The 71505-nt window shown below is 36.1% G+C and overlaps 7 protein-coding genes and 1 non-coding gene across 9 annotated transcripts in view; 4 read left to right on the top strand and 4 right to left on the bottom strand.

Moving 5' to 3' along the window:
• LOC103331610 (uncharacterized) overlaps nt 1-59 on the top strand; it is a 728-nt gene extending 669 nt beyond the window's left edge. The window contains exon 2 of the mRNA XM_008234252.3: nt 1-59. This exon is cut by the window's left edge and continues 161 nt beyond it. Coding sequence (XP_008232474.2) covers nt 1-59 — 59 coding nt within the window.
• Nucleotides 60-722: 663 nt separating this feature from the next.
• On the bottom strand, nt 723-2149 carry LOC103331594 (uncharacterized protein At5g64816-like). 2 transcript variants are annotated; one of them, XM_008234232.2, is made up of 2 exons: nt 2036-2149; nt 723-1263 (listed from the first exon to the last, which is right to left on the bottom strand). In XM_008234232.2, the coding sequence occupies exons 1-2, from the start codon at nt 2099-2101 to the stop codon at nt 847-849; spliced, it is 483 nt and encodes a 160-aa protein (XP_008232454.2). In that variant the 5' UTR covers nt 2102-2149; the 3' UTR covers nt 723-846. The 2 variants fall into 2 exon arrangements, with proteins under 2 accessions (XP_008232454.2, XP_008232462.1); XM_008234240.2 differs by lacking the exon at nt 2036-2149 and adding an exon at nt 1726-2024.
• A 25408-nt stretch (nt 2150-27557) lies between these two features.
• LOC148920834 (signal recognition particle RNA) lies at nt 27558-27861 on the bottom strand. The gene has a single exon (XR_016123469.1).
• Nucleotides 27862-28836: 975 nt separating this feature from the next.
• Nucleotides 28837-31650, bottom strand: LOC103331584 (putative WRKY transcription factor 51). Its single transcript, XM_008234221.3, has 3 exons — nt 31332-31650; nt 31053-31202; nt 28837-29325 (listed from the first exon to the last, which is right to left on the bottom strand). Exons 1-3 carry the CDS (start codon nt 31562-31564, stop codon nt 29115-29117), a joined length of 594 nt encoding a protein of 197 aa, XP_008232443.2. The 5' UTR covers nt 31565-31650; the 3' UTR covers nt 28837-29114.
• Nucleotides 31651-37682: 6032 nt separating this feature from the next.
• On the top strand, nt 37683-39611 carry LOC148920833 (ras-related protein Rab7-like). The gene is made up of 7 exons (XM_089053009.1): nt 37683-38013; nt 38126-38152; nt 38288-38387; nt 38492-38638; nt 38835-38915; nt 38999-39144; nt 39272-39611. The coding sequence occupies exons 1-7, from the start codon at nt 37955-37957 to the stop codon at nt 39333-39335; spliced, it is 624 nt and encodes a 207-aa protein (XP_088909135.1). The 5' UTR covers nt 37683-37954; the 3' UTR covers nt 39336-39611.
• Nucleotides 39612-44964: 5353 nt separating this feature from the next.
• On the top strand, nt 44965-48276 carry LOC103331567 (iron-sulfur assembly protein IscA, chloroplastic). Its single transcript, XM_008234202.3, has 3 exons — nt 44965-45191; nt 45896-46114; nt 47974-48276. The coding sequence occupies exons 1-3, from the start codon at nt 45026-45028 to the stop codon at nt 48114-48116; spliced, it is 528 nt and encodes a 175-aa protein (XP_008232424.2). The 5' UTR covers nt 44965-45025; the 3' UTR covers nt 48117-48276.
• Nucleotides 48277-50066: 1790 nt separating this feature from the next.
• On the top strand, nt 50067-55209 carry LOC103331559 (putative ATP synthase 24 kDa subunit, mitochondrial). Its single transcript, XM_008234195.3, has 7 exons — nt 50067-50245; nt 50549-50642; nt 51006-51150; nt 52010-52120; nt 53856-54002; nt 54475-54597; nt 54880-55209. Exons 1-7 carry the CDS (start codon nt 50207-50209, stop codon nt 54941-54943), a joined length of 723 nt encoding a protein of 240 aa, XP_008232417.1. The 5' UTR covers nt 50067-50206; the 3' UTR covers nt 54944-55209.
• Nucleotides 55210-56156: 947 nt separating this feature from the next.
• LOC103331549 (RNA cytidine acetyltransferase 1) lies at nt 56157-69994 on the bottom strand. Its single transcript, XM_008234184.2, has 26 exons — nt 69431-69994; nt 69215-69306; nt 68956-69127; nt 68724-68846; nt 67977-68150; nt 67553-67663; nt 67320-67453; nt 67084-67177; nt 66123-66221; nt 65069-65205; nt 64779-64867; nt 63335-63458; nt 63148-63235; nt 62944-63043; nt 62813-62865; nt 61283-61459; nt 61152-61189; nt 60432-60525; nt 59327-59506; nt 59131-59221; nt 58961-59030; nt 58744-58891; nt 57743-57871; nt 57266-57391; nt 56661-56726; nt 56157-56558 (listed from the first exon to the last, which is right to left on the bottom strand). The coding sequence occupies exons 1-26, from the start codon at nt 69533-69535 to the stop codon at nt 56292-56294; spliced, it is 3081 nt and encodes a 1026-aa protein (XP_008232406.2). The 5' UTR covers nt 69536-69994; the 3' UTR covers nt 56157-56291.
• Between the last annotated feature and the right edge of the window lie 1511 nt (nt 69995-71505).

Below are 71505 nucleotides of genomic sequence, written 5' to 3'. Positions count from 1 at the left end.
AGACAGCAGAAAAGGTAAAGGAAAAGGTCTCTCATGAAGAGCCCCATGCAGAGCTTTAAGAATTTTTTGATGCTTAATTCGTAGGGTTAAGGCTTTTTTGGCTTAAAGATTTGTTTCATTGTAAACTTGTATCAATCTGCATTCATTCAGTTTGATAACTTTATATCAAAATGAAGAGTTATGAAGATTCAGCAATAAGCAAATCAATGATCTCACATTTTACCCTTTCTTTGAAATAATTAAAGACAGACTTTCTTTATTAAAAAGCCTAACACATATGATCATGAAGTGTCTGAACTTCCTTCGTGTTACTGCTCTCGAAAGGCCTTGAAAGGGCCGAAGTCTTCAAGTGAGAAATATCCTCCTCACAGAGTAACAATTTCACAAGTTCCATTAACCATTTGCAGACAAAAGTAAAACCAAAATAAATGAGAACAAAACATTTAGGGATGCTAAATTCAATGTCATCTAAACCTAATAGATGCACAAACATTGGCTTTGCAATATGACTATTATGCTTGAGTGTAAATACCTGATATCAAGCCCACCAAGCGAGCCAAACAAACTTAAAGAAACAAGCTCCTAAATCGACATCAGTTAAAAGCTCAAAGACTAGAAAGCACCTATATATGCTGAACGCCAGAGATATAACAAGGTAATTCAAAAAATCAACAATCAAGTTTGTGCCAGAAATCAGCCTTAAGAGCAATCAAGCACAAAAATTTAGTCCAAACTTCTTAAAATTGATAGCCGATAATCGGAGAATATGTCACAAAATGATAGTATCCAACGCTATGATAACTCGACTTGTAATACACATTCCTCTTTTAAGTTGAAAAAAATATACTAAGAATAACTGGAAGAAGAGAGTTTTAGACATTCACTCTGGCATCTCCGAAGGCATATGTCATTCCAGTTAGGTACTTGATGTTGGTTTACGCAAACAGTGCGTGCGCATGCATCAGCACATGCATCCAGCTCCGACACACCACATACAGTGACACAAGTATCAGGAATTGGGTCCTTTGAGAATGCACCTAGCTTTTTCAGCATTCTCTTGGATGTACATACCCTCTCACAGACAAAAATCTCATCAGAATTCTTCTCTCTCCCCCTGGCACTCTTTAATCTCTGCTCTTCAGCGCGCCTTTTCTTCACTCGAAATGCTTGTCCTGCAACCACTGCGGGGATCGCAGCTAATAGGGACCACCACACTTCCACCATCACCAATGCAAGGTCAACCTCTTCTTTAGCAGTCTTTAACTGAAATAGGAAATACAAGGAACTTAGTTATCCATTTAGTCATCAATGAACTGCCAGCATATACTTCATACAATTCTACAGGTCATTTCGGCGTAAATTCACTGACTATAATATAATCGATGTCAATAAATTGGAGACACGGTGAAAGAATCCTCGAATTACATGTAACTCATACAACATCACAGTTTTCAGTAAACACGAATTTTTCTTAGAAAGAATGGAGGAAAACTGTAAACCAAAGTTCAACAAGTTGTTAATTATCGAGACTCGACACGACACAAACCCAACCATGAGAGAAACTAACCAACATTTAATCTCACACAAACATTTTCTGGGATTTAAACGCTGAACTCCAATAATATTTATGCACAAAAAGCAGAGGCTGTTTCTTTGTGACTCAACAACACCACCAATTAACAATTATTCCAAAAATAAAGGAAAAGAAGAAGAAAGAAAAACTACCACATTGATAAATCAAAATAACATGAAGCAGACTAGAAGGACTAAATCTCACACCCAAAGCTTAAACCAATTTTTTTTTTTTTTTTTTTTACACTGTTTTCTCAGAGATTACAAATGTTCTCAGCCAAAGCAGAATAGCGAACTTCACTGAAAATGGTTAAGAATCAATGGGAAATTCAAAGGAAAAACAGAACCCTTGAAACTTTGAAATTGTTCAAAGAAGTAGAGCAGGAAGAAGACGAGTTGGAATATTTTAGTATGAACAGTTGGCTTAGGGTTTTGAAGACGGTTCTGGGTTTGGGAAGCATACCTGGTATACGACGAGGCGTCTGCTCTTCTGGCCTGAGAATTTGAGGGAGAGAGGACAGACAGACATACACAGACAGCGTATGGGCTGGGTAATTAAGTTGGAGGCTGGACTTGGGCTAATTGAAAGGGATAGCCCAAACATTTTGGTGGAGGTTTTTTTTATATATATATATATATATTTTTATACAAACGATGTTAGATGAGAGGAAAATCGAATCTAAGACCTCCAGTGCAGGGTAAAAACTATTAACTCTTAACCACTTAAGTTCTGCACTTTTATTTTTTCCTATTTGATCTTCAATTAATTAACAGAAGAACTTCTTAAATATATCTCAGCAAACAGAAAAAGGAAAGAAAAAAAATCCAAAATAATCACTTCTTACCCAATTTCAATGCCACATCCAATTAGGTATTCCTAAGTAAATACCTTATTTGTGACACAAGTAAAAACTTACTCAAATCCCATTCAACCTCTAATTTGGGTAACTTGCTCCCTACTCTCTCCATATATATACCACCACCAAGACGAACACCTCTTCTTACATAAACAAACCCACATTTTTACAGGGTACGTTAAAAACCTATCTCTCTCTCTCTCTCTCTCTCTCTCTCTCTCTCTCTCTCTCTCTCTGTTGTTTCTACAAGTTTGTTCTACTCTTGATTTTTTTTGCCCTTGTTCAGAACACCAGTACTCAGCTTTGATTGAAAAAATAGATTAATTAGCAAAACTTGAAAACCAACCACCACAATTCTTCTGTGTTGTTGGATCCTTCTACTTTGAAAACTTGGTTTGAATGCTATAGAAAGAGTTTCTTAGTTTCTTGCGTAATAAGTTTTTTTTTTTTTGGTGTTAAAGTTCTTGCACATTAAGCTACCTAGAGAAGAACAGTATACAATTCAGCTACTAGATTCTTTCAGTTTAATTGAAGTAAATTGGGTGAGATACAGTTTTGAGTTATAATTGTGCCATCAATGTGGAAAATTGAATGAATGTCAGTTATTTATTTTTATTTTTTTAATTTGCAACAATTTGCTTGAATGAATGTCAGTTATTTCATATAATTTAATTCTTTTGTTCTTGTTATTGCTCTTCCTAACAGAGATTTGAAGCAAATAAGACAAGGAAAGAAACTAGCAATCCAACGATGAAGAAACAAAGCAAGAGCAGCAGCAAGTATGTGCCACGACAAGCATCAACAAATATTCAAACAAAACCACCACTTTATCCTTCTCCAACTCCTCCCCCTCCAAATTCAACCTGGTCTCCATGGATGGATGGCTTTACCAAGGCAGAGTCTAAAGATGAGAAAGATAAGATTGATGCTTACATAAACCACGCCCTCTATGATCCAAAGAAACACTTCGCAGTCCACGCTCCAACGAAGATTAGACGATTGCCAATTTTTGAAAAGATAGCCTTGTAAATTTTTTAATTTTGTTTATTTATTCCATTTTGATCAAGGAAGATTAGGAATTCGAACTCCATACATTTTTCAACATTAAAAGGGCAATGCGATATTAGATATGGTGCTGATCTACACAATTGTAACTATTTAAGATGTTAGGTCATACGTTGTAACTTCAACAATCTAGGGCTCCTCCATGATCATTCAGAATCGAAGAAACTCTAGTATAGGCATCCCAACTAAGAGAGCAAACTCAGAATAAACAAAAATATATAAAGCTTGAAAAAATCAAGTCATAACAATACAAATAAAACTCTCACAAATGAGATGTGAAAACTATACAGAAAACCCAAAGAGTCTCAGCAACCTATTCCAAACATAAAGAAACAACATAAAAGATCACTAATAAAAAAAAACCCTTGTGCGACCAAATTTTGCGCGACGAAAAACTATTCGTCTCTCAAAGTCACTTTGCGCGACGAAACTCAAAACTTTGTCGCTCAAAGTCTTGCGCGACGAAAAACAATTCGTCGCGCAAAGTCACTTTGCACGACAAACTTTTGAGTGACTACAATACATCGTCCCTCAAAGTGACTTTGTGTGACGAAACAATAAACTTCGTCGCTCAAAGTCCTTACAAAATTAAAAAAAAATTATTTTTAAAAATCTTTGCATGACGTAATCCAAACATTTCGTCGCCTAAACCAATTTATTTTTGTTTTTCATTTTGTACGCATAACACTTAAGAAATTAAATGGTATATATATTTATTAAGTAGCTTTAAATTTATTATTTTAGATCGGATCGGATTTTTGTTAGAAAAATATATTATTGTAGTTCGAATTGGGTTTTTGTTAGAAAATATATATTTTAAATTGATGATCGAATTAGTTCATTGTATTTATATAGGGTCAAGGAGTGTAGCTGTAAAAAATCATCAAAATCAGAGTTAATATAACCGTAAAATCGTGATTTTTCATTTATAACCGTCGAAAAGTTTTGTCCAATGACCTGATCTCTGAATGTTTATTTTTTCTAATTTTTGTCGTATATGATCTCGAAGTATAAACAAACAAGTTTGACAGTTTGATCGTTGAAACTAGTTTTGTTGAATGCGTATGCCATCAAAACAATATATTCACTAACAATTAAGAGTTTATTTATATTTTCGTTAAATATAACATAAGATTTTGTGGTGTCCACTAGTGTAAATATTTTAAATTGAAGATCAAATTCAGTCATTGTATTCATATAGGGTCAAGGAGTGTAGCTGTAAAAAAATTCATCAAAATCGGGGTTAAAATAACCTTTAAATCATGATTTTTCATTTATAACCGTCGAAAAGTTTTGTCCCGTTACTTCATCTCTGAATGTTTAATTTTTCCGATTTTTAGCGTATGTGATCTCAAAGTATAAACAAACAAGTTTGACAGTTGGATCGTTGAAACTAGTTTCGTAGAATGAACATGCCATTAAAACAATATATTCACTAACAATTAAGAGTTTATTTATACTTTCGTTAAATATAACATAAGATTTTTGTGCTATCCACTAATGTAAATATTTTAAATTGAAGATCAAATTCAGTCATTATATTCACATAGGCTCAAGGAGTGTAGCTGTAAAAAAATCATCAAAATCGGAGTTAAAATAACTGCTAAATCATGATTTTTCATTTATAACCGTTGAAAAGTTTTGTCCCGTTACTTGATCTTTGAATGTTTATTTTTTCTGATTTTTGGCGTATATGATCTCGAAGTATAAACAAACAAGTTTGACGGTTGGATCGTTGAAATTAGTTTCATAGAATGCGTATGCCATCAAAACAATATATTTACTACCAATTAAGAGTTTATTTATACTTTCTTTAAATATAACATAAGATTTTGTGGTATTCACTAGTGTAAATATTTTAAATTGAAGATCAAATTCAGTCATTGTATTCGTATAGGGTCAAAGAGTGTAGCTGTAAAAAATCATCAAAATCGGAGTTAAAATAACAGTTAAATGGTGATTTTTCATTTATAGCCATCGAAAAGTTTTGTCCCGTTACTAGATCTCTGAATGTTTCTTTTTTGTGATTTTTGGGGTGTATGATCTCGAAGTATAAACAAATAAATTTGATGGTTGGATCGTTGACACTAGTTTCGTAGAATGCGTATGTCATCAAAACAATATATTCACTAACAATTAAGAGTTTATTTATACTTTCGTTAAATATAACATAAGATTTTATGGTATTTACTAGTATAAATATTTTAAATTGAAGATCAAATTCAGTCATTGTATTCATATAGGGTCAAGAAGTGTAGCTGTAAAAAAGCATCAAAATCGGAAGTTAAAATAACAGTTAAATCGTGATTTTTTATTTATAAACCTTGAAAAGTTTTGTCCTGTTACTAGATCTCTGAATGTTTGTTTTTTGCGATTTTTGGGGTATACGATCTTGAAGTATATACAAATAAGTCCGACGGTTGGATCGTTGAATGGTATGTGTGTGTGTGTGTATATATATTTATTTATTTATTAAGTAGCTTTAAATTTATTTATTTTGTACGTATAACACTTAAGAAATTGAATAGTATATATATTTATTAAGTAGATTTAACCTTATTTACATTTTAAATCGTAAAATAAAATTATTTTATTTTTTATTATTCATAACAATTATTTTTATAAATATTGTGCTACGAACTAATTTTTCGTCTCTCAAAAGTTTGCACGACCAATAGTTCGTCGCACAAAACTCTAAAACTTTGGTGGTACCAAAATGGGATGCGATATTTTTATTTTTATTTTTAAAATTTAGACTTTGTGACCAATATATATTTTTAAATCGCGCAAAAATTTGGGCTGGTACCAAAAATGCGATGTGGGAATTTTTTAGACTCTGCAACCAATATGCATTTTTAAATCGTGCAAAAATTTTAAATTTTGGATAGGTACAAAAAATGGGGCAAGAATTTTTATTTTACTTTTATTTTTATAATTTTTTTTAAGACTTTGCGCGACAAATATTCTAGTATTCTCGCGCAAAACTTTGCACGACCAATATTGTTGGTTGTGCAAAACTTTGCGTGACCAATATTCCAATATTTTTCGTCGCACAAAACTTTGCGCGACCAACAATATTTTTTGTCGCGCAAAGTGATCCGGTTTTTAAAACCAAAATAACTCATCCACCATTTTCTCAATGTCTTTCTCTACTCTTACCTCTCCTCTCTCTTTCCCTCTCCCCAAATCCCACCCTTTCTCTCACACTCACTCCTCTCACTTAATCTCTCATCTCTCTCTTCACTATCTCTCACTCTCACTCTCTCATCTCTCTTTTCACTATCTCTCACTCTCATTCACTCTCTCATCTCTCTCTCACTATCTTCTCTAATTCTCTCACACTCACTTCTCCCTCTCATTCTCACTCACTAATCTTGTATTCTAATATTTTTCGTCGCACAAAACTTTGCGTGACCAACAATATTTTTTGTGTCGCAAAGTGATCCGGTTTTTAAAACCAAAATAACTCCTCCACCATTTTCTCAATGTCTTTCTCTACGCTTACCTCTCCTCTCTCTTTCCCTCTCCCCAAATCCCACCCTTTCTCTCACACTCACTTCTCTCACTTAATCTCTCATCTCTCTCTTCACTATCTCTCATTCTCACTCACTCTCTCATCTCTCTTTTCACTATCTCTCACTCTCATTCACTCTCTCATCTCTCTCTCACTATCTTCTCTAATTCTCTCACACTCACTTCTCCCTCTCATTCTCACTCACTCTCAATCTTGCCAAAATGTATATTCTCTCCAAATTTTAAATTTTTTTCATTAATATGTGTTTTCGGAGTTAGTTTTGAGTATTGGGTACGGATTTTATTATTGTACTTTGTTAATTTATGTGTACATTTTGAATATTATATATATATATATTTATTGGATAATTTAATCACTATTTTTCATATGTAATTTTATTTTAAATATGTCAATTTAAATTTAAGTAATTTAAAAAAAAATCATACAATTAAATTAAATTTAAAAGTAAAAATTCGAATAAATTAATATAATTAAATTAATATTAAAGAAATAATGAGAAAAAATTAATATTCGTTGCACAAAACTCTAAAAATTTGGGCGGGTACCAAAAATGGGATCGGGAATTTTAAATTTTTTTAAAGACTTTGCGCGACCAATGTTTTTCGTCGCGCAAAACTTTGCGCTACCAATATTTTTCGTCGCTCAAAACCTTGCGTGACCAATATTTTTTCGTCGCGCAAAGTCTTTCTTCACGATCTTGGGGCGACGAAGTTTCTGTCGCGCTGAAATTTGTGCAACTAAAATGTACTTTGCGCTCCAAAATTCTCTTCGTCGCGCAAATTGTAAAATGTAGTAGTGGATGGTGGTAGAGATCCAACACTGAAATGTAGGTGGAGATCGATGCCTAGACGCATCCGCCTATGATGAATGGAGGAAAATCATTACAACATGAAGATAAATAGGAGAAACCTTCTATCTCTGAAAATTGGGAAAAGAGGAGAAGGGAGGAAGGGAGAAGGGGAGAGGGGAATCTTTTTTGAGAGAGAGGGGTCTAGGGTTATCTGCCACTTTACACCAAACCACCACTTTTTCTTTACAGCATAAGTTTGTGGTGGTCTTTGAACTGGAGAAACAGGCCATGGATTTAGGGAAGCTAAAACCATCCAATCAAGATTGGAGATAATCTGTAAGACAAAAGCACTTATCTAAAGAAGAGAAGACTACAAACCCTAGGAAAAATTTCATTAATGCCCTTGCTATTTCTTGTTTCTTGCACTTGTTCAACAAATCCAGAAATAAATTGATTAATACACATGATGCTTTTTTTGTAGAGATAAAAATCTTGGCAAGCCATATTCCCTCATAGAACCATGAAGCCCAGAGCCTTCGCCCAAGCCACATGGTCCAACTTCTGGCTTGGAATGGGCAAGCCAGAATGGAGCCACTCCGAACCGACCCATTATATTGGACTTCAAAGCCCCCACCCGGGTTGCAAGCTTACATTTGCTGAGCTGGGCGATGTGCGACCATGTTTGAGTATTATAAAGCGTACTATCCAGCTTCATTTTGTCGATGTGGGACTACTTGTGCTTGGCGTCTTGACTCTCTTCGCTTTGAGATATTAGCACAAAGTCATGGCTTGAATTTTCAGGTCTATTTCGAAGCTCAAAATTGCTTTATTGTTAATGCATTTGCACTTCTTCTTATCATTTGAATTTGAGGGAGTGAAACTTGCATGGGCGGTCGAGAATCATTAAAACCGGCTAAGCAAGAGTTCAACGCTTCTTATCCCAGCACCAAGTTCTCCCTATGAAAATACATATTGTAATGTTGGGAAATAAAACAACTAAAAAACGCAAGTAGTCTCCAAATGATCTTCGCCAAGCCTTAATTTAAAATTGGCCAACTTTATATAAATATAAAGGTGTCCTTTATCAATGGAAGAGAGAGGTCAAATACGATAAATATGGCAAAGGAATTGCAGATGGCTAGATAGGTTATTTATCAGAGAACATGCAAGTAAAACAAAGGATCTGAATCAACTAAACTAATGTCTTGGAAAACCACACAAGTTTTTCTCCCAAAATGCTTTCAATCCTCTTTGGAGGATCATCTAGCTAAGTGAGAGTATTTTATAATCCAAATATGTTTGATCTTGATTCTTGAAGTGAGGCCACAAGTTCAAATCAGGCAAGAAACTAGCGTGCAAAAAAATAAAAATTAAAAAATACAAGAGGAAAAAAATGAAATTGAGTCATGGTAACCTAGCCATCTGATGGTTCAATGAACATTTGTTTAGAACTAAATCATGTATTGAGTTTAGGAGTTTGGGAATGTGTATGAAATTATATTTTTAGGTTTGGTAAATGTACCATTGGAAATGCAATACCTAATTCATGGGTATGAATTTCCCACGTAGGGAGAATTTCCTCACCTTGGGAAAAAAAATTCCTTCCACTCGGGAAAATATTTAATGCAATTTTTTTGGACTAGCTTACCCCTAACATAATTTTTAAATACCATTTTTTACCCTAAAAAGCTATTCGTATTAATAACTTTTAATAAGGAATATTTAAGGGTATTGTTGGAAACCTGAACAACAACTTATTCCTAATACTACACAAGCCAAACATAAAAATGGGAGAAAACGACATTTCATTGTCCTCATTTGCCATCACTAAGAATAGAAAATGGCAAGTACAACTACAAATGACAATACTTGTTAGAATATTACAATATTTATTATTGCTGGTGTTTAGTGGTTATTATATTGGGATGAATCTCATCTATTGAGCATCCCAAAGTGATTGAAGAGGATATTGGAGATGCTCTAATCCTATTGGTTGTTTTCTTGTCTCAATATTGGTGATTGTACTTGTTTAAATTGTTGGAGCTCTTACATGAGGTCCTATTGTTGGCGAACAATTAGAATATAACCAAATAACATAATAAAAACAGAAACAGAATGAATTACAAAATACTAACTTGGATAGATGATAAAGTCCTCCAGAGTTGCAGTGCCCTTTAGACAGTATTTCTCCTCTACCCTTGTGCTTGTAGTTCGATAGGAGTTTGCCCACCTTGATTAAACTATCACAAATCAAAAGCCTAAGCATTGTGGCTTTGATTTGTGGAGAACAGTGATATGCTTTCTCTCAGGAATTATTTATGTGTGAGAATGATAATGCAATTCCAAATTATGTCTTCAGGTTTGGACGAATTGTCAATATATAGAAATCTGACACCTCTTCATCCAATAGTTATAATAACTATTTAAACATATTCGAATTTCAAATAATGATTTTATCTGAAAAATGAATTTCTAATTAATAAAAAGAAATGTTAATTAAATCAACAGAGCCCAAAAGCCCCAAGTCCATTTTTTGACAATTAAATATATATATTTATTAGTTCCAAGGCCAAACCAAGATGAGGCCCAAGTTTGGATCCATTAAGCCGATACCCTATTTAGTATTTCTAAAGTGTTGGTGCTTATAAACCATAAATGGAAACAACTCCCTTCTAATATGAGATTAAATACAAATGTATTTTTCTATACAAACTCTTAACACCTATGAATAAACCTCCATTATCCTGGCTCCGTGGATGTAGGCAAAGAAAGTCTTTGGTGAACCACGTAAATTATTGTGTTGTTCCTTCTCTTTCTGTGTACCACGAAATCATTTGTATCTGAATGTGGTCCAAGCCTTTCTTTATCCATTCAATCAAACTCGGGAAGTGGTCTCCTCTTCTTGCATGGTACTGGAGCAAGAACTGACGAGAGTACTTTAACCTCTAGTACAACTGGTATTCTTGAATCTATAGGTAATCCTAGTCTTCGTCTTTGTTCTGTTGTCCTCAATGGGTTTAACTATATTCCATGGTATCAAGGGTTGTTCATTACAATTGGTAAATGTCCGGGGCTTCCACGTATAACATAAGGCTTCACTCTCACCATGGAAATTCATAAAGTTCGCGAATTGCTATGTTAAGACACTTCTTACAATTTATGCCAAAAAAGTTTTGAAATGCAAATTCAATATGAAGGGGAAAACTTGTTCTATGCATTTCTCAAATACACAAATAGGATACTGAGCTATCTAACATGCATTTCTACTAAATACAAAGAAGCAGAAGCAAAATAAAACCTTTAGAAACTCATACAAATCCTATGGAACCCAAAATATTTCTAGGCTTAAGAAATGTGCACCATAGACTCTCTAGAACTTATTTAAAGAGAGGGATTAGAGATCTAGTTACCCTTGGAGAAAATCTTGAACCATAAGAAGGTGTTCAAGTAGAGGTCATGATCTCTCCTTTCTTGATAATCCACTATGGCTCTCCAATAAGTACAACAGTGTGCACCTCACCAAAGCTCTTGGCCAAGGATGGATGAAGATGAGAGAATGAAAATTTGGGAGAGGACAAAAATGCTAGCTCTTGCTCTCCAAAGTGGCCGACCAAGGGGGACTTGAGAGAGAGGTTTGTTGTTTCCTCTCTTCAATTTTTCAACTTCAAAACCTTAAATGAAATGGTGATATGGCATCATATGTATAGACCCATGTTGTAACACATGTGGACCTGAATACATTCCTGCTGAGTTGACAAAAGTATATAAAAAGAGTTGGCAACAACTCCCACTATGTTGAAATTAGTCTAAGTGCAAAACTACCAAAACATTATCAAAGATAATTTGAATTATCAAGGAGTATCAATTGATGAAAGAAACAGAGAACAATCAACTGCAACCACTACTACAAAAAAGGAAAACCACGACGGGAATTCACCGTCGTGTATTCTGTTTTCAAATGGTCGTGGAATCCACCGACATCTTTTCCATAACAAAACCACGACGGTGAATAACCGTCGTTGTTAAAACAAAAACGTCATCAAAAAATAAAAACCGACGTCTTTGTGCTGCAAAAAGACATAAAAACATCGAGGATGAGAATAGACGACCAACTCCAACAAAAGCGTCGTTAAAAAGGAAACAGATGACAAATATAAATACGACGTCTTTACAATCATAATAGACGACGTTATTGACACCTACTACGTCACAACATTTCCCACAACCGTCGTAAAATAAATTTTCCACTTCGATTTTTATGAATTATGACGTGGAAATAGATGTCAGGGTCATTACTTACGACGCATATATTTACAGAGACGACGTTGAATTTGATAAATAACGTCGGTTCCAAATAAATGAGAGCCGTATTACAGAATTTATACGTCATATTTTGAAAATAAACGACGTGAAAAAAGATGGTGTCATTAATTACGACACAGTAATTTATAATGACGACGTTGTAGTCTATATACAACGTCGTCACCATTAAAAAGACTGTCGTCTTTAATAATTTATACGTCTTCATTTAAAAAATTGACGTCGTCTAATTCATATATCTTAACGTCGACAAGTTTAATGGACTTCAAATACCGTCGTAAAATATATTTTCCACTTCGATTTTTCTACGAATTATGACGTGGAAATAGATGTCAGGTTCATTAATTACGACGTATGTATTTACTTAGACGACGTTGAAATGAATAAACAACGTCGGTTCCAAATAAATGAGAGCCGTATTACAGAATTTATACGTCATATTTTGAAAATAAACGACGTGGAAAAAATGATGGGGTCATTAATTACGACACAGTAATTTATAAGGACGACGTTGTCGTCTATATACAACGTCGGTACCATGAAAAAGACCGTCGTGTTTAATAATTTATACGTCTTCATTAAAAAAATTAACGTCGTCTAATTCATAAATCTTAACGTCGACGAATTTAATGGACTTCAAATACCGTCGTGAATTCATCCTTTTCCACTTCGTTTATTAAAGAACTTACGACGTGGTAAATTCATGACGACGTCGTCTTTTGTAACGTTCAGGTTAAAATTCTCATCTTTTAGACGTCGGTATTATGGGATTGGAGTCGTGTTATTTTGAATTACATGGCGGTTCTTTATGCTTGTCCGACGTGTTATCCTGGATTACTGTTTCACAATAGCGTCGTGGTTCTTCATTGTTATTTTGCTTTAAGACGTCGGTAAATATATTGCGGTCGTTGAATGCTCCAAAACGTCGTTATTTATTAGAACAGACGTTTGTTTTTCACATTTTTATCAAAACCGTCGTGTTTTGTAATCTGAACCAGTAATTTTTGTTCGATTGTTTTGTGGCCAAAACCTGTATAATGAAAGTGAAGAAATCACATTACAATATATTACAAAATTAATGTCATACACTGCCAATTAAAAGCATCATTCAACCCATATATCTTCACACCCATCTCGAATATTTTGACTCCCTAACTCAACCACCACTTCATCAAATGTGTCAACATTTGGCATCCCCCTAGTAAATGGCTCACACTCAATTCTCACATCACCTAAGACATCATCACCAATAACATCATTATATTCTCTATTAGGCATTGATAACACTACCGACCAACCACGATGCATCGGGTCGTCAACAAAAAATACTTGTTTGACTTGAGAAGCCAAAACAAATTGGTCATTCCTATGTCCAATTTTACTCAAATCTACAAGGGTAAATCCAAGTTCGTCCACTACAAGACCAGAAGTATTATCAATCCAATCACACCTAAAGACTGGGATTGTAAACTTTTGGTAGTCAAGGTCCCAAATTTCTTGAATGACACCATAGAAACCCATATTTGAGAGAATTGGGTTTTTATCCTTGGCACTAGCAACTTGCATAGTATGTGCAAGTAAATAAACTCCACTATTTTGAGTTGTCCGCACATCATCTTGTGCCTTGATGTTGAATTTAATACCTTTAATGAGATAGCTCCTATATAATGGCACTTTGCCATGTTTGGACCATTGCTAGCCACCTTAAATTTTCTGATACGCCATGATTGTCTTCCTCATTAAGTTCACTTTGAACCTGCAAATTAATCATATAACTTAATTCAATCTAACATAGAAAGAAGAAAATTAAAAGTCCAATATGTTATTCAATAACATATACCTTGAAGCGTAGCCATTGAATGAAAGTGCTATTGTGCTTATCCTGCAGCCACTTTGTTCTCTTTCTAAATTTTGGATAAGTGGTCTGGATGTGGATCATATGTTGCCTACATGACACACAAAATTCAAGTATTACGGTCCCAAACATATAAGATAAACATAAGAAATAATTTAAAATGGAAACTTAAAGAATAAAACTCATACGTACTCGATATAAGGTAGGACTTCCTCCGTATTCTCCAAGACATATAGATGTGCTTGGTTCAACAGGTCCCGATCAACTACGCTCACTGTGCAACCTGATAATGGCTTTGAAACTCCCATCTTTTGGCTTGAAGGCACTCCAACTGTACTAACATCAGATAAATGCTCGGTACAAAACTCTACAGCTTCTTCAGCTATATACCGCTCAGCAATGCAACCTTCGGGACGAGTACGATTCTGAACATACCCCTTTAGCACTTTCATATATCTTTCAAACGGATACATCCATCTAAAATATACTGGCCCACACAGACGAACTTCTCTGACAAGATGTACTACTAGATGAACCATGATATCAAAGAATGAAGGGGGAAAGTACTTCTCAAGCAAACACAAAGTAACTACTACATCTTCTTCCAACTTATCTAGCTTGGAAACATCAACAGTCTTTGCACATATAGCATTGAAGAAGAAGCACAAACGAGTTATTGCATACCTTGCAGGCTTCTCCAAAACAGAACGAATTGCCACAGGGAGCAATTGTTGCATTAAGGTATGACAATCATGTGATTTAAGGCCAAGAAGTCTTGAATCTTGTAAAGATACAAGATTTTTTATATTTGAAGAATAACCTTCAGGGACCTTCATACCATAGAAAGAATTGCAAACCTCTCTCTTCTCTGCTCTTGACAAATTCCAAGGCCCGGGAGGCAAACGAGTACGTCTTTCTCCATACTCGGGTTGCAAATCAGTTTTGACCCCCATGTTCAATAAATCTAATCGAGCAGCAATCCCATCTTTATTTTTTCCAGGGATCTCCAGCAATGTACCAATGATACTATCGCAAACATTCTTCTCAATGTGCATAACATCTAGGACATGCCTCACAGGAAGGTATTTCCAATACTCGAGATCAAAGAATATTGATTTCTTCTTCCAACAAACTCTGTCACCATCTTCAACCATATGCAGCACTTCTTCTCCGGTTAATGGCTCAGGAGGCGTGCCATATTCAGGTTTCCCATTAAAAGCTGCACGTTGCCTCCTATATGGATGATTGATCGGTAACCATTTTCTATGCCCAATGTAACAAATTTTGTGGCCATTTTTCAACCTGTGACTAGGTGTATCATCGCCGCATATTGGACAAGCTTTATATCCTTTAACAACACAACCAGATAAGTTTCCATAGGCGGGGAAATCATTAATTGTCCACATTAATGCAGCTCTGAGTGTAAAGTATTCTCCATTATGTGCATCATACACTCCTCCAATCCCATCCCACAAAGATTTTAAATCATCAATCAAAGGCTCCAAGTAGACGTCTATATCATTTCCGGGTTGTTTAGGACCGGAAATCAATAAGGTCAACATCATGAACTTTCGTTTCATGCACAGCCATGGAGGGAGATTATATGTAACTAAGATAACTGGCCAGCAACTATATCTGCTACTTAGAGAACTGTGGGGATTGAATCCATCAGATGACAGAGCCAATCTCAAGTTTCTCGGCTCATTACCAAACTCGGGTCATTTATCATCAAGAAGTTTCCAAGACGGGGAATCCGCTGGATGAGACATATAACCGTCAATTGATTTTCTAGCAGCATGCCAAGTCAAACTCTTAGCGGTCTCATGTGATCGAAACATCCTTTTAAACCTTGGAATTGGAGGAAAATACCACACCACCTTCGCTGGCACACCCTCTTTCAAGATTGAATCTTTGCCTTCCTTCCACCTTGAGATACCACAATTAGGACAATGAGTTAAATCCTCATACTCCTTCCTATACAAGATGCAATCATTGGGGCATGCGTGCATTTTCTCATAACTCAGCCCCAATGCACACAAAGTCTTTTTTGCCTCATACATAGAGGCCGGTATTGTATTTCCTTCTGGAAGCAAATCGCCTTGAAGTATCAATAATTCTGTAAAACAGCCATCACTCATCCCATATTTTACCTCCAATTCTTATAGCTTTGGTCAACTCCATTAAAGTATAAGTGATCCCTTATAATTCCAACCCCAAACAATTTCAAATTAACACATTTAACACATGGACAATATGTGTGGTAGTTAGAAGATTTTCTACAGAAAAGTTCAAAAATGCTTCCACCCCTAACTCGTTTGCCTTCGATCTTCTATCCGAGTGCATCCATGACTTATCCATCTCCGACACTATACCCTATTATATATAATAAAGTGAAAAGGAAAGCAATGACCATCACTATAGCAGATTATATAAAGTCTAATAGCAAGTAATATACAACATAGACAACGGTTTTTAAACAAAAACAGACGTATTTGACATATATAGACGACGGATTTTACGTCGTCTAATTATAACCACGACGGTAGTTACATAACACCGTCGTGTATAAGTAATAAAAACGACGGTTTAAAGTAAAAACCGTCGTCGTATGCCTTGAAAACGCGTCGATATCCAGTTTATTTTCAAGATCCCAAAACCCTATTAAGAACACAACATAGACATGAAACCAAGCAAGAAACCAACATATACGTGAAACCAACATATACTAAGCATGAAAACAATAAATCCATTCCCAATTCAACATAACAGAGAGTGATTAAAAGATCCGACAAAATGAAATCCATTCCCAATTCAACATAACAGAGAGTGATCAAGAAAACATTAAACAGAAAATCCATGAACCCATACCTCCAACAACATTATTAACAGATCGCAAAACATATACCTAAAACCCTTTAACAAAACAACGTAATATATCATTCAATGAATTTACAAGGGGAAGAGAGGGTTTGTACTTACAGGTTGGCAGAGCTCACAGATTATGACCAAATTGGATTTGACACAGCCTGGCCCAACTTTGAATTAGAGATGAAGTGAGAGAGCGAAATGTTATGTTGCGCGAAATCTGACAATTTTAGGGTTCAGGGTTAGAAGTATAAAAATAAGAGCCAAATCTGAAAATTTTAGGTCCCGCGAATATTTTAAGAAAGCGCGCTTTTTAAAACATCGACCGAAAAAACACGCGTCGTTAAAATTTAACATTAAACATGACGCTTATTACATTAAGGACGTCGTGGTAAAACTATGTACCACGCAAAATCAAAAAAGGCGTTAAAACTATGAAAAACCACGGCGGGGTTAATTAACTACCGACGTAGTAAACAATAATAAACGACTCACGTGTAAACAAAACGTCGTTTAAAAGAGAAGCGACGTCGGATTTTTCACCATACGACGTAAACTCAATATTCCACGACTCAATCACCGTCGTTAAAAGTAATACCCTAAACTTTAAAACCCTAAATTATATATTTGTAAAATTTAATTTTATAAAATTGTTTATGGTCTTACATCCTAATAAATAACAAACACCCTAAACCCCAAAATTATACTTTAACCATAAACCTAATAAATAACAACCCTAATCCCCAAACCCTAAACCTAAACCATCAAACTATGTAAGTGATGCTATGACTCATCAAAACAATTTTATTTAGGTTGGACATTTTAATCTTTTATTACACAAACTGCATTTTTTTGGGTTTTAGGGGGAAGAAAATATATCAATGACTTCATAGGAGTTGAAGTTGAATTTTTTGAATTTATTTTAAATTTATTTTTAAAATTTTGAATTAAAAATAATAAAATATTCTTATATCAACAACAAACCACGACGTTGTAAATAATAATAAACGACTCACATGTAAAAAGGACGTCGTTTAAAAGAGAAACTATGGCGGTTGTTTCACCATCAGATGTAAAATACATATTCAACGACCTAATCACCGTCGTTATAAGGTATTAATCTAAACCCTAATAAACGACTTACTTGTTCAAAAGCACGTCGTTTAAAAGCGAAACCATGGCGAAATTGTCATCAAAACAACGTCTTATGTACGTCCCATCACGTCTAAATATCATTTTACGTCGGTTTTTTACATAATTATGTCGTTGGAAAGTTATTACACGTCGGTTACGCAATTTGTTTTTTCTTTTATATTATGAAAACCTCAACAAATTTTCAGGGAAAAAAAGGATGTATATTATAGACAAAATTTGTACATTATATATTATAGACAAAATTAGTACATATAAAAATATCAAGTGTTCCAAAAATCCTCTAATCCATATGAAGGCAAACAAACTCTGCCCATTCTTTCCTGACTTCATCAATGGCTGCTTGGGGGTATGGCGCTTGATCTTTTCCCTTGGCAAACTGCAATCCATAAACAATGATTATTAAGCTTTACAAAATAAAAAGAAATTCAGACACAGACGACGTTTTTTCATAACCGACGTAGTATATCGATTCAACGACGGTAATTTTAAATGACCGTCGTTGATAATACAAAAAACCACAAAAAATGTTTCTGAAAATTTTATTCTTACCTTCTTCTCAAACTCCAAGGAAGGATCCATGATGATGTCCCTCATGAAGCGCATCACATAATACCCGCATTCGACACTGCTGGGTTGCTTTGGTGTGCTGGCGAGTTTTCAGTTGGTGCTTTACGGCCTGGTACGCCTATGTAGGAATTATAAATTTTTAAAGCACTGTTCACGATGTTTTTGCCCTCCTCATCAACCACGATTTCGAGCGGAGGATCCAGAAAATAGACGGTTTCCCTCTTTGCCCTCACAATCAGCAAGACCCAATGACGGCTGCACAAAAATAAAATAAAAAACGACGGTTAATATAAAAAGTCAGCACGAGGGAAAAGCGACGTTTATTTATAAAAACCGACGTATTATATAGTTTCACACGACGTAATAACTTAATCATCGAGCGTCATTATAAATTTATCACGACGATAATTAACTACCGACGTGGTTAGTTGTTTCAAACGACTCAATAAATAAATAACCGACGTGGTTAGATGTTTCAAACGACACAGAATTAGTTAAACAGTTTTATAAGTGGTCAATTAGTGAAAATCATACAAACAAAATCCTTTTAAGGAGACTAACCCTGGATTGTAAGGCATCATGAAAATCTGTTCACCATCTGTTTTTTGAAGTCGACTGGCTACAATTCGTGATCTGTCGATTAGTGACCCAGCGTTGGCACTAACTTGAGCAGGGTCGATAAAGCCAACCATGCTGCACATATTTGCTTCTCTCAAAACATCATATAAGCACCTAAATATATAAAACAAACGCGGTTATTTATACACAAAGCGACGTATTATACAATTTCACACGACGAACTGAAATAGAAAGCAGGCGTGATAACTAATTTATCACGACGGTAAAAAGAACGACGTGGTTAGTGGTTTAAAACGACGTAATAATTAAACAACCGACGTCTTATGATATAATGTTTGATATTTGATTAGGACAAACCTCATATATACTGCAACCACAGTAGCCCCAATTTCTTCCATGCCTGCAAACTGTGTAATATCTTCATGCAAGACGAAGGTACTTCGATCTGCACCAAACACCTCCTTCTCAATGTTGAAGGTCATGATCTTCTCCTGAGGCTTTAGTGTCGTTTCCACATAACGACAAAGGGACTGTAAGGAAGATGGCACCTCCACATTCGAATAATCAACTACTTCATTACCCTGTTTAAAGAAATAAAGCAAAATAAAATGACGTGGTAATTCATTAAAAACGACGGTTTAAATTAAAAAACGTCGTCTTATTATAATTTAAACGACGATAATTAAATACCGTCGTTTTAGATAACTATCGACGTCGTAGAAAATAAATTCCGACGTCTAATGTGAAAACAAACGACGGTTTAAAGAAAAATATCGACGTCTGAAATGTGAAAAACAAATTAAAAAGGCAAAGTTATGAGAATATACCTCCTCGTCATGCTTTTCTTCTTCTTGTTTTTCTTCTTTCTTCTCTTCATCATTTGTGTCTTCCTTTTGGCCTTCATCTTTTTTCTCTTTTTTTTCTTCCTTCTTCCCTTCATCTTTGTTTTCTCCTTTCTTCTCTTCATCTTGATTATCTAAAGCCCCAGATTTCTGTTTTAAATAATAAAGAAATATATATATATAAGACAGATTGTACAGAGAGTAAAAAAATTAAACCAAAACGTCGTGGTAAGGCATAACCTAAGACGGTATGTAAGAATTATGGACGTCTTAAAATTATTAAACGATGGTAAATAATAAACGTCGTGGTAATTGTATATTACGTCGTTAAGGACTAAAACCGTCGTCTAAAAACCACAAAGTACGACGTCTAGTGGCGTGTAAAACAAGTAAACTAAATACGACGTGATATTTAAATAAACACGACGGGTTATTTATAAAATCGTCGTGGTATGTTTTTAAAACGACGGGTTTATTCATAATAACGACGTCTAATGTAAAAAAACAGAGAATTCAAAGTTCAGTTATGTTACCGTTTCTTCCTGCTGTTCCCCATTTTTGGCAGTATCATCCTCTAAATGTTGGGATCTCCCTTCAGCCCCAGAACAGCTTGCTTTATCAGACATTGGATTTATGGGACTTTGCTGTAGACCTTGGTTTTGAGAGGGGCTAGTTTTCGGTTTAAGCATGCTTGGATCAAAATTGGGGATGAGGTGGGAAAGCTGACTTAGTAAATGTTCCCTCTCAGCCTCTACTAATTGTTTGGTTCTAGCTTCCATCTTCTTAGTCTCCTCTTGAAGGACAAGTCTTACACTTTCCTTCAATTGATCAGCAAACTTTACCCTCTGTGGTCTAGGTAAATTGAAGAATTGCCTAGGGGAAATCCCAGCACCTACCCCTCTTACTCTCCCTGGATGCTCGGGACCCAAAGCCAAGGTCAAGACATCATTACTGCCGATTACACTCGGACTGCCTTCAGCCACTTGTTTTTGCAATTCATCCTAAAACAAAGACATACAAAAAAGTCAGCACAAGAAAACACACGACGGTTATTTATAAACAAAGCGACGCATATATAATTTCACACGACGCACCAAAATAGAAATCGACGTTATAATATATTTATAACGACGTTAATTAAAACCGACGTGGTTAGATGTTTAAAACGACGCAATAAATAAACCACCGACGTCTTTTGCTGTAATTATAAGAAAACGAGTTGTGATTCCAGATTTAGATCTTTCACGATGTTTTTGAAAACATTTCGACGTAGTAATAACATTAAAACGACGAAAAAATTAACCACCGACGTCTTATCTATAATTACAGAAAACAGAGTTGTGATTCCAGTTTTAGATCTTTCACGACGTTTTTTAAAATATTTCGACGTAGTAAAATCATTGACACGACGAAAAAATATAACATAAGACGTAATAAGAATTATATATACACAGTTTAATAAAATTTTAAAACAGAGTGTGTAGGCTTACAATTAATTTTGCTTTCTCTGCCACCTTTGGATCTGGGATGTTACCATGTTTGTCCTGTCTAGCTTTCTTCCATAAGGTAGATCGATCAATTTCTACCCAGGCATGGTTTCCTCCAATTGATCCTCCAAACCAGCATATCCTTTTCGAGACAATCGATGATTGTACTTAAGTTTCTCCCTAATCTGTGAATGTTGAGAATGCACAGACTCAAATTCTTTGGATAACCTTGAAGCTACAAAGGCATCCCATTCTGCTTTCTCTATGAATTTATATACTTCAGGGGGTTGGCTTAATTTCTCCCTCTCCTTGATGTATGGAAGGATATAATGCCTCGTCAGTGTAGACTTGAAATCCTTCCATTTCTTGGCAGCAGAAGATAACACCGAGGTCTTGCCCCCTTGACCTACCACAAAAGCCATGTCAACGGCTTCCCAAATCTGCTCCTTTATATCATAGGGATTTCAGCCCATTTCTTGTCCACAAGTGGGACTCTGGAGCGTGCCAACACACCAATGTAGGACTGCATCTCAGTATGTGCAGGGCCACATCCTTTCCCCCTTTTATTGTACTCAACAACTGGCTTGATTTTCTGCAATTTTCTCTTCACAACACGAGGCATTGTGCTCATACCTCGACCTGACTTTGAATCCTCAGAAATTGTTGTCATGCTGCTTGGTTCTGTCTCAGCAGATGAAACAAACTTCATCTTCTTCAAGGGCTTGTCTTGAGGAGTTACCATTCCAAGCTCCTTACCTCCATTTTTTTTGGAGCCAGAGTACTTACTTTGGTCTTGAGAAACCATGGTTACAGAATAAACAAACCTGCAAGTGAAAATATTTCGGGAAAAATTTAGAACACAAGCACGACGGTTATTTATAAACTACGACGTATGATAAGATTTTACACGACGTAATAACATAACATCAGACGTAATAAATGTTTAAAGAAGAAACAATATAAATGTTTAAACAACGACGAAACAATATTAAATAAGACGTAATAAGAACTTATTACGGCGATATTTACACGACGTCGTGATATTCATATTAACACGACGTAAATATTAATATACCGTCGTGTTATGGATATTCACACGACGTGAATAATAAGCTACCGTCGTATTTATAAGAAACCAAAAACATTTTTCTTTCTCTGTGAATGTTTGATTGCAGGTTTAATTTCTCTGAAACATGGTTTTTGTTTTTCCTAATTTGATAAAATACAAAGAAAAAAAGCTTTGGCATCTTTTTATAGACGACGGTATCTTAAAACAACGTCGTGGTATGAACATTCACACGGCGTCAATAATAAGATACCGTCGTCTATATAAGATACCAAACCCTACTTTCTTTCTCTCTGTATTTTATCAAATTAGGAAAAACGAAAACCATGGTTCAGAGAAATCAAACCTGCAACTAAACAAGCAAATAAAAATTTGACCGTCATTTTAAAAACAACTTAGATCAATTTTAAGACGACGCTAGGACGACTGACGAACCGTCGTGGTCTACATATTTAACCACGTAAATACAAAGCTACCGTCGTCTTATTTAGTTGAATTAGTTGTGTTCAAAGTTGAAACTTTCCCTCTCTTTCTGTGTATTTTATCAAACTTGAAAGAATAAAAATGATTTTCGCCAGAAAAAAGGTAAAAAGATTTTCAAAACAAAAACAGTATGAGCATGCAAAATAGCAACAAAAATAGTGAGAAATGAAAGCTTACCTTTTGCGTGCAATGAAAGCTTTCTCTCGGATTTTGGTGTTTAAGTTCAGAGGCGACGACGAAGACAAGAGGAAGACGATGAGATACTCGACAGTGCTCGACAAGGAAAAAAGACGAAAAGTTTTCTCTGGGAGATTGAAATTTTTTCTCGGGTTTGGAAACAGTGCATGTGTAAGTCAGGTAGACGAAAAGTTGTATATGTATACAAACCGTTTCATAGTAATAAGACGGCGGTTTACATATAACGACGACGTATTAATAGACAAACTACGACGTTAATTTGAACTTATGACGTGGTACATAAATACGACAGTAGTGTTGTAGGTACCGCCGTAGTAAACTCCTAAATAAAAGTCGATAACTCAATATCTCGCGTCATGGTAGAAATATTTAACACGACGGTTGTTTTAAATTTACGACGTTTATTTTTATAATATACGTCGTTTTATTGTAATATACCGACGTGGATAACACTAAACTAAAACGACGTATTATTTTTTTCACGCGTGGATTCGTTTTTACACGTCGTTATGTGTAATATAACCGACGTGGATTTTATTTTTTTATTATAAATATAATTTTTTCTCCTTTTTCTTATAGTTTATTTTTCAAAAACAGTGCCTTATACATATAGTTTTTTTCCGAGGAAATTAATGTTCTAGAATTTATAAAGTTTCTTTTCTAGGTGACTGATTTAAATCAAATAAAAATATAAAACAACGACTGTTTTTGTTATACCGTCGTTGTTTCTTGTCGTCTTAAGTAAGAAGAAAAGCGTAATGTATTTGTTACGACGAGGATTATTTTTGTTAAACGTCGTTATGTGTAATATAACCGACGTGGATTTGGTTTTTTAATTATAAATAGGGTTTTTTTCCACGGGTTCTTTCAGTTTTAGTATTCGATTAGGGTTTCAACTTCTTCTTGCCCCTTTCTCTGTCTCACCTCATCTCTTGGGAGGCAATTGTTTGAATGTTGGTTATCTGTGGCTGATTGCAAATCACCAATTTTCAATAAATTGTCTCCTGATTGCAAATCTGTGGCTGCCGTCGTGAAGTTTTAGGAGGCAATTGTTTGGATGTGAATGTGTGTGTGCGTTTGTGTAGATACACAAACGCACACGCATCATTCACTTCCAAAATTGTCTCTCGATTGCAAATCTGAGGCTGCCGTCGTCAAATTTCAGATGCAATTTTTTGGATGTTAATGTGTATGTGCGTTTGTGTATCTCAAAGACACAAATACACATACATCATTAACCTCTAAAATATTATCTTCTGGTAAGATTATGATGAGCAACAGAGTTCCATCTTGTAAGATTTCCTAACCCTTGTGATCTCAGAATAATCTGATTATGTCGGCGGTTTTCTATATAAACCGTCGTGGTTATTTCAATTCTTGTCATTAAGTAGATCTACCGACGTAGGATAACAAAATCCAAGAAATAAATTGTTAAAAACAATTCTTATTCAGACGACGGTTTAAATATAATGTATGACGTATAAAGTGGACAAATACGACGTTAAATTCTATAATACGTCATTATATGAAACCCCAACTTTGTAAGATTTAAAGATGTAAATCGTAGAAATACGAGAAAGACGTCGTTATATTTACCTTTGCCGTAGTTGTACATTAATTTAATACGGCGGTATTTTGTATTTTACCGCCGTGGATTTATTTGTAATTATACGGCGCCTTATACGAAAACTTGGTCGTGTTAATTTCCGGGTAAAAACGACGGCTTTTTTTGAAACCGTCGTCTTTACTTTCTACGTCGGTCGGTTCATAACTTCCGCCGTTATTTGTTGGCTTCGATTTTACCTCTTGAAAATCCTATTTCAATAAGACGTCGGTTTTTAAATTAAGTACGTCGTGTTTTATGAACAGCCATTTGAAACTCCATTTTTTAGTTGTCTAATGTGTTATTACACGGCAGTTTTATAAAACCGTCGTCTTTTAAAAAACAACGACGGTTTTCACTTAGACCGTCGTGTTTTTCTGGTCGTCTTTTTCACTTTTTATAGTAGTGAACATTTGTCGAAATTCAGTAAAATGCTAATTATAATTGCAATATGACATATTAAACTAATCATAGCTATATTACGATCTCATAAACCCAAAACATTATCGATATCGATTATCAAGGAGTATCAAATGATGAAAATAAAGGCACAAGAAAAAACATAATATTAATGTTCATTAACAGGACTTTCCATTTTAGATTACAATATCCTCAAGCCTTGTTTGGTGGACTGAACTGGACTAGATTTTTCCAATTAAAATGGATTATAGTCCTAATAGTTGTTTGGTGAATCTAAATACACATTGGACTGGTTGTGACTTTTTTTGTTGCTCCTAATAAGAATCCATCGTATGAGGGTTTTGTAAACCCAAGTGGAACCACGGGTTTCGAAGCCTCCGCCTCCTCCTTCACGTCTCATCTCTTCATCTCTCTACGTCTTTACTCTTTGTCACTTCTACCTCTGCCTCATCCTTCATGTCTCATCTCTTCGTCTCTCTACGTCGCTTCTCTTTGTCATCTTCGTCTCCTCCTTGTGATTTCAGCTCTAAATTTTTTTCTTCTTTGCATCTCTTCTATTCGTCTGATGTTTGGTGGATGAAAAAAATGAGTTTTTGTCATTCAATCTTCAGAAAACCAAGATTGTGCAGAAGTTTCGCCTTCAAAATTCAAACTCAAGTGAGTATTTTTTTTGTTCATTATGCTAATATTCTGCATTATCCTTTTAGGTTTTGATTTAGGATTTTCTATGGTCTTTGATTTGGGGTTTTCTAGGGTTTTTTATTTGCGGTTTTGGGGTGGGTTAGTTGCATTTGCTTACTTTGTTTATGCAAATTTTCAAATCAAAGTTTGGCAAGTTTGTTATTTTGGGGTGTGAGAAAAAATTATGCTATTGCTATTTTGGCAAGTTTGTTATTTTTGAGAGAGAGATTTGCCTGTTGAGAAGCTACTAGGTAGATAAATTTTAAAAAAATCATAATAAAGTATAGGATACTACCAAGTAGATAAATATGTTTTCTGCAGAGGAAGACTGAAAGATTCTCTGAGGTTTTTCAATAATAACTTGGATATTGATTTTTTTTGTCTTCCTTTAATGGACTAATATTTTTATGCCAAGTTGCTGACATAGTCAAAGCTATAGGGTAAAATATTTTCCAAGGTTTAAATTTTAATTTTAATTTTTAATTAGCTCCTATTTATTGTTTAGGTTATTATTACCTTATGGATGCTGGTTACACAAATTGTGAAGGATTTCTTGCACCTTATAGAGGAACGAGATATTACTTATCAGAATGGAGAGAAGGAAGTGCACCCTTGAACCATTGAGAATACTTTAACATGAAGCATGCATCAGCAAGAAATGTGGTGGAACGTTGTTTTGGACTTCTTAAGATGCGTTGGGCAATCTTAAGGAGTTCATCGAACAAACACAATGCCGAATAATAACGGGTTGTTGTCTATTACCCAACTTAATTAGGAGAGAGGTGTCTATAGATCCAATGGAGCAATAAATTTATTAAGATCCCTTCATTGAGAACAATGTAGATCATGGCACTATTGATACCATTGCCACATCTGACCAATGGCCTGCATTGAGGGATAATTTGGCTATTGAGATGTTTAATGAGTAGATGGCAAATAGAGCAACATAACATAAGTATTTATTGATCATTTGAATGTATTTAGAAGAATTTTCGGGTTATTATTCATTTTGTGAATTTTTGGACTGTTTTTATGGTATCCTCATGTGATTTCTTACTTTTAATTTTGTGTACATGTTTTTTTATAATCAAATTTAATTATTTCTAATATTAAATAATTTAATAAACATCAAAATAAATTATTTTTGAAGTCCAATGCAGTCCAACCCATACTTGTACCAAACAACGAACTGGGCTTTAGTGCAATGCAGTCAAGCCCTACTTAATGCACCTAATTTTCCAAGTATCGTAAATCCTCAAGCTACATACATTTACACTCCATTGCAACAAATTATATATATACACACACCATACATACTACCAAAAGGGCCTGTATATACGTGTATACTTCTTTGTGATCCAAAAGTCATCTTCATAATAGTGCGTCCAAAATCCCCAAAAATTTCAAATCAATGATCACTGGCTACTCATCAGCAGCTCCAAACTGGAAATATTGAGGACATTTTAGAACACTTTGTTTCCAACCGAATATCTCTATATTAACTATCAGGACTTCCATGTCAGATCCCGTTTTAAAATATAAATAATAATAAATACCAAAACAAAAGGCTAGGCTTCTTCATAAGGGTCAATTTTTATTTTATATATAGAGAGCCAAAAAGGTTGTGGTTCAATTGGGACAATCCAGCGGGCCACAGTGAGTCCGGGTGGCACTGACCCGTTATCCTTCCACTGCCAAGAGCGGGAAGTAATCGTTGCTCTGTGAAACCAGCCTTACGCAGTGCCCTCCACTCTAGGAACCATGAAGCCAGAGCCTTCGCCCTAGCCTCATGGCCCAACTCCTGGCTTGGAATGGGCGTGCCAGAGTAAAGCCACACCGAACCCGACCCGCTGTATTGGGTCAATGTTCCAACACCTCACAGCCCCCACTTGGGTTACAAGCTTGCGTTGCTCAGCTCGGCGATGGCTTGCCAAGGTCAAAGTCTTATAAAGCGTGTAGTCTAGATTTATTTTATCGATGTGGGACTACTGGCACTTGGCCTCCTTACTCTCTTCCCTTTGAGATCTTAGCATAAAGAATTCAAGGAGTATAGGGAGTGAAACTATTAAAATTGACAAATCAAGACAATGGGAAATAAATATAGAGATATTCAAAAAGCAAAAGACATGTTTCACCCACCAACTGTAGTCTACAATTATTCACTCATCTCATACTATTTCCATTGGCGGAGGCAGAATTTGTGCCATGGAGGAGAGGCAAAACTTTTAAGATATATAAATATAAAAAAATTCAATTATGCGCTGAGTTTAATGATTGCCGCATAATGATTGCGCTGAGTTTAATAATTATGCGGCAATCATTTTCTGATTATGTGTAAAATCAATACCAACAACACTTTTAACAAAAATTTTACCAAACGCTTGTTTTCTTTCACAAAGAATCGACATCGATTATTTTCATAGCACAGAATACCAAATTGGCCCTAAGTATTAAAGGGTACTCCGCCAGTAGGACACTAATACTTTCACTATTAATTACCATTTACTTTCTTACATATAACATCAAAACTCCAGCCCTGTTCGGCCTGACCACGCATGCCGAATCGGTTCTAGTTTTCTCGTTTGTCAATTTTTGGTCATCAACTAGTAGTCATTTAGTTCAATGTTACCACATTTGGATTGAGACTAATTTGGCGGTTCACCTTATGTCTTTTGTGTCTGATTTTGTCCTTTTGTTTTTGCCTACTTGTGCCTTGGCGTAGTTTTCTCGTTTGTCAATTTTTGGTCATCAACTAGTAGTCATTTAGTTCAATGTTACCACATTTGGATTGAGACTAATTTGGCAGTTCACCTTATGTCTTTTGTGTTTGATTTTGTCCTTTTATTTTTGCCTACTTGTGCCTCGGCATAATATTGGGTATGTTGTAGGCAGTACATAGAAGGGAGGACGCATATATTTCACTGAGTCTCCTTATAGAGGAGGGAAAAAAAAACACACATGCACATCAAAAGGATACTCTCCAAGTCCTTGAGGAGTTTTTGCATGCATGCACCTATCATACATAAGGGTGAGTATCAATCCGGCCGAACCAACAACAATCATATAAATCATGTACAATGTTCTAAATAATTTTCGAGCCCCATTTTGGTGAGATTACATATGTATATATTATATATATATATATATATAGCATATAATTAATAAAGGAGCAAACTATGAAGAAGCTGAAGACTGTGAAGAAGCTCGCAAAGTCCAGATGTTGTTGGGATCCACAGGAGGAGGCATCTGATTGTAATATACCACACAAGGGCTCTCATGATTGTGCACTCCATCATATGTGGTTAACACATAGCTCGAGTCTTCTCGGTCCCTCTCCACCCTCTTCTTTACATTGCACCCTCCACTTGAACATTTGTAGTAATTTCTGTTGAATATAATTTAGGCACAAAAACGTAATGAGAACCATTCCCGAATTAGAAATAATTAATAAAAAATACAAAGGGCGCGCGGCGTAGCCACAGATAGTGAAATTAGTCACCACTACGTTTTATGTATATACATGATTTTTTATGTTATTTACTTACCAGAAATAGGGTGATAAACAACAATTACAAATAGATAGGGACACTAGTTAAAACTCTAACAAATTTTACATAAATAACTTAAAATATTTAGCTTTTAACGTAATTTTTGAATACTTATGTATTTTATATATCGGCCCCAAATCTTACAATTCTAACTCCGCCCATGTTCATGAGGGATTCTATTTTTCTCAAGTTAGACATGACACACATATATATATATATATACATATATAGTTATATATATATAGGAGAATATGAATCTAGTAAAAGGGAAAGGAACTAAGCACACGTAGACAAAGAAAGTACAAAATAATGAAGTGTGTGTGCCCTTTATTTAAAGGAAATAATAGTTTTAGATTTGTCTGTCAACTTGAGTGTAGTGATTGGAAGTGATATGTGCTCCAGAAGTGCTATGGACAAGGTTAGAGAGGAGAGACACCACAACTCTCAAGTCAAGCCGCCAACACGTATTTTATTTCAATTATTCCGACGGTCTATTTTCTTTTTTAGGTTTCTTTCAAAAATCATCTCGAGCGGATTATCTTAATTATCGTAGTATGTAGTTTGAGAGTAACAAAATGACAAGTTGTGACCTGTCTTGGTTTTTATGCCCTTGTGTTATGCGTGTGTGTGTGGTAATTGATCGTTTGATGTGATCAATGGCAATCGACAACTACATGCCTTTCTCTAGTCATCTTCAACCCCAACATTTTGAACAATATTATTGGATGCAGAAGCAGCAAACATAATTAAGCATGCCTCTTCAACAGTAAGTCCTCTCTCTCTCTCTCCACCGGATCAAATAGCCTAAATAATGCTTAGGGATGGCAATGGGTCGAATTCATGGAGGGTATTGTCATTCCCATCCCTATCCCTATCCCCATCATCGTTAAGCATTTTTCCCCTATCCTTGCCTTAATACTCGCAAAATTCATATCGGGGATTCCCCATTCTCACCGAATGGGTTCCCTGATCCACCCCATTACAGAAAAAAAAAAAATTTAAATATATAACTATTTTGTTGAAAAAAAAAAGTACAAAGACAAGATAATGAATATATATAATATATAATTATAAGACAATATAAGAATGTTTATATATAGATTGGAAGTTAACTAAATAAATAACTAGTGAGGCTTAAGATTTGTATAAATTATATAATATAATAATATAAAATATAAAACTTAGTCGGTACAATCACTTTTAATAGCGTATTTATAAAATTGTCATTCATACCCGACCCATACTCGTTTTTTTTCCTTCATATCTGACCCACTAGGTTGAATCCCTGCGAAGATCTTATCCGTGAGGAAAATTGTCATCTCTAATAATGCCATACTTCTCTCTTATCAAGTAAGTAGGAGCTCTTACATTCCTGCTGAGTTTTTCAAATAGCCTAATTATAAAATTTATTATCTTATAATTAATTATCATATCCAAGTTTTTCATTATCTTATGCAATCTAATTTCAATTAAGAAAAGCATTATGGATAATGGTATTAATAAAAAGATAATATAATTGATCTCCTCCTAATCTTAGATATAGAATTAATATTATCATTATTACCTTGGATATGGGCTGTTCTTGACTGACTTCTTTCCGTACTTCCTCCACTTGAATCCATCATCCATAACCTCCAGCTCCGATTTAGTTCTGAAAGCAACCCTACTATGACCCATTTCTATCTTGTTTCTCCTCCCCTCATTTCTGCATTTCCTACAAAATCAAATCAAAATAAGTTTTTTTCATAGTTTCAAAAACAAAATAAAATAGACCTTGCTAATTATATTCAGAAAAAATTAAAAAAAATTAAAAAAAATGATAATAAATATAAGGATTACTTACATATTATTGTTGCTGTTTCTTGATGTTGCACCACCACTGGATCCAGTAAAGCAGTCAGCCATGAACTTCTCCGGCGACACGGTACTTAAAGACGAAGAATCTTGATGATCATCAACACCATAATCAAGCATGAAACAGTCTGAAAACTCATCAAAATCGATGGAAGGATCGATGCTCTCTCCGAAGTGATAAGGGCCGGCAGAGCTAGGGTTTGGATTCTGAAGACAGTCCATTATTGCCAGAAAGCTACAAAGCTGGAAGTGGAAAAATGGTAGAAGTAAAGACAGGTCTTGCTTAATTGGTTGTTACTTGTTAGGCATGGTTTCTACATATAAATAGTAATAAACATAATATTTCCTTTTTCCTTTTTCTTTTTTCTTTTTTCTTTTTTCCTTTTTAAATCGCTCCTTCATATACACTTTCCTTGAGGATGTCACGAAGCTTCTTTGCTTCCGCCACGTGGCAACTGTAGGGCATCTTGGTGACGTCATCGTGAGGACGTAAGATTGGTTTGCTTTAGGTATTGGCATTTGGGACCAGTGGCTTGTAATAATATTTGTTTGTTTTGATAGGCGGCACTATCGTGGTGGGGGATATTGATAGTCACTCCGACTCAGATAACCGGAGGCACTACTTGAGTGGATTATCCACAAAATATATCAAAAACACAGACAAAATATATATTCAATATAGAAAAGACCTAGACAATATATATATATATATATATATACACGCGCTTAATAGTATAGAGAGAGAGAGAGTTTGAATAGTAAACATAATTCTCTTACTCACGGCTAAAGCGAAGGAAGTTGAGGTTTTATTCCAAAATCAAATTTGTAATGAAGCTCAACTTCTTCTAAGCCTATGCAAAATTACTTAACTTTCCACACTCACGTGCAGCGAAATTTCAAATTTGATATGTAGACACCTTAATTGGATGAGGTGAATTTGTGACCGTAGCTTAACATGCGGGTAAACCTGATCTGATAACATGAAGGAAGTTGAAGTTTCACCCTACAAATAATTAGAAATGGAGAAGTACCCAACTCCTTTTAAGCCCATACAAGATCCCTTATACTTATGGATGTCTTTAAGAAACGATATGTGCTATACCTATATGTGGTTAAACAATATTATTATTAGAAATGGAATTAGATTCTTATGGAATGTTTGTTCCCTCAAAATGGTTGATGCTAGTTAATGTTCAAGTCTTTATACTTTACCCCATGGCAGTGCTTTATTTATCTTCCATATTAATCATGTTTTTTATTCATTCTTTATTCTAACATCCACGTATCATTTAAAAATGGTAAAAGAAGATAGGATGCCGACGATCCGCAGAGACTTTAAATAAAAGGCAATGTTTTGTAATGATGTTGGAGACTGTATGTGAGTCTTTTTACCGGACTTGGAAACAATAAATTTTTTACAAATTTATAAATAAACCCAATTCTAGACATGTATTTATAAAAAAACTCAAGCACTATTTAAACATAGAAACACACCCAAAATCAACCCCAAAGTCAACAATTGTATATTTTTTTAGTGTGTTTATAAATGGGTTTTGAGTGTGTGTAATGATGGGTTTTGGGTGTGTTTATAAAGTGTTTGGGGTGTTGAGTTTTTTTATAATTTCAGCTCCTATTTTGGGTGTTTTAGTGAAACTCCCTAAATTTTTCTATCTACCGTGTTATCTGATATGCTTTATAAAAGAGGTCATTCTTCTCTATGGAGTTGTTTAGACCTAGAAAATTTCGCCCATGGTCACAAAGGAAATGGTCATTCAAAAGTAAAGGAAATTGAAGGGAACAACTTGTTGGGCTTTGAGGGACATTTGGGCTCACACGAAGTGGCCCAAATAATGAAGAGACAGTTCGACCGAACTCTTCAAGGTCGAGGAATTTTTAGGGTTTCGGGTTTCAAGTAGAGATATCAATAAGAACTTCAAAAACATTCAAGGTTCTTGAGCGCCACCCATTGTAACCATACATTCAGTATATCAACAAGGTCTTTGTTTTCCGTTTACAAAGTCATTTCTTTAAAAGCTGCTCCCGCCCACTATTCAGGGTATGGAGCTGCCGTCGTATCAATATAGAGCATCAAATTGAGGTATTCTTATAGGGGTCACCACTACCCAACTAAAGTCCCTTAAGAGAAACAGCAGTTTAAGACTTATTGCATATGATGGAATTTAAAAGTCTGTAAACACGTGAATCGCTCAAAAGTAGTCAGAAATACACACCACATTATTCACTAGTACCCACGCCGATTTGTGACAGTGGTATTGGAACGCCACACACACTAACACCAAGAAGAACGCCTTTGTTACCATTTCTTCTCGGCCCGACTAATTATTTTATTTGAATAATTGACCAAGTAGGCTGAAAAGAATTAGTGGTCAACAGGAGTTTGACGGATTAGCTGCTTAGAGTGTAATAAACATGTTAAGTTAGTGCCAAACAAAATTAACCAAACTAATTTTTTACACAACAAACTTGTTTATATGTATATGTATATCTATTTATATAAAGGGAGAAAATGAGGATACTAATATCCCACGTCTGCTTTCTATGTCACTTTAAGCGGCTTATTTTCTGCTTTTTGGATGGCTTCTTCACCAAATATTCCCTCAAATCCAACCAGTAAAAGCATACAAGGTAATGTGTTAATGTGTGAATAAGACAGAAAAGGTAATTATCATATCTAATCAAACGAATCATATTTGAACATATATAATAATTTTGTATGGAAAGATTAGGCACTTGGCCACATCTGCCTAATAATAGAGAAACCCTAGGCAGTCATCTATTAAACTTATCATGCATGAGCCATTGATGTGAGTCGATATAAAAATGTGAGACTTGGGAAAAAACAAAAGGAGAGAGAAATTTTTTAAAAGAAGTCAAAATGGACAAAATTGCCCTTATTTATTTTTGGATTTCAAGAAATCCTTTACTGTATGTCGTTGATTTGAAAGTTGAGAGGTTTTTGTCTTTTTAAAAAGTTTGATTTTTTCCAAAAGTGAAAGTTTTTTTATGACTAAAACCTAAATTTACTTATAAAAATTGTCCACACAAACTAAAAACTGCATCTGTAGATTAATCACCACGTCACACCATGTTGGGTGAAAAGAAAAAAAAAAAAGAGGATAATTTATTCCTTAATTAATTACATATTCAACTTTCCTTAATTATTAATTACATATTTAATTTGTGTTGTTTTCATTTAGTCAAAAAGGAAGCAGAGGTCAATATCCAATGGGTGACCAGCATATAAGACAATCCTATGAAGCAGACCCAATAACTATTGAGGTGTTTCTGGATGGGTGAGAAGTGAGAGGGAAAGTGCAAAGAAGTATCAAAATTCGACAAGATCCTTGACCTTATCATCAGAATTTTATAATGTCTAGATTCATACTTTATTTTGTTTTCTGAGATTTTATATTGGATTAATTTGAGTGGGAAAATAGGAAGGAAACTTCTTTTGACAGCAAGACATGTTGCTAAAGCTAGTAAACTAGCTAGTAATATCCCTTTCACTTCGTTGGTTTCAATTTTCAACTATGATGATGATGATGATGTCGTGAAAATTATTTGGTCTTCCATCTAAATTCTCTCTCTATACGGCAAATACAACGAAGGGCGGAAACACCTTTTAGACTAGATTGGACTTCAACCCAGTGTAGATTTTCATAAATAAAATACTTTGGTACTAATTCGTAGGAAATTTACCTCCCGTAGTGAAAATTAACTCATCCTGTATCAGTCAAAAGTAGTAAGTTAAATCACAAGAATTCATTATACAAAGTCAGTCAGTCAGTCGCCCACTATAATAATATGGGAAAAAAGTCCTTACAAAAAGTCCTTGTTCCACACTTGGATGCAACCCTGCCTCATACAATTTGTAGTGTTTTATTTTTTGTTTTAATGTTTTTAATTTTCTCTTAGTCCCCTCTACATGTTTTGTTGACAAAATAATTTTCAATAGATGCGATGTGAAAACTGAATGGGCCGACTTTCTTGAACTGGAAATTAAAGTCATGCATGTGTAAGATACCTGTTGAATAATATTTAAGCAAAGCAAAGCAACAAGGTTGTGTTCACGGGTCGGTTTGTGGGGATACAAATGTTGTCGGACTTTACACATCTTCCAAGGTTTTACTTTTATCGGACTTAAACTAGTCTTCGGGGAGATGCACGTTCTGTTCTGTTACTTTCCCAGTTTATATGGAGCTCAGCCGCCCCAACAACATGGATTTTTGTTGTATATTTGGTTTGGCTTTGGCCAAGTGAAATACATGGAGCAAGTTTGAAGAAACTACTATATATCATGGGAACCAAAGTGTTAGATTTGTCAAAAAGAAAATCTTTAGCAGCCCCAAATTAGAAAAAATTACCCGTAAAGCAAGAAATTCGTACTACTCAAATACGGTATTGTTTGGATTAGTTAGCCGGCACGGCATCAACCTAACAGAATTTCATTTTTGGTGTTGTGTTTTGTGTTTTGTGTTTCAACCCACTTTTGGATAGTTCCATCATGCTTTCTAATATTTTAGGGTTTTGATGTTTTCTCCAACCATTCCCCTATGACACGATTGATATAGAGTGGTGATTTCCCCACTCTTTTTTCTCTATTTTATCACTTACACTCCTTTTTATAACTAAAAGGAGTGAAAATGAATAAAATAAAGTAAATCATTATGCTTGATATATGTCTGTCCACTTGACTCTCTGTCCTCTGATACCCATAAAAATGTTTTGTTAGACCTCGGTCAATATTTTAATATTTAGACATAATCATACAAGTGTCAACTATGACTCAGTTATCATTTTGTACCAACTTAGTTTGTCACCTTCTAAAAACTACCTCTTATGTCTCAGCTGATGCATGCTCGCTAATCTTGTGAAAGACTCGGTCAAGTCTTCTCATGTTGTGCGTACGTAGCAAATACTTCTTAATGCATTTTGGTCATTCTGATGTTGTGCGTACGTAGCCAAAACTTCTTAATGCATTTTGGTCATTTTCGCCACATAGATACGACATTATTCCCTCTTTAATTCAGATGAATTGTTTTACGCTTACGAGTTTTTATAGATAAATTATTATTATTGAAGGTAAATTTCTCTTCATATTTTCAATGCAGGAATTTTGTTTTGAGCTAATTTAATTATGGTACATACTTGTAGCTAAGAAAACATAACGTACTATTGATTAGACTTAAAAATGAAAATAGGACTATTGCATTCTCAAATTTCAAAACATAATTATGACCTAAACTAAATTTTCTAAAATTACTAGGGTGGGCATAATTTTAGGTCAATCCAACCGACCTATCCAACCCGATCATAGTAGATTGGGTTGGGTTAGCTTAAAAATAAGCCTTAATTTTGAGTTAAGTTAATCGAACAACCCAATAAATCATAAAATGCTATATATCGGGTTGGGTTACGAGTTGGGACTAAAACCAATCCAACCCAACTCATGTCCACCCCTAATTGATGCTTTAGTTTGAAATATTAGTCCTTTCTCAGATTGAGGCGTAATACAATGAGTCAAGGCTCTATAAGCTAAAATTTTCTTCAAAAGGTGCACTTCTAACACATAGGTATTGATATTACTCTAATTCATGATTTCCCAGCATGTACTAACACATAAGAAATAAAGAAATAAGAAGAAGATTATGTGAGTTCCACGTTAAAATTCATAAACTAATATCTTTAAATCAAGAATTGGATAAACTATGGGGAGTAGTTGATCTCTCCCTAGTTGATCCAATTCCATTTCCTTAATTTTCTCTTCCTCAATTCATAACTTCTTCCATTCCTAATAAGTGTCGGGAAAATAATACTTCCCATTTAATTTTGTGAGGTGAATAATGTGTATTATAATTGAGAAAAAGCCCAAATGCGAAATCAAGCATGCCAAGCTAAAAGCCCAAATTAGCAACAATGCATATTCCATTTACATGAGATCGATTACAAAACAGTTCAAAATGGAAAGTAGAATCCAAAGTCCAAATTGATGGTGAGCAGGGCAGAATGCAAACTTGAAGAATTTTAATATATATAAAAATTTAATTAAAAATGCAGCAACGGCCGGTCAATTTTGCAAATTGAAAACCTGTCCAACCTGCCAATTAAAATCAAGCAGAGAGCACAAAATGTTGAGGCAAGCACGACTGGCACGTAAGCAAATAGTCAACTAAACCACTTTAATTTTCTAAGTCCAATACCGTACGAAATATTTAAAAAAATATATATAAAATGAAAAAGGAGGTCAGCTGGCGGGTAACGTTGGTTTTGGTTGGCAAAGTTCACATGGCTCTCACTTTGTATAATTCAAACACATCACAAGCAAAAAAGAAAAAGAAAAAAAGAATCCCAAGAAAAAAGTTGAGCACGAAGAAAGAAGGAGAATCAGGAACCACTTGGAAAAGTTGGCCTGCCCTTTTCTTCTTCAACCGTGATCTCTCTTTTCCCAAGCTTTCCCAACACTGTTGGATTGGATATTCGAAGGAAGCAGAGAGCTAAAGTTTTGGAGCTTCAAAAGAAAAAAAACCCTTTTCTTTCTTTGTCTTCTTTGTATATTACAGAGAGCTACAGTGGTCCAATCTTCAATCTTCAATGGATATTTCTATGAAAAGAAGAACCCTGCTTAAGGTCATTGTCCTTGGAGATAGTGGGTATGTCTTACTTTTTTTATATTTTTTTTATATTTTTGATGTAATGGGTTTTGTTTCCTGCATTTTCTTTAATATGGGCTTCTTTTTTTTTTGGTTTTGTGTGGTATTTCAGGGTGGGAAAGACGTCTTTGATGAATCAGTATCCTTTACACTCACAAACTATTTTGTTCCACATTTGATTTATGCAAAGTCATGCATGAAATTTGAATTTGCTGCAATTGGATTGGAAATCCATTGTTATATATGCTCTGTGGATCCTTAATTTGTTGTTTAGATATGTGTACAAGAAGTTCCATCGACAGTATAAAGCTACGATCGGTGCTGATTTCGTCACGAAGGAACTTCAGATTGATGACAAGTTGGTGACTTTGCAAGTGAGTAATTTAATCAGAGCAATTAGTAGTATCCATTCATATAAAATTCCTTAACAAAAGGCTTTATGCTAAGTTTTCTTTGCTGCTGCATCTGTCTTGGATAGGTTTGGGACACAGCGGGGCAAGAAAGATTTCATAGTCTTGGAGCTGCGTTTTATAGGGGATCCGATTGCTGTGTTCTTGTGTATGATGTGAATGTGAGCAAATCATTTGAAACACTTCAGAACTGGCATGAAGAGTTTCTCAAACAGGTTTCGTTGAATTGCTTTGTTGCTTGCTTCTTTAATTTCCAATTTTTTCTGTTCATGGTAACAAGACAGCAAATGATTTACAAGGTCATAGGAAATTTAAAATATGGTTTAGTTTTTTATTTCTGGTAGATTAAGATAAGATGGTCTGCAACTGATCCTGATTCTGATTATTGGTATTTTCATGAATGGTTACCAGGCTGATCCGACTGACCCCGAGGCATTTCCCTTCGTATTAATTGGAAACAAAATCGATGTAGATGGTGGAAACAGCCGAGCGGTATGAACAGAATGCATACTGAACTTTTTTTTCTAGGCCTTGTCCTTGGTAGTACAAATTAAATTAGCACCCCAATTGTGCAGGTTTCTGAGAAGAAGGCTAGAGAGTGGTGTGCTTCAAAGGGAAACATACCCTATTTTGAGACCTCTGCGAAAGAGGATTATAATGTCGACGAAGCGTTTCTATGTATTGCAAAAACAGGAATGATCAATGAACATGAACAAGACATGTGAGTACACTTTACAGAATCACCAACATTGTGATAATGCATTGAGTTCATGATGCTGTTTTTTTCCCCAACATCTTTTATTGATTTCCCTTTCATGATGCTGATATACCAGTTTGCAATGTTGCAGTTACTTCCAAGGTATTTCAGAAAGTGTTTCAGAAGCAGAGCAAAGAGGAAGCTGTGCATGCTAAGGATGGGATATGTATATCCCTACTAATTTCAATCTGAATATGTAAATTCTTTCATAATATTATTTTTTCTTTCATACTTTTGAGGGTGGAAGAAAGTGTGTTATATATTTACCATTTTCATGTGTTGTACCATTCATCATATACCATTGTAAGTTGTCTACTTTTTAGCTCTTGACAGCAAGTGATTAAACCATCATATACCTTATGAATGACGTACACGATGTTAGGACTTTGGTTAATTACCCATTTATCTAGTCCTATTATAATTAAGATTTATTTCCTATTGTAATTTAGTTATATTTCCTATTTTTTTTAGGGTTAACATATCTTTGTACTTGTATAAATACCTCCATATTGGAGAAGAATTAAAGATGAGCTAATATGAGCGTATCTGAGCATAATTGAATATTTGCCATACTTTGTTTGACATGGTATAAGAGCCTACGTTTTCTTGTGACCTGTGTTTGCGGTCTTCTTGAGAGTCGTTGCTAATCCTTGAGATCCTCTGCCAAATTGAGAGTCGTTGGCACTCCTCATTCCTAACCCATCATGGGTCTTCATCTTGTATAGTCACCATCTTTTGTTCATCCTCTCATATGTGTTTTCACCACACCTAGCCTTCACATGCTTCTTTGCTACTGTTCCAAATTTTTTATTTTTCCATCTTTGTATGCCAAATTGTCTTTCTTGATGTCTTAGCTTCTCTATCTTTGAAACTTCATAACAAGTCTCTTTACTCCGTGAGCCTCGTCACTGCTCACCGAGCCATTGTTTTCCTCCACGAGCCTCGTCACCGCTAGTCGAGCCTTTCCTTTGATTCTACGGTCTCTGTCTTCTTCGGTTGCTCTCTTGAGTTGCCTTTCCGCTTCTCAGTTTGAGCACCTTATCTTTGTCTGTGTCTCTGTTCATGATTTGCTGGGTTTCCTCCCTTACTATTCTCATTTTCTGAAGTTTTTTCTTCATGGGACAGCCGTATGCTACCACATTCCCCTCTTGCATTTGTTTCTGCACGAGACTGGCATGTTTGAGTCTCTTTACTATTATTTCAATTTCTCTTCTTTCAAATCTCGACCCTTTACCAGTGTCGATTTGATGGGGAAATAGATGCAACTTTATTTTTGAGTGTTACTTTCTCCAAATCTCGACTTTCATACATTGTCGATTTGAGGAGTGATTGCTGCTCATCTATTCCATTGCAATTCACCTACCTATCTATCATGGCTGATTGTCCATGCCTGTTTCTCAAGTACCACTGCTCATATGTGCTTCATCGACCCTTCTCTTGAGAGGGGAAGTGAAGAAGTTGTCTCTATTATTCTTTATTACCACTTGTTTGCTTATGGGGAGTGAATTGAAGTTGTCTATGTTATTCTGCTACCACAATTGTTTGCCTTGCCTTGTCTTCTGGTGCAGTGCCTTATATTGCTCTTCTGGTGCAGATTACCTTGTGTTTACTCTTGATGTTGTCGCTTTGTTGTCTCTTCGGGACATTGTTGTTGTTGCTTTACCGTGTTCGTGCCTTTGGTGTGTTTCGTTGTGGTACCGAATTGTTGCTCCGCCTATTATGGTGCCAATATTGTTGCTCATGCCTTATATACTCTTGTCGTGCTCACAAGGGTTCTATGTTCCGCCTTAGATATGCCGTGCTCACGGGGTTTACGTGTTGCCTTACCCTCGCCGTGCTCACAGGCTTACGTGTTCTACCTTATCTCTTGCCGTGCTCACCAGGGCTACATGTTATGCCTTATCTATTGCCGTGCTCACAGGGCTTCGTGTTCGCCTTTATCTATTGCCGTGCTCACAGATGCCTTATCTGTCATGCTCACAGGGCTTTTGTGTTCTGCCTTACCTCGCCGTGCTCACAGGGTTTACGTGTTCGCCTTATCTGATGTGCTCACAGGACTTATGTGTTACAGCTTTACCTATTGTCATGCTCACAGGATTTGTGTTACGCCTTACCTACTACCGTGCTCAAATGGTTTTACGTGTTCTTCTATGTCCCCTATTTGTTAGGGTTTGTCGCTTGTTTCACTTGTTCGATTAGTCAATGTCGAGTATGGTGCTCTATGGCTTGCTTGTCATATCTCTACAGTTGTTTGATTGGTCAATGCAGAGTATGGTGTTCTATGACTGCTTGTCAAGTTGGGCATGCGAAATATCTTTGCCCCAACTTGAGGGGGAGTGTTGGCGAGTCCTTACTTAGTTAGGATTTGAGTTCCTTACTATGTTAGGACTTTGGTTAATTATCCATTTATCTAGTCCTATTATAATTGAGATTTATTTTCTATTGTAATTTATATTTACTTCCTATTGTAATTTAGTTATATTTCCTATTTTATTTAGGGTTAACATATCTTTGTACTTGACAGGACCACTGAATTTCCCGGAACCCGAACCACTGTGGAATTCTGACATCACCCGATGTAGGCACATCGAAAACCATAACCTCTTTCTCTTGAAAGATGCATGAGACTTTCTGCAAATTTGTAGTCTCCTAATAAATTGAACATTTCCCAAAATTTCCACCGCATAATACACATTTAATATACCAACATGCAGCACGCACAATATATTTTCAAGCAATTCACATAAATGGCCTCCAACCTTCTAATATTTCGCCAGCAATGCTCTTAAATCCAATTAATGCATTAAACAATGCATATAGCCATCTCAAACTTATTTATAAACGCCCACTCTAATCAACATACGAGGATTTAATCTCCTAATATGCACACCTCTCGTTCTTACTGAATCTCAGGACCAATGACAAGGTCTGCACCACACTCATAACATATAAAGGTAAGGTTTAACCCGTGGTTGCACCTAGTAACTTCAGGCTGCCTCATTGCCCTTACTAAGGGATCAAGCCACTCATAGTTCTTTCACTAACACCTTCTACTAAGGGATCACAACTCACCAATCACAAACCTTAAATTATCTCCTAAAAACTCACATAATCTCCCCATACGAACATCCAAAGTCGCGTATAGGTCCATGCCGGAAATAATCCTACAATATGTGGGACCTCATCATTATGTCTCATCATGCCCGCTTTGGGCTGGCTACATTCTCACCACCATATAATGTCGCTATGGGCAGCAATATTCTCACCATCCGCACTTTAATCATATCTCCCTCATACGGAGGACACACCACCGCGTATGGGATCTGTTAACACGCCGACTACTCCTCGACATGTGTGACCTCAACTTTGGGCCTGGCTACATTCTCACCAGCCGTACACAATCATATCTCCTTCATACGTCGAGAGGCACCCGCCACGTATGGGCTCTGTCAACACGCCGGCTACTCCTACGACACGTGCGACCTCGACTTTGGGGCTGACTACATTCTCACCAGCCTGCACACAATCATATCTCCCCTCATACTTGGGACGCACCCTGCCACGTATGTGTCATCAATATCGTGGCTACTCCTCGACACGTGCAACCTCAACTTTGGGCCTAACTACATTCTCACCAGCCCGCACACAATCATATCTCCCCTCATACGTCGGGCGCACCCGACCACGTATGAGGTGCCAACACGTCGGCTACTCCTACGGCACGTCGACCTCAACACAATCTCCCTTCATACGACGGGACGCACCCAGCCTCGTATGGGGTGCATCAACACACCGGCTACTCCTACAACACGTGCGACCTCAACACAATCTCCCCTCATACGACGACGCACCCGACCTCGTATGGGGTCTGTCAACACGCCGGGGAGGTATATAGGGTAGTGCGTATAGCACTCCAAACTGACATTCTATACTCTTTTATACCTTTAAATAAACACATAAATATATATAAATTTCTAATATTGTATACACCTCAACCCCAATATAGCATTTGATAATCTCCGAATTTAAATCAATGAATTAATATTCTAATCCCACATAACCAACATACAATCAAGACCCGCCACTACGGTCATTTTTAATCTTCCTAGGAAGGTAACACTACCTAAAAAGTCTCACGGTCATTCCCGGGGTCAAACTACCCACCCTTAGTCAAACAGGCCCGCGGGGCCCACGACCTCCAAATTTCAATTCGACAGTTTCTATGAATGCTACCTGGTATAGGACACTCGTCCTGCAAGTTTGGTCCAGATCGGACGGTCGGATCGCTCCCGATCGCATGATCGGACGGTTACTAAAACCTAACCCTAGGGTTGGCATTTTGAGTATCCAGGACTCCATTTTAAGATCCGTTGAATCCTACACGATCCTGGTAATACCTAAATCAACATATTATAACTTCAAGACCATCCAACGGTGCAAACCTAGCGAACCCGGAAAATACGCAATATGCGATATCCGTTCGGGACTCTAATGGTATCCAAATTGAAATCCGAGCACACCTACGCGTTCGTGATAACGAGAGGATCGCATTGCGACAAAAATGTCCTCAACAGCTGCGCTCCGCCACACGCGCGGCCGCGTGGGTGTCCAAAGCGATATCGCATTCTTGCGGAGAAAACTTCCAAATCAAGAGCCAAAACTCCTACCCTAAGTAATACACCTAATTTGGAGCCACTTTTGTTCTTGGGCATACCTCAAAACTGATCGAAAGTGGCCGGAATCTCATCCCGAAATCCGGTCGAAATTCAATTTGAAAATCGAGTTACCTACACTCAAAATTGATGCAATCCTAACCAACCATCGGCTAGATCATGAAATATAGATAGAATCCATACCTCAATCACAAAGCGGTGGCGGAGGAGGGAGATCAGGCGGTTCGAGCTAAACCGCCAAAACCCGCATTTTCCGTGAGGCGGCCGGTGATGTCGGGAAGGCAGTCTTGACGGGGTTGAGCGGTCCTTTGCACCGGTCGTCGTCATTTCACGCCATGGACGCTGTGGCGAGTTTCAAGAGAGAGAGGAGAGCTGCCGTCAGGAGAGAGAAAGACGCGCTGAGAGAGAGAGAGAGAGAGGAATGTCATTCTGACCTTTATAAAAAAATCCCATTTTGAAATATTTACGATTATGCCACTGAGCTTCATTTGATCGTATTTCTCTCGTTACAACTTGATTCGAGCCCACTACGTGTCTACGGACTCATCTCACCGTGCTCTACGCAACAGTACAGCTGGAATTCCCAAATTCATTCCTGATTATAAATGACCAAATTACCCCTATCCCAAGGGTAAATTCATAATTTCACTTAAATAAATTAAAATAGACAATTAATTTGGAGTCGGGTGTTACAGTACTTGTATAAATACCTCCATATTGGAGAAGAATTAAAGATGAGTTAATATGGCGTATCGAGCATAATTGAATATTTCATACTTTGTAATTCGAATCTGAGTACTAGTATAGTCTAACGCTCCTTTTCATTGAGCTAGACCTCAAAAATGCGCCATTTTTAGGAGACTCGAATTCATCAACAAACGAATAGGTGGGGTATGATTGTTGGCCACAGAAAACCGTTAAAACAATACAGTATACGCAACTTCTAAAATAATTAGAAGAAAAAAAAACAATTAATAACAAAGAAAAAAAAAGGAGGTTCTACCTTGACCGTCCGATCTCTCTACAACAACACGCATGAGATTTGGACGGCGAGGATCATTCTGATGAAAATGTTCCCACCTAAATGGCCTGACCTGAATCACACAAATACAAAATTTCTCATTTAATCATTTCTACGAAGAAAAAAAGGAAGCCGGAGAAGGTTCTCTGCGATGGCGTTCTCTGCAATTACTACGCACTGCCCCTCTCTTCTTCGTCTGCCGACGAACCTCCCTGTAACCTCTTCACCTCTTAATTCAATTTCGTTTCGATTTTCAAAGAATAATCTCAGCCGTAGAAAACCCCTTTCAATTCGATCAACTTCAACTTCAACTTCGGGTATTTTATTTTCTTCTTGTTCCCCAATTTTGTTTTTTATATTTGAATGAACTAATTTAAAATCTTTACTTTGCCTGTTAGAACATATGTAATGGCTTACACTTTTAGCTGTTAATTGGTCTTTGCTTGTTTTTCTCCTTCATCTGCTACATAACAATTGGGATATTATGACTCTTTTGATTATTATTTTTTAATGTTTAATTTGGTGCATTTTGGGGTGTGATTTGATATGGTTTGCTTGAATTTGAATTCTGTATGTGGAAAATGTATGTGTAGGCTATAAATGGTTTTTTTTTTCCTGTTCAATTACATTGAACATGTTGTACAGTACAAATAATAGCTGCTTGAATTTTGGATGTAAAATATAGTTTGCTTGTAATATCGGAATTCATGGTTCTGTGGGCTTGCTGCTGAATTTTTGGTACTATATGCAAGTTACGTGATTGCTTTTGTTTTGAAGAAAGTTTGTGACTTTCACAGGCAAGACATAGAATTATTGAAAGGAAAAAAGTTTGGTATTTTGGGTAAATATGGCGACTAGACATCATGATGTTGGGCCAGGTTCATTTCAAGAGATTTTTCAACCTTAAACTTGTCATGAGATTTGTTGAGAAATGCATTCCACATAGTAATTAAGTGTTTCATGAATTTCTTGTCATTTATGAGACTGACTGTGCTGATGCTAAGATGCTTCTATGTTTCAGCTGCACAGAAAACCGAGGGGCTTGCACCTGCAATTTCACTTACGGATAACGCATTGAAGCACTTCAATAAGATGAGATCTGAACGTGGTGAAGACTTATGCTTGAGAAGTGGTGTCAAACAGGGTGGGTGCTCAGGCATGTCTTATACAATGGACTTTGAGAGTAGGGCCAATGCAAGGCCAGATGATTCCGTCATTGAATATAATGGTTTTGTTATGGGTAAGCCTTTATATTTTCATTCTCTTAGTCATGTGAACATGTGCTACTTATGACAAATAACTGATATGCTACTTGTCATAGTTATTGTAATGACTGCACTAGTTCCCACTTTCATTGATTTCCATTTGAGTCATGGTGCATGTTAAAGCATTTTCATGCATATTTTAAACTGTGCTAGAGTCTTTCTTTCTTTCATAGAAAAGTAAATGTTCAATGTTTCTCTTTAGAACTTTTTAAGAACAAATTATCCCAGTTCTTAACTGCTTCTATAGACATGATACATTAGCATTTTCATGAGCAATTATTCAAGCACATAGACGAGGAGTCCACCACCCAAAAATAATAATAATAATAATAAATTAGTGTGAATTCTACCTAACAAATGTAACCTGCTGAAAATGTTTTAAGACCCTCCTATGATCCTATCTAGAAGAATATTGGATAGAGAAACACCCCTGAAGTCAGTTGAAACAGATGCCCATACAGAGGACCAAAACGTAACCTTGTCCCATAATCCCTCAGCTTCAACAGGTCTGGGATCTTCAGAAATTTTTCTCTTCCTTTCCACCTAAGTAACCCAGATGACAGCCAACACACTGCAAGCCCAAAGGACTTTTGCCTGCTGGCCACTTCCATAATCCTTATACCCTGCGCATAACAGTGGGACAGTTCTATGGACCCGTCTCTCCTTAGCTTTTTGAAATATTATCCACCACAAATTTAAGGCAACTGAACAGTGAAGAAATATGTGCCACTTTCCCCCTTCTCCTGCACATGATGCATCTCTGACGAGATGCATACACTTCTGCTGGCAATCTCCTTAGAAGCACATCAGATTTTGTCAATTTAGCATGAGCAGCTATCCATTCCAATCTCCGCCACCTAGAACCAGGCCTACGGCACCCCTTGGATAAGAGCAGCACAGAAGAGACTTCTACCAGCTCATTGGGAAAGAAGAGCTTTCAGCCATTTTTGCATGATGTACTACATAGAAACTTGATAGACGAAACAGTCTTGGAGATAGGAGTTGTAGTGTATTCTCATCCGCCCATTTGTCTTCCCAAAATCTCATTCTCTCCCCATTTCCCATTACTAACTGACAGCACACTGAAAAATCTTCATAGGTGTCTTTCCAAGAGCTTCTATTGGATCATCATATCTTATGGCTCTCTTCCCTTCCCATCCATTATCTTGCATACCATATTTTCCTTTTATAACAGTAAAGTGAGAGCTCTGCCCTATTAACCCATCGAACCCCTTCCAATCCCTTTACTGCTGTGCTACAATAGTATCAGCTTCGGTACTATTTAATAAAAAGATATTATTTAAAAACCCATTTGAGCATGACATATTATACAAAAGCCCATATAGAGCCTATTTGGAGAGAAAAACCCAAAACTAGCAACTTGTTATTTTCTAATTGGTTCTTAGTGTGTTAAAATTTTATAAGAACCAATTAGAAACTGACAAGTGGCTAGTTTGGGGTTGTCTCTCCAAATAGGTTCTTTAAGGATTTTTGTATAATATGTCATGTTGGAATGGGCCTTCAGACTTTAAATGAAATAAGATCTAGTTACTATATGGTTGTATATAAGAAAATTTTTGTGAGCAGAGTATGTCGTATATTCTTGGTCTTATGACTTCGAAGTGTCCTGTGATGTTGCTTGTGCATTTCAAGAGAGTTTGAAGATACCATAGTTAATGTTCTATTTTTGACCATTCCATTGATGTACATATCCAGGTGATAGAATGCACTAATACCATATTGTCACGCTATATGGCACTTGCTTTGTTTGGATCTTTCCCAGTAACTTATGCTTGGCAAGGATAAGTAACTCGTGTTTCCCTTTGTGTTGCAGTTTGTGATCCGAAGAGCCTCCTCTTCTTGTATGGCATGCAATTGGACTACAGTGACGCTCTTATCGGTGGAGGCTTTTCTTTCAAGAACCCCAATGCCACACAAACATGTGGTTGCGGTAAATCTTTTGCGGCGGAGATGTAGGATTGTGTATATGGAACATGTAAATAGAATGAATATGATACAGTAAAGAAAACTTTGCATTATGTTAGTCATCCATTACATGTTTCAGATATGTTCTTGAAGGACCATTATTGACATATATTGCATTGCTGCATATCTGCCACCAGAATTTCTAATTTTACTTCGTCCCAATAACCCTGTTCCAGCCTTGTTTTTGTTGCTGCTGTTATTATTATTTGTATTTATTGTTTTATATGCTTCTTCGATTCATCTTGGTCATGATCCTTCAATCGTACCTCCTTTGCCCAAGTCGTGATCGCTACTTCCAACAACAACTGCACCTGATCATTAGCCAGAAAAGAAAAAAAGTTCAGACAAGCTCTGAATCTTTCTTGTTTGTAATGGGGTGAATTGGGGCCGGGTATGCCATTTCTATCCAAATTCCTGTTTACTTTTTTCATCCCTTCCTTCATATATGTAATATTCAAATATGGGATTTCCCATCCACGTCCGCGTCTTCACTAGGAAACTTCGGACTGCCCATTACAAAAATAATTTTTGAGCAAAATAAATAAAAGTTAAAAACTATTGGACTACTTGGAAAAAAAAAACTATTGGACTAGGAAACAAACACCTTTTTTACTATGTGTATATATATATACAGTCTCATTCTATTGAGGATCCTCAAATAATTTTATTTGAAGGACGTCCTTTAAGGTACTCTATATTTTTTTCCAATGATCCAAGCCATCTATTTTTTAGGTCTTCATTTATAGATCATTCTTACAAAAAATTAAACAAATCGGAAACCATTTCTACATTCAATTGTGTCCTACAAAATCAATGAACACGGTGCTTCAAGAAAATACTAAAATTTCAATAAATCAATTGAATGGTAAAATGATATCAGATTCAAGTGATTTTTTTTGTAGAAATGATCTTTGAATGTGTATCTACAAAATAGATGGTTTGGATTAGTGAAATCTGATCCAGTGGGCCTCTGGTGTTCCTCAAATAAGCTTATTTGAGGGATCCCTCAATGGAATCTATATATATATATATATATATTATTCAAGTCAAAATCTAATATAAAATTTGGTGGAAGTCGTGGGGCACATCTAAGAGCCACTTAACAATATATTGATATGAAAAATAAATAATATATATGTAAAACGAGGCAGGTTTTGGTTTTTGGAATTAGAATATTATCTATTTCATGCCCTGAATATCATACATGAGAACTTTCCCGAACTCGTTTCCATATCTGATTTCTATCTTTCATCCCCAACCCATTAGGAGCGAAAGCTCACGAAAACTCTTAACTCAATGGGAAAATTGCCATCCCTAGCCCGAGTGGCTGGAACAAATGGAGGGGAGGGGATGTCAACCATGATGATATTTGACTGGGCTAACAGGTTTTCAACTGTGTAATTCACAATCAATTATCAACATTGATTGTAGCTAGAGAATAATGAGAGATTGTAGAACTCTTTATCCTCGTAAAGGGATACAAATGAACGAGGACAAAGATACATCTGCCCGTGATGATATTGAAGTAATTTTATGCTTAGTACCAAATTCAGTCTATAGAAGATATATATCAAATATTATTTATGTTGCGGTTATCAAATAATTTAAGTTTGTTGTCATCAGGAAGTGCTTGTATCAATTTTATACACACATAACATATGCGCGAGGTAATTTTTCTCTCTTCAACTGTGATTTGTCCCACTGGTTTTTTTTTTTTTTTTTAAAGCAATGGTTTAACAAAACAACATAAACGAGCCTAACACCATTCTAAAAATTCAAAAATTAAAAACAAAGGAACTCAGTGGCATTTTGGTAAATATAAACAACTATGTCTTCAGGTATTTTTTGGTCGAAAACGTCTTCAGGTTAATTCACGGTGGCTGAGTCAAAAAAAAGAATTGGGCATGAGACATTAAAACGACATCGTAGAAGATCCAACGGTCCGCATATAAGGCAGACGAACTCATCGTCTCTCTCACTCTCCATAGTATCTCAGAAGTCAGGTAGAGGCCTCAAAGCAATCAAATCCAAACCCTAAAACCGAAACCCGAAGAAGAAGAAGAGGAAGACTGAGCTCCGATATGGCCTTCTCTTCCCGCCTCTTATCCAAATCTAGACAGGTCAGTCAATCAATCCCATTTCTCATTCATCTTCTTTTGTTTTTAGTTTCTGAGAAAATGTTTGAGAAAAATTAGGCATTTCAGATTACGATTTGTTTTTTAATTTTCTGAACGTTCACGGCGATTAAATTGCATAATTTGCGCTAGTTTAATCTCATTTGGGTGATTAGAAATTGTTTTTCACTTGGTTTTATTTATTTTTGATCCGAGTGATGATGGATATGTGAAAAGCTTTTGGGCATTGGATAAATGAAGGCCTGGAATTGATGAACGTTTGTATTAATTTTGCTTGCAATGTTTCAGCTGTGTGGCAATGGAGTCATTCTTCAACAGGAGCGTGTTATTCCAGTCCGTTACTTTGCTAAGGAAGCAAATCGCCCTGTGCTAAAGGGTGATGGTGAGTAGTCGAAAATCTTGCCCTTATTTACGTTTACGCTATTGATTGTGATTTGCGAGCTTGCCAAAAATATCAACTTTGAGAAATATGGATTGCTTTGTGATTTTCACAGTTTAGAGTGATCTGAACCTGGGAATGTTATACAATGCTGGGTTCCAAAGTTGGTCTCTTGCATTTGTGTGTGTCTTTTAGATAGGATGTATTTATTGTGACTGGCTATCCATTGTTGACCTTATTTACGTCTTTCCCTCCTTAATATTGAGTAAGAAATAAAATTCCAGTTGATTTTTTTTCTTCTTTCATTTATTAATACATATCTGTGATAAAACCGCACTGAATATTTCTTACATTTGAGGGGTAAAGAGATGCTGAAGAACATCTTCTTGGATGTTAAAAAGAAGTTTGAGACAGCCCTAGGAATACTTCGCAAAGAGAAGATCACCATAGACCCAGAGGATCCAGCTGCTGTTTCTCAGTATGCCAAGGTCATGAAAACTATAAGAGAGAAGTCAGTTCCTTTAACCCTTTACCACAGTCTATTCCTTCTAATAATATGATTGCTTTGTTGTTTTGTGCATTTGTGCAGATGTGCCTATTTGTTTGCATATGTAGTAAACTTTTATATTATTTGTGACAAACACATAAACATGAGCTGACACTGTTATGTTTCTAGAGTACATTATCTTGATTAATTATTATTATACACGATATAATGCTTCAGTACAGAGGAAAGAAGTGGTAGCTAGTGCAATTAAGGAAATTGGTAGGGAGGGGATATTGACAACTAATATTCTCGATCAACAATCTGGGAAGGAACTTGAACTATAGTATATTGTTCTTTGAAAAGAAGAACAAATTGATCAGAGAGAAAACTTACCCTGTCAAACATAAAGAAAAAAGAGGGCTTTTTGGATTCTCATGGTTTGCCACATGTTCAGCCTTGCAAAGAGCATTTATATGTTGCACCTATTAAATTGAAGCTTTTCTTCCAAAGGTTAACTTGCATTAGTTTATTTCTGTCGTGAAACTTGGTTATTGGTGGGGGCACTACTCATCACCCTATGTGAGATTGGCACTTGACTGTCTCCGGACTAGGTACAATCATTGAATAACATAGTTTTGCCATTTGTAAATTTAACTTCCAAAAAATGGTAATATTACTGTAGATCTCCTTTTATCTTGTTAGTCGTTTTATGTATTTTCTTAACTTCTACTGTTACAATGACTTAAGAAAAGTGGATAACATTACTATTGCTGTAGAATAGGGAGCCTTACACATTCTCCTGTTTTTGCTCCATTAGATGCCACCTGCATTTCAGTGTTTTAATTTTGTTGAAGTGGCCAGTAATGCATTTGGTGTCCTGCAGGGCAGATCTGTTCTCAGAATCTCAACGCATCCAACACACGATCCAAAGCCGAACACAAGATATCCCAGATGCTAGAACATACCTGTTGACTTTGAAAGAAATTAGGATCAAGTATGTGCTATTCTGCTCTCAAATTGGTTGATGTCTTGTATAATGTGATTAACATGGCTTTTTAAATTGCTGCCTGTACTCCTATTCTTTCTGCTATAACTCATGGGGTCCTTATTTTATTATGTAATTTCTACCAAGCTTACTGTGGTTATCATCTGTGATCTAAAATCAGAAACAATTTCTTTGGTCCATTGACCATTAATGTTTTTGGGATAAGTTTTCTAGTGTGATTATATTTAGAGGATGTGTGTTGCTCTGAATTTGTATTTGGAAATTAATTTCTAGAAGGTAAAAGTGGAAAGGTTACCTGGTTCTTTTGGGGGCTGGAGGTTGGCTATTGGGCTCTAAAGTATTTGGGCTTACCATTGGTGGGAATACAAGGTCTGCTAGCTTTATGAACAGGATGGTAGAGAAGGTTAAGAGGAGATTTTGGAGGGAGTTGGTGACCTTTTTTTTTGGGGGGGGGGGGGCTCTATCTATTGGAGGCTGGTTAACAAGAATCCAACCTCTTCTAAGCAGCTTCCTAGTGGCTTGCTAGGAAGGTGGAGAATATGATGAAGGATGTTTTGTGGGCTGGACTTGGGGAAGTAAAGAGAGAGGACTTAATTAGATGGGAGGTAGTGTCCTTAACAAAGGAGAAGGTGGTTTGGGTGTTAGCTTTTTTGTTGAAAAACAGGTCACGTTTGGTAAATGGTTGTGGCGTTTCTCCATAGAAAAGGAAGCTTTATGGCATAGGGTTATAGGAAGCATGCTTGGGATGCAAAACTATTGGCTAGGGGATCTAGTACCCTTTGAAGGATATGATGATCTCTTAAATCACTGCATGCTGGTTGTAAGAAATGGCGAGAAGAGAAGGTGAGATTTTGGGTAGATGTTTGGGCAGGGAAACTACCTTTCAGCAGAGCTTCTCCTCTTTTATAATTTGTCAATATTTCATTTATGGTTATTGTAGGGAGGGCAGTTAGCTCTAATTTTCCTTTGAGCTGGGATTTTGGTTTTAGGAGGAACTTAAATGATTAGGAGGCATGAGAGATGGTTGAGTAGTCAGCAGCTTTGGAGAGGTTGAGTAGTCAGCAGCTTTGGAGAATTTCAAAAAAAAAAATTTTATTTTTGTAACAGTAGAGAAGATTCTAGAAGGTTGTTGCTGGAATCTTGAAGCTTGTGTGACAATGCAGGTGATAATGGCAAGGTGAATACATCTGATAGGATTCAAAGGTGAAGTCTACAACAATCTTGTCTGTCACCTCATTGGTGTGTTTTGTGCAGAGCTGAAAGTCTATTCCGTTATTTCTTCATCATTCTGCATACTTCAATTTGTTTTGAAGCTATGCAAACAAGGAAATATAGCTGGGTGATCCAAGCAGGATGTAAGGCATGGTTAAGGGAGAGTCGAAAGTTTTTCTGGTAGGGAAGAAAGTAGTGTTGGAGTGAGTTTGGTGGGGAAGAAGCAAAAATTTAAAATCTGGTTCCGTATGCTGGTAGTGTTTTGTTAGAATTATATGTAAGATAGATTCTTGTTTGTAGGTGTATACCTTGTCCACTTTGTACCTTGTTTGAGGAACTAATACATTTTGTTTCGTATAAAAGAACAAAATCTGTTTGGAAACTTCTAAAATTAAATTGTCATTTAGGGTTTTTCTATCTACACATACGTCTGCCTTGCAGACATTTGTACTTTAACATTTTCGTATATACAACTACATTGGTCAATTAACTTATTTCTTACCCTTTGCAGGAGAGGTATCACTGATGAACTTGGTGCAGAGGCTATGATGATGGATGCATTGGAGAAAGTTGAAAACGAACTGAAGAAACCTCTTTTGAGGAATGATAAGAAAGGGATGGCTCTTCTCCAGGCAGAATTTGAGAAAATAAACAAGAAGTAGGTGACAATTGTTTTAAACATTTTTTATTTTCTAAGGTTTTGAATGTAGAGAAGGTGATGTTAATCCCGATTGACCTTCATTCCACTTGCATACAAGTTCAGCTTTTTTATTTAGTTTATTCCAAACTCTCCTATGAAACAAATTGTATATGCTAGACAAAAATTCTTTTTTCTTCTTTATATTCTATATCGAAATGCATTGCCCGGTCCTGAAGACTATATGGATCTGGGGCTGTAGAATGCATTCCTAAATGATACCTAGTTGTGGCTGTGCATAATCCCAGACCCCATAGTCTAATAACTTTGCTAGTACAAGTGTGGTATAATAGCTTAAAACACTTGCTATGGTTTTTCCTATTTGACACTGATTGGTTTGCAGTTGTTTTATTTTGAACACTTTGTGTATTGTTTGCTTACATAGCTGACATGAGATACAGGATTCCTACCAAGTCTAACCTCTTCTTTTCAGGCTTGGAATTCGGAAGGAGGATCTACCAAAGTATGAAGAACAGCTAGAACTCAAGAAAGCAAAAGCACAGCTGGAGGAACTTAAGAAGGATGCTCTTGAGGCGATGGAAACTCAGAAGAAACGGTAATTTATGTCTTTGCATAGTACCTCCTCTTTTATCAACATGTTTGTTTCTCTGTTTCACTAAACCATTGAGCGTGACTGGTAAAATTTGCTTGCATGCTAGCATCAACATGGCTATATATTTGAGTCTTTATTACTATTCATTCTAATTCAAGGTAGGTGACTTTGCTTAAAATGGAACATAAGTTAGATGGCACGGGGGGAGAGGACTTGCTTTGGCTTTTGATAAATTGGCGTTGGTTTACAGGACTGACACTTACTTTCCATTTCAATGTTTCTCAGGGAGGAATTCAAAGATGAGGAAATGGTTGATGTGAAGTCTTTGGACATCCGAAACTTCATCTAATGATATGGGATTTACCTTCACTGGCTTGTTTTGAAATCAACCAAATGTTGGTAGAATCTGGAAACTGATGACTTTCTAGGGTATGGGGAATAGCCCTCCTGTTTTAATAAGGCCCTATTGGTTTGGAGTGCAATTATGCTAATCGATCAAGATTATGCGCTCGTTTATATTTTTTTGGACTTACTTATACATTGCCAGGTGAGAACTGGGTGCCTGTTATCACTGAGAGTTACTTTCACTACATAAAAAGTGATTGAATTTATAAACCTCCTCTTGATATATTTTATGCAACTGTGCTGCCAGTGTACCTTCAACTTGTAGTCCAAGTTATATTCAAGCTACAATATGAAACTGCATGAAATATGTTTTGGTAAATGAATTTAAACAATAATTCATAAAAGAAAATATGTAATCACTAAAACATGCGACATTTTTTCCTTTGTTTCTTTGATTGAATTTAATCCTATGGAGTTTGTCCCAAAAAACATAATAAAGTAAAATTTAATCCTGGATAAGGCAAATTTTTCTCCGAATGTCAAGTCCTGCTGGTTAGTCCAAGTCCGCATAGCATTATGATTATAATTACACAACTTCCGAGTCCACATAGCATTATGATTATAAACGCTCTAGAGTTGCACCCAGATAAGAGGCCACATGATCCCCATGCTCATGCTAACTTCCAAAGTCTCAAGTTATCCTACGAGATGCTCAAGGATGACAAGGCCAGGGAAATGTTTGATGATTTACTGAGAGATAAGAGAGCAGCAGCACCGCCGCTGCCGCCGTCACCGCCGCCGTTTGGAACGTGATGCCAAGCGACAGGACATGGTCTCTGAGCAAGAGAACGGGAACCTGCCAAAGAGATGAAGAGGAGAGAATTGCTAGGAAGCTTAAAGAAGAGATTGCGAGAATACACGCCAGTGGTCGGCTAGTACTGCTTCTGTTCGGAAAACAAAAAGTGGCAGCGAAGTTTGGGAAGGAGAGTGGGTGGTGCTAAAATTGATCGACTTTATAATTTGGTTAGGGCTGGCTTTCAAAATTTTGAGGACGCTGTTTTGAATAAACTTCAAAATAAAATATTGTAATCATCTAAAGAAAAGTAGCCTTAATAAAGTTTTAATTGTGCTGTGCTCTTGTAATTTTGTAGTTGGATGTCTTGATTAAACAGTTTTAGACTTGTGTGAATTGCAGTGAGAATTATAAACAACTAGTCTGCAAATAACAAAATCCATTGTCATTTACTGTCAAAATTTGTGATCTGCATATGCTGTGACTGGTGATTTATAACATCGTACTAAATGTTAAAAACAGTTACAATGTTATGTAGAGTCTTGAAAAAGAGTATAGACTATTGTGAATATTTCTTCTTTTTGTTGGACTTGGAGTTGGAGCCATGCTCATGTTTACGCCGCTTTTCCCCACTATTATGACTCGATTTCTGTTTTCCTTTCTCCTCCATTTTATTTCTACTTGATTTCACACTAACAACACCTCCAGCTGGTAACTTTACACCACCATTCTGTAATGCATTCTCAAGTTCTGCATCTCTGTCCCCAATCGCATACTGTTGAAGAAACTCAGGATTTAACCCATCCGTGTTGGATCTCATCCCATCCTGTATGTAAGCAGTCAAGTCAGCTCGACTCTTGGCTCTCAGCACAAGGAAGTGAGAAAGATAGTTTAGGGTAACAGGGAAGGTAAAAGGAACGAAGCATACCTCAACTTTCCTTGCAGCCTCATTGAGATCATCGTCGACAGAGATTTTGTGAGGTTCCAAGACAGTCTGAACCCAAAATTTCCACATGACAGAATTTGATGTTAGAACATAAGCAAAAGATTGAAAAAGGATAAGTGTATACTTGAGCTCAAGCCTGACTAAATCCTAGTTATGTGGTATATAAAATAACTTTTAATACCTTAAAAATATTTTTATAGATAACTTCCCATGCAAACAGCTTTCTAGATTCAAATGCTACAGTGCAGAATCAATGTGATACATATATATATTTTTTTTTCTTTTTCAAGGGACAGCTTGAGATGTTGAAACTTTCAAACTCTGGACTATATGATTGAAAAAATGTCGGGAGGAGAAGGTAGTAGGCAAATAAATCCGATAATGTAAACTTAATGATTGCATATCGAACAAAATAGCCAAGGTGCAAACAGTGTAGAAGGCATAATGGTTGTATGTGCCTGTGTGAATATCAGAGTTAAGCCTACTAGAACCATAACGTATAATACGCCATGAAATAGGAGATAGAAACTATCAACATAACACGTATTTTCCATACATAAAAAAGTAAACTGCTTTGCTCAACTTACTTCTTTTGGTCTAGGCAAGGTCGACTCAATCTCCTCAGATGCAATAGCGTATAGATATTTGTAAAACTTCTTCATAACTTTTATAAACAGAGACAATATTTGCTGCCGATCCAATTTCATCAGCCCCTGTAAAACGTGAATGTAAGTAAAAATGAGACCTGATAGTCCTTTACATACTAAAACTAGGAGCATTTGAGCCTCAAACTTGGAAACACAAGAAACAAGCTGTGAAACAGTATAGTAAATGCACATACGAAAGACAACTGATTAAAATACATGTTGGAAGCCAATGTGAATAAGAAAGAAGATTCATGGAAGATGTATTTTGATTACTACGGCAGTAAACCCTTCACAATCAGCCACCTCTTCTGTTGTTCTTTAGGGGGGTGGTGGGTACAAATCATCATATTTAAATGGCACATATTTGAGTTTGCATGCATGGTCACAACCACAAGATGAACAAGTAAAGAAACACACCTCAATATAGGAGATATCTTGATTTTGTAAGCCAATGCAGAGCAATATGGAAGCCTGGGCATATGACAATGTTACTGGAAGTTTCTCTTGGAAATACAGATGTGAAAGGGTTGAAACAAGATCCAAAATCTGTAAAACAAGAAGTATGTTAGACATCTGTATAAACAAACAATTAATTACAGTATAAGAGGTTTCAGTGTTCCAGTTAAATGTGAGTCCCAATGGTGAAATATACTGCATTGGTATATTATTATAATTTCCAAATGGACCACAGGGATTATATTCTAACTTTAGAAAGCAATCCTCAGGTGATTTGAAGAAAGTAGGGCCTATTTGTCATGGATGAAAATACAATAAATCCTCAGATCCCTCCCTCCCTACTATATATGTCTGTGCTTCCTAGATAGAGGACCATCTTGACACATTCAAAGGAGACTGCTTTTTCCCAAAGTTAAAAAAACAAGAAAGAAGCAAATACTGGGATTTTTCATTGCTTCAGGTGGAAGAAATCTTAAATTCCCATTTTCAGTTGGGTGTTCTATTTTATGGCGTCCCTCTATTTGTTCAGTTGCCCCAAAAAAGGTTTGTTGATGAAACCAAAATTTTGTCCTTCGTAACTATTTTATTTCCACAAACTATTTTTACAATTTTTTATAATTTTAAAACTAAAGAAGAGGGCAGCCATGGCAGCGCCTCCCTAAAAGTTGCAAAAGAGAGAGGTCCACCTCCCTCAGAGGAGCACCGCACACCCACAAGAAGGTTCACCATTGGTAGGATGGGTTGGGTTTGGGAGGGGGAGTTTGGGTGGGGCGGAAGGGAAAATAAGGTGTCCAAATAGCCTCACCCTTATCGATTTTGTCGTTTAAAGAATTATTTTATCATCTTATATAACACAAGCGCACAGGAACAAAAACCAGCCGCAAAAAATGAGAATTAAAGATCCTCATAAACAGTACATAGCACCATGACAGTGGCCATCAACCATTGTTCAGAGAGCTTACCATATGAAAGTCAGCAAGACTGCTGGTGTAAGCTCCAAGTCGCTTCATATCATAAGGTGACAATATATCTGTGATTGACCTTAAGAACCCATCTACGGTAGGCAACTTGGGTTCTTGCTCTGTGAAATTGATCTTAGGATCTATGATGCTGAAAGATTACGAGCAGTATGAGCACTTGAACAAAAAACATTTATCAGAAGGAAACATGTGATAGTACCTCATAGCGAGCCTATAATCCGTTGTACGAAAACTATAACCCAGTAGTCTCAAAAACCTTCGCCTGAAATCTAGGGTCGCCAACAAATTATCAAGCTGTGAGGTGAAGGGATACAAAACCTGCATAAAAGTCCAAGTAGAGAAATAGGTTCTGAGAAAAAATGGGCCCACCTTGGTAGAACGGACGAAAATCATTAACTTCAAGTTCATCATTCTTCAAAGATTTCAGGACCATACATGTATGCTCACCAGTTACAGCACTCTAATCCATTGAAAAGAAAAATGTCAAATTACTGTTTAATCAATCATTCATCAACAAAGTACAATATTGAAAACATTCAATCCGGGAGGAAAAATCCATCTTAACTGGAATATGTCCAATATAGAATGGAACAAATTTATGTTTCCACCAAAAGCGGAAAAGGTCTAAGGTAAGCCCAAAGGAGACACCAATATAATGGAGCTTCTCTGGTCGCCTTTCACGAAGATGAACGAGCAAATGAGGAAGATCTGTTCTAGGTTTTATACTTTCTTCCAGCAATGAAACCTACAAGTAAAATATGACATGTATGATTCCACTAGAAAGTATCAAAGGTAAGTACAGGTGACAGGTTTATTGAACCAAATAAACAAACCACTACATAATAAACTCTCACAGCCATGGAGTGATTTATGTCATTTTGCTCAAATTTTACATGAGAAGCAATGATTCACAAAAGTTTGTTCAGACTTTTACATTCAAACAACAAAATTTTCATACCACACAAAACCAAGTTTGACCAAATCAAATATTTTGACAGAACAAGAATTGCATTCAGCACCAAACAGTGACTTAAAAAACTGTCTCCAATATTAGTTTTCTGTAATTCAATAAAAGAGTGTGTTTGTGTGTTGGAGGGTGTGTGGAGGTTGAAAGTTCAAATTTAAAGGGGAAGAAGATAAATTGATGATGAATGAAAGGAACCAAACCCAATAATGACAGCAACTTCAGAGAGTTCTGATTTGTTTGCAAAAATGACAGATTCATATATTTATAAAGGGCTAAAAAAAAGAGTCAAATTTAAATTAACAAAATATGGCATGTTGATAAATATATTATTAATTATTACGGTGTAAAAACTTAGCTGTATGAATAACTTCTGAATGGCACACCCTAGCCCACCCACATTGATTATCAGTAAGCAAATTATTGGAGTTCATTTTTGTTTACACAATTATAGAACATTATTGTTATATTATTATGGCACACATAGCATACAGCACAAGAGTGCAATGAACATATGACATAGCAATGAGGTACAACCAAGGTGGGAAGTCTGTCTTCTACTTTCCTTAAAAGGAGGTCACCTTCCCAATGGCACTTCAACATTCTAATTTTTAATTATAGAACAGTCTCCACATAACATTTTCCAGCCCGTTGATTAAAAAGAAAAAATAACCAAAGAAAACTAAGCTTAGTGATTATAATAAACCTTCTCGGCAGCTTCTGTGACTCTGACAGGCACTGTCTCAACAACATCTTCAACATCCACTTCAGAAATAGGAGCAAACTGTCCTTCATAGTACCTGAGGCGAAATAACCTTAGTAGATTCACTCAAATTATCTCATAGAGACTTTTATCTCAATAATAAGTACTTATGAGTTCCACTGCTACAACGGCAGTAGAATATCTCCCGCATATCACACCAGAAGTTGTGTGTATCTGTGTCCCCAACAAGAGCAGCAGAATGTCTCCCACATATCACATGAGACATACCAGAGGTATCACTAGAATATTTCCCACATTTCTCGTTTCTTCTACTATTCATAGATGCACAAATGGAAACACTAGAAGGGCTCGTGGTCCAAATTCAACTAAAAGCATGAAATTCACATCCCCCATTGCAACTTGCATGTGCATAAGTATTATCAAACTATAGGGTTTTGTAATTGAACTACTTCCCTCTACATATTCTATCAATTAAAAGTATATTTGATTAAGAGAAGGCAGCATGCAATACATTTTGTTCGAAAGTATTTGAAGCCTGACCAAGGCCAATAAGCTTCAATCTTTTCTGTCAACATGTGTGGAATATGGGGCTAAAGAAATAAATCAAATTTTCTAAACATCTTAGGCATCCAAATACGCATCCAGATCCAGCAAGTGATCTACAACAATGTTACAGTGGACAGTAAGTGAACACGAGCATACCTTGTCAATAGTTCCACTGCTTGTGAACCATATCCAATCTGCGATAAACAATAAACAAAGAAGAATAAATTATCATTTCAACAAAACCCTCGATAGCATAATCAATTTGGAAACCACGAAAACGAGACTACCTTCATGGCACTTGGATGTGTAGCGATTCGTACAATCCGAGCACCTGACAGACTGGGAAACACAGTGTCCTGAAATTGCTCACAGAATTTCCATGGTATCTGATCACCAAAGGGCTGACGACCATCGCTTAAACTTTTCTTTGCAGAATTACGAGAAATCTGTCCCTCAAGGCAGACCTAAGAACAAAAGGATGGCACATAAATTTAGAGCATCACAAAATTGAGTTCTCTTACTATAGGGACAGCTAAAAACCCATTCGGTGGGAGTCTACGCCTTGATATAAGGGAAAACAGCTAAATATTGACACACTAATTGAAACAGTGCAATAGAAAGAAAAGAGAGAGAGATGAGTAGGGAGAAGTAGGAGAATATAGGGTTTCATTATTTTCTAATTCAGGTTTGTCAAAGGAGTTGCACCATGTCTAGCTTATTATAGAGCTCCTTGACTCACAAGTCAAATCAAATTCCTAAGAAAATTCCTAATCAACTCAATTCCCATCATTACCATTAATCACATCAAATACCTCAAGAAAATCCCTAAAATTATGATTTCCATCAGTGTCCATCACTAATATCAACAAAACTTAAAACATAACCTACGACTAAATCTGCATCATAAGATACAAAAAGAATTTGAAAATCATAATTGTTGCCTATGATATTAAGATAATTAGACTTTTAAAGTTCAGATGTATGATATGACAATAAATACAGGCATCTTGGACAGAGTTTCAACTACCCAGATTTCGGAAAGAGCCATCCTCAACTGAGAGATGGATCTGAGTCTCATGGTAATAAGAAAATGATTAAGCTATGTTGGCAAATTTGGAATACTAGGAATTCTGTTAGCTTTGGCATGATAGGCCTCATCCTAGTAATATTTGGCAACTCGTTTTTTCCATGGAGCCATGGCTGAAGTTTGGGGACTAGGTGGATAGGTTGCAATTCACAATCCATGAAATATTTATGGGCAAAAAGGTTCCAAAACCTAACAGAACCACGGAAATTTTTTGATTTCTTCTTTCATTTTTTTTCTTTTCCTGGAAACGAGACAAATTTATTGCTAAAGAACAATAAAACTACAGAGAACAGAAGTGGTCAAGAAGATAAATCCAAAAAAGCTAAAAAGAAAATGAAAACAGGCATTCAGCAGAACCAAAACGACTCCCAAAAGCAGAATTAACAAATAACAGCTTGCCAATCTAGCCGGATATTTCAGAAAGACGAACCGCTAACTTTGGAGACAGAAGCTTATAGTGCAGACCAAAACCCTACTCTGTAAATATGGAAAAAATTCCCATTTTGAACACAAGGTTGAAGCACAAATGGGACACAATACCAAAAAACATTCATTTCGGATGAACCCCAGAAGAAAACACTTAGAAGGTACAAGTTTAAATTATTGTGTCCTTTATTCTCATTTCACAATAGGGTAAACTTGAAGGGAAAAAAAACCATTGAAATGTTCAGCACATAATAAAAGCACCAACAAAATATTAGTTCACCACGAAAGGAAAACAGATGCAAACCTGAATGACGCACAAAATATCAGGAAGCTGATTTTTTGACTCATCAACAGGACCTGCACACATAAAGTAAAATAAAGTCCAGCCAATAATAGCAAAGGAAGGAAAACCAGTTCAAAAGGAAGCAAACGTACCAAGTAGCACAAACAAGTGGTGAGCTGGAGCATCAGCCATTAGTTGCAAATCATTTGGAGAATTTTTGTAATGAGAGGCAACATACAGTGCCATCATTCGCTGAAAGTGTTGAGTATGTAAGAATCATTAATATTTTTGAATCGAAGAATCATTCATATCAAAACTGAAAATTAATGGATATCAGAATTTGAATATGTAGGTACCTGTAAGAACAACTCGCTATCTTTATGATATGAAAACAGTGTATCACGGTTCACATAGTACAGATCACACTCACTGGGTGCAGGTAACCTGGTCATCAAGAGAGAGAGGTCATTAATGAAGATAATAGAAATAATGTAGATGGTTTCATCTTCCTCAGTTCTAAAGTTCTAAGCATAGTTGTTTTACCCGTTAAGTTTAGGGATGTAATTAGTAATATCCAAGCAAAGTAAACCATGAAGCCAGGATTCAATTGGATCACCGGAAGCATATCTGATAGATTCTTTCAATTCAATCTTTTTGAAAAGCCGACCTACAATCAAGCACATTTATCAGTTCAGAATGTTAGGTCCAAATATTATAACAGAAAATATTATATTACATTACTCGCTTGCAAGAGTCAGCAATTCCATTATTTCAGAAACAAGAATGTTACCAATTGTGTAGACTTAAAAAATTGAGTGAGTTGAGTATGTCAGAGTCTAATGTTACATAGGAGGCAGCTTATGACCACACGATGTCCAGACATACATGCACATTCAGATGCCAACGTTTCAAAGAATATAGAAAAACAGGCCTCCAACAATCTAAAGAACTTTAGCAAATTTAACACAAAAAGAAATAAGCAAGCAGGAGTTTATAGAAAGTATATTAGAGTGCCACAAAGAGGCTCCTAAAGCTTAGAATATACAAAAAAGTGAAGAATGTACAGGAAATCATCCAAGGAAGACAAATTTTGTTTGTACGTAGTCAGTTTTATTTAGAAAAAGAAAAAAAAACCCTGACAAAAAGAACAAAACCAGATGTTATGTCCTAAGGAGACCAGAACAGCATCACACCCCATACAATTGAAGCAGAGGGCAGTCTTGAAATTCCGTAAAAGAACTTAGAAAACAAAATCAAATTAATAAAGGGAAAGTTAAATTCATAACATTAACATAAAAGGTATAAAAGAAGCTCACAACCTTTAAGCTTCGTTATATAAAAATTCTGACTACAAATTGTAGACAAATCCAGCACTCTATTATTACATCTTGAGAAATGGTAACAAATTTTTATTATCATAAATAACATGAAGAAAGTTATCTAGTTTCTCATAATCTAGACTCAACAAGTGTAACCAACTTGGGGTGTTGTACATACCCTTGATTTGTTGTATGTTATTCCTAACTAAATTTTACTTTTGCCCTGTCACCTAAAGTAGAACTCTGACAATTAAGTGCTAAGGAAAAGCAATCAATGTAGACGAGCAGATGAATATGGTCATTTTACTTACGAGTTGAATTAACCACGAAAAGATGTCAGTGATTTTAAAACACTTTGTGCTTCACCAAGCAATACTTGTGATGCTTATATTTTCCCTTGCTTTGATATGCATAAAACCAACTTGTGCTTCACCAAGAAATGCAAGAGTGAGGGGAAAACAGTAACCTTAGTTTATTGCCCCACAAATTCTAATTTGTTAACCCATCACAGTTGAAGAGGTAATATTGTGCAAGTTATAAATTCAGGGATGACATTGGAAGTTAAAGATAAGGTCAAATATGATGGGGGAAGGGGGATTTTGATCCAACCCATTTTAGATATAAGCCAAAAGGAGGAAAAAAAACCGGTTAGTGAAGGATAAGCATACCAGATATAGGGCCTTTAGCAGACATCTGGCTTTGCTCTTCCAATTGCTGTAGAAGTTTTAGGGACAAAGACCGACCAGTACCTTCATAGCTTTCAGAATCAAAGAAATGTGCTTCAGTATTTAAATTGCAGTCAGATATTTTTGGCAAATTTTTTTCGTAAATTGGAAGACAACATCAAGAATAAGTAAAGGAAAAGTGGAAACAATATGCGGAAATTGAAAGTCTTTCATGAAATCATTGAAACATAAACTACACCATATGATGGAAGAAGACCATGGACAAATCTTACCCATTAACAGTAGATGAAAGGAAGACCAGATAAGGACCAAGCAAAGACTTCACCACTGGTAGTGGAATAGCTGCTGCTTCATCAACAACCAACAGTTCAACTTGGGAAAGCTTTTCATGCTCTTGTGGTCGTATATACTGCAACGAAAAGTAACAAAATACATCTAGCCCATAAGCAAACAGTAGATAGAATCTTTTCTTCGAGCCACAAGAGGTATAATGGTTGACTAATCCATCAAGAACATGCTTTTGAAAGCAAGCTTTAGATATTATAAACCATTTAAATTTGTTCAATATACTCACACCAATAACCAAAATGAAGCACACATAAATGAAACACATTTGATGGGCAAAAGGTGTACACATTTATGCCTATTAGTGATGAGGCCTATCCTATGAAGGAATGTTCCCTACTACTACCTCGGCAATCATGTTTTCAAGGCACATGACCAATACAGCCAAAGCAACTTCCTTTCCTTTTTCCTCACCTTGCCACACCCGCCTTACAAAGTATAATGAATAATTCCTTACTCTTTCCATCAAGTTCAACTGCCTGAGCAAACTCCTTGCTATGCATAACTGGAATGATCTAAGCTGGGTTGCATGAAAACCCTAGGATGGTTGGAAGAAAAGAGAACTAATAATAGAAGGTGATTGGCTTCAGGATGAACTAGGATAATGCTGTGAAAATATATAGAATAGACAAACTAGAATCTTTGACAGTATGGCATTATCCAAAAAGAAATGGAAGACAGTAGCATTTTCTCAGTAATCTTCATTCACATTGGTACTAATTATAAGTTAAATATACACGTCCAACTAGACCATCTATAACTTATACATAGGAATGAGATTATATCCTGAAATTTTATTATTCATTAATTTTAAGCAAATACTTTTATTACAATGGTGGGCACAGATAAAAAGTTAACCCATATCCTGTAACCACTGAATACAATCTTCTGCATGTGCCAATAGTTATACAAATTATTCTCACCCGCACAATATGCACACACAAATATTACAATAAAACCGAACTTTCCATATCATTCTACCTGAATTGTTTGTCTGTGATGCTTGTATATATTGATCTGTACGGTTGCTTTCTTCAACAAAGGGTCACTGCTTTTCTGTACATCATAATCTATATGTTCCTGCAAACATAGGTTACAGCAGTAAGCTCAATGTAACTAGTGCACAGTTCAAAATACACGTTTGAGAAATGAAGAATAAGAATAGGAATGATCTTATAAGAAATGGATGAAAGCCAAAATGTAGTTCACAAAAAAATAAAAAAAAATAAAAAATAAAAAAACTTTCAAACACCACCATGCTTGGTAACTGGACATTTTCCAGTGTAGAACCTATTAAGTTTAGCATTGAAAGACTAAACTTTATGCAACGTTTAAATCTTAACTACACTAATGGAGGTGAAGAATCAACAAATTATTATCAATCTACTCTTTAGAAAATTCATTCTTTGTTAGAGCATTGGACTGATCACATGTTTGAGCTAGTGTACCTATAAAAGTGTAGATTTCTAGGTAATGATTGATAGGAAAACTAATACTTGTCATATAATCCAAAAAAAGAAGACTATCCTTGTTTATCTCCACATTGGTGTATTCTATGCAAAGGTAAATCAGAGAGTATTGACCATATGTTTTTGTATCGGCCTCTCAAACTGAGGGGCCAGGTATGGCAATACCATCCCCATCCTCGCTCCCCATCCCTGCCCCCATCCCACCCCTATCCCCGGTAAGAATTTTTGGGGAATCCCGTCCCCATCGGGAGGCTATTTGCCAAATCCACACCGTCAAGGGGCTATCTGCCAAAAAGGGGCTTACTCTTCGGCAATGTATGGCACATCGTTGGATCGCATGGAAAGAAATAACAGAATCATCAAGGATGCGGTCAAGGAATTGCTTTATTTATTTATTTATGAGAATAAGATTTCTGGCAGACTGCAATAGAATAAATCACAACCACTCACACGGGAATACCTCGCATACATACCTTATATTCCAGTGCATCAAAACCCTTGCAAACAAATTCGAACAGAGTTTTTAAGTTTTCGGGGCTGGGTGCAGTTACAAAGATATTTGAATACCTGTGAAGATATATTTGTCTCATCAAAATCTAACAACAATCAGCCACATTTACATAAAATAAATTAAAATAGTACGTGCATGTAAGTGTACACCTACACACACACAAACAAACAATTCAAATAAACTGTGAAGGCATACTACCCTGCAGCAATAGCTCCAGCAATTGCCAAACCAAGTGCAGCTGATTTCCCACGGCCACGAGCAGCTAGCAAGGCAACAGTACTTCGGAGTGTCTTGTCCAAGATTGTATCCAGAAATGTAGCAACAGCATTTCCCTGCTCAAACATTTACCAACTTAACCTATGAGTCATGTTAGTAGTAAACCATGTGATACAGAATTTAGAACTAATACAAATCAGAAAAAAGATGTCTACCTGGTCCAACGTACAACATTTCTTTATTAAAGGGCCAACAGGAAATGCATCACTCAGTTGTTCTTTTAGATCCTTCAATTCCCTTTGTGACTCTGATATCCCTTCAGAGTCCTTCAATCATGATCAGGAGACAAAACAGAACAGTTCAACAAAGCTTCATTGACCATACACATATACGGAAACTATCCTAATAAAATGTATCACTAAATTCTAGTATTTGTTTAATAGGGCACTGATAAATAGTATCACTAAATTCTACAAATTATCCTAATAAAATGATGAATAACACCGTTCAGCATACACATATACGGAAAGACCTAGCCTTTTATTCTTTTCCAGTTTTGCATAAGATATCACAAAAATAAATATGCCGAGATTTAGCAGTAATCCTTCCTACCTAAAAGTTTAGAGGCCAAAAGGTTACCTCTTTAACTGGAACCGGAGCAATTGACCTCATATGAGATGAAATGGGTAAAATATTCAGCTCATCATCCATGACTACACATGCTTTGCATGATGCAATTGATAATAAGAAACGCTCGTTAAAACGTCCAGTGGCCTTAGAATGGGATTCAGTTCGAAACCTGTCGTGAACATCCTGAAATAGAAAAGCCTTGATAAGACTTCATAGAGGTACTTTTTGCAAATGAGAGAACTGGGAAGAACAATTGTAACATAGTGTTGTAAGTAAATGATGACACTATTGCAAGCAAAAATTTATGTTGAAGTTTTTATCAAAATGCATGATAAACCTAGAAATCAGACCTGTATGTCAACCAAGCTATAAAGGTTAAATAGAACATGTGGTTTGACTATATTAATTTTTAAGTATAATGTAGTTAAATTTGATACTAACTCAACAAGTAAAATACAATTTCAGGTAAAGTAAAATCGTGAGAAAACCCTAGAATATGAAAAAGTGAGAACTAATCAACTTAGGCCCACATTGAAACTTATCTGCCCAGATGAATTGCTTAAAAGACAGTCACGCATTTCAATTTACCAATTGTCTTCTCGTAGCCACATTATTGCAGAAAACAAATAAATAAATGAAAACTTCAAAGTGTGTAGTTTTCAAGATTAAACTGTATGTTTATTAGCATAACCATTCTGGCCAAAAAACTAAGCATAACCATGGTGTGTGTAAGAGAAAGAGATATTAAATTCATACCATGACCATGGTGTATAGGTTGGTGAGTGAGGATAGAGAACGAAGCAACAATATGATTAGTCCGCCACCCTCCACAGTCTCTATTGTTCTTGCTAGTAGATTTGGAGTCAAGGCCTCAAAGTCCTTGATGCAGAGTAAGAGCAAACTTAGTCTTGAAAAAGCAGGGGGCAATTTTTTTATACGAGTAGTCAGCTAGACTAGAATATTTGGTAAGAGATAATTTGCAAGTTACCTGAAGTATACACATTCCAAAGGTATTACCAAGAACTCTTTCCGAATCCTTGTATAAGCAATAAGTTAATCCCCCACTTTCAACAAAAAGTGAGAAAGGATCAACCTTCTCAGGATCAAGCAGCCCTCTCTGCATCAGCTTTTTGACCTGCTTAGCACGTTTTTTCTTGTGACTGCATTAAATAGTTTAACGAATTAATGTTGTGCAGCCACTTTTTAAACGAAATTCCTTCCAACGAAAATGAAAAATGAAACAGAACCTGCTGAGCTCAAGTTTGTCCTTGTAGCACCACAACACAGTAGGCCTTGATTTCTTTACTTCATTGCTTAGCATATAATGAAGATTCACAATCTAAAACCAATATAAAACTACATAAGAGCCATATCTTGATTCTCTTCGAAACCATTCTCAGCACCCAAACAAATTATAACGAAAGCACAGAGAGTAATCGAGTAGAAAAAGGAGAAGGGTGTACCTGGTCGCGGGACTTGTCGCCCACGATGACGAACATGGAGCGGTGCCTGTTTTTGACGCCATTGCTTATTAGGGTTCTGATGCGTTCGTCAACCTTCTTCCTCATCCTCTATCTTCTCTGCAATTCGTTCTCTGTGTGTATTTGGCTGGGCAGCTCTACAGTTGTTGTAGGGTATAAAAGAGGGGAGAGAGACGGACCTACAGTAAGAAGAATGGCGGCCAATGACCGGAGCTCGAAGAACGACGACGGTGAAGCTGCTGTTCACGGTGGCTGCCACTCCTGTGGTTTCAGATCGAGTTTCCGGCGGCTGGAGAGGCTAACGGCGTCAGGTCTAAGGTGGGTCAGGTAGAGGAGAGCGTGGGGAACAATTTCCCTGAAGGGTGTGTGGCCAAAATATGAACGGACGGCGCCGGAACGTCACCGGAAAAACAAGGGGCTGTGCTGCCCTGTTTTTCGCGAGAGGGAAAGAGAGCGAGATTTTACGCGCGGCTTAGGGTTTTGGGGGTTTGGGGTTTTATTGATATGTTCATCTTATACTTAGGAGTGTGTATTTTAAAACATTTTGTTTAAGTGGCACATTTCATGGAACTTTACAAGTACTATAGATTTCCCCTGGGACTTCATGAAACTTTTTTTTTTTCCGGGAACCTCGACGGAACTAGGGAGGACTTAATGAAACTTAGGTTTTTTAGGTTTTACACATAAAAAAATTTCACTTTTGGAAAAAGCCAAAGTTTTTCAAAAAGACAAAAACCACTCAACTTTCAAATCAAAGACGTGCAAATGTATTGGATTCCTTAGAAATCTAAAAATAAATAAGGGTTTTTGTCCATTTTGCTTCTTTTAAAATTTTTCTCTCCTTTTGCTTTTCTAAAGAGTGGTGGTTTCCACTCCTTTTTCTCTTATTTTATCATTTACACTCCTTTTTATAACTAAAAAGGAGTGTAAGTGGATAAAATAGGAGTGGAGAAATCATTGCCCTTTCTAAAATGTCCCATGAAACTTTTATAGGCTTAGACATTCATATTTTTATATAGACTTTTGTTATAGATTTCGGTGAATTTGCATAAACTTTACTCACAATATATAGCAGGCCTTACACTCGATGTAAACTAGAGCCCCAATCAGCTTCTTAAGTCCTCTTACAGAGATAACAACATTTCTTTTCTTTATATCAATGGATGACTAGAACAACCATCAGTGCACCTAACAGTAAACAGCAAACAAAGTTTGTGTCACATACTAAACTAGAGGTTAATATATCTATCATCTAAAACCCAGTTTTTCCTTTATTTTGGAGAGATGGCAAAATAAAAAATTTCAACAATGTGTTTTTTTTACTTCAATGCATGGGAATTGGCAACTAATCCTCTGTTTTACTTCTATGTTGAGTTAATCATTTCAAATTCCATATATATTGCTGCAAGCTGCTTTGTTTTTGACAATTACATATCGAGCCATAGATTTTTCATGGTCACTCTACAAAGTATTTCTATGATATGCTTTGCCCATGTAAAGTTTTCGACTTTTCTTTCTATCTCGGTAAATCAACATGAAACATCATAAAAACAAAAATTATTATGCTACCAGAGATACCCATAGTTTTACGGAAAGCAAAATTATAAGAAATTTTAAGCAATTGGCATTCACGAAGGTATAGTGACAAATTTATACGAAGTCTGAAAGCAAAACTTAAAGAAAAATATGTTATAATCATTTATTATCCTTGATTTTCATTGTTGTCATTGTGCCTGACATCTCTCCACGTATTCAAAGCTATACCAACTCTCCATTCATTAGCATTTGATTGTTGTTGTTCTTGTGTTTGGAAAACTAGTTCAGCATCCCCTTCATTTACAATGTGTTTTTTTTTTTTCCAATAGCAGTTGCATTTCCAATGACAATTTGCAAATCCTCATAGTCTTCACAAGTTTTTGTTCGAATATGCTTGTGGGTTTGGGTGGGACTATAAAAAAATAATTAAATAATAATATTCATAACGAGTTCTTTGGTTACTACATAACACATATTTAAAGAAAAGTTAAGAACTTACCTTAAAGTAGTCTTCCCAAACT

The sequence above is a fragment of the Prunus mume genome, linkage group LG1 (genome assembly GCF_029339155.1).
Source record: "Prunus mume cultivar Tortuosa linkage group LG1, ASM2933915v1, whole genome shotgun sequence".
In the NCBI taxonomy this organism is placed as follows: Eukaryota; Viridiplantae; Streptophyta; class Magnoliopsida; order Rosales; family Rosaceae; genus Prunus; species Prunus mume.
The sequence above is the reverse complement of the archived record's forward strand: the minus strand, read 5'-3'. Positions and strand labels throughout refer to the sequence as shown.

Bases quoted from the DNA above. Each gene is read 5' to 3' on its own strand.
- LOC103331549 (XM_008234184.2), bottom strand. From the start codon at position 69,535: ATGAGGAAGAAGGTTGACGAACGCATCAGAACCCTAATAAGCAATGGC. The intron at 66,222-67,083 runs GTATGTATGCGA...CTATGTTTGCAG, and splicing joins TTGATGCACTGGAATATAAG to GAACATATAGATTATGATGT. The intron at 61,460-62,812 runs GTTTGCATCTGT...TTTTGTTCTTAG, and splicing joins ATATTTTGTGCGTCATTCAG to GTCTGCCTTGAGGGACAGAT.
- LOC148920833 (XM_089053009.1), top strand. From the start codon at position 37,955: ATGGATATTTCTATGAAAAGAAGAACCCTGCTTAAGGTCATTGTCCTT. The intron at 38,388-38,491 runs GTGAGTAATTTA...TGTCTTGGATAG, and splicing joins ACAAGTTGGTGACTTTGCAA to GTTTGGGACACAGCGGGGCA. The intron at 38,639-38,834 runs GTTTCGTTGAAT...AATGGTTACCAG, and splicing joins ATGAAGAGTTTCTCAAACAG to GCTGATCCGACTGACCCCGA.
- LOC103331567 (XM_008234202.3), top strand. From the start codon at position 45,026: ATGGCGTTCTCTGCAATTACTACGCACTGCCCCTCTCTTCTTCGTCTG. The intron at 45,192-45,895 runs GTATTTTATTTT...TCTATGTTTCAG, and splicing joins AACTTCAACTTCAACTTCGG to CTGCACAGAAAACCGAGGGG. The intron at 46,115-47,973 runs GTAAGCCTTTAT...TTTGTGTTGCAG, and splicing joins ATATAATGGTTTTGTTATGG to TTTGTGATCCGAAGAGCCTC.
- LOC103331594 (XM_008234232.2), bottom strand. From the start codon at position 2,101: ATGTCTGTCTGTCCTCTCTCCCTCAAATTCTCAGGCCAGAAGAGCAGA. The intron at 1,264-2,035 runs GTATGCTTCCCA...TTCCTATTTCAG, and splicing joins GACGCCTCGTCGTATACCAG to TTAAAGACTGCTAAAGAAGA.
- LOC103331559 (XM_008234195.3), top strand. From the start codon at position 50,207: ATGGCCTTCTCTTCCCGCCTCTTATCCAAATCTAGACAG. The intron at 51,151-52,009 runs GTCAGTTCCTTT...GGTGTCCTGCAG, and splicing joins ATGAAAACTATAAGAGAGAA to GGCAGATCTGTTCTCAGAAT. The intron at 54,003-54,474 runs GTAGGTGACAAT...TCTTCTTTTCAG, and splicing joins TTTGAGAAAATAAACAAGAA to GCTTGGAATTCGGAAGGAGG.
- LOC103331584 (XM_008234221.3), bottom strand. From the start codon at position 31,564: ATGGACTGTCTTCAGAATCCAAACCCTAGCTCTGCCGGCCCTTATCAC. The intron at 31,203-31,331 runs GTAAGTAATCCT...TTGATTTTGTAG, and splicing joins AGAAACAGCAACAATAATAT to GAAATGCAGAAATGAGGGGA. The intron at 29,326-31,052 runs GTAATAATGATA...TATATTCAACAG, and splicing joins AAGAACAGCCCATATCCAAG to AAATTACTACAAATGTTCAA.